We start from the raw sequence: 72,089 nt of genomic DNA on the forward strand, positions 1-72,089 counted from the left end.
AGCCCTGAGACACCAGGCAAGGAATCATTTGTTTCCTATCAATTGGTTTACTGATCATTACAGAATGTCTCTCTGGTGCTTCCCGCTCCCCCTCTCCCTTCCCCTTTTCCCAACCGTGATTCCCTTCTCCCTGACCCGTTCCCACTCTCAGTCCACAATGGAGACCCAAATCAGAACCAGGTTTATCGTCAATCACATATGTCATGAAATTTGCTTCTTTTTGTGGCAGCAGTACAGTGCAATACATAAAATTACTACAGTACTGTGCAAAAGAAGTCTTAGGGAGACACACACACACACCTCCCCCACCAAAACCAGGACTTTTGCACAGTACTGTATATACTAAAAAAAACGTTTCTGACGACATGCCCTCTACTCTCAGATTGTCACTTAGATCAGATGGCAGGACATGTTTTGTAATTCTCGTGTGCCAAGCCCATTTTAACCAAATCCTATTCAGCTGCAAAGGTCTTCCTGTTGTTTTTGTGCAGCACGTCAACTCGATGTTAATTTGTAGGGGTCAGTTTAAGATAGGTTTAAAGGCAGCCAACACAATTGGCACCAGTGTCATCTATCTACATATGTTTAGAGTGTATAGGGAGTGGCATATCTATTGTTCTGGGCTGAGAGAGGTATCTATTGGGGGAAGGGAAGGGACAGAGAAGTTATACAAGTTTTTGCAAAAATCACAACCTGTATTCAGGATAAAAGAGAATGTGAAACTTCCTCAAAACACAGCCGTGTCTCACTTTCTGTGTGATGTTTAGAGTTAATTATTCCTTGAAAATCCACCCTGTATCTCCAAATTAACACTAAATTGACTGAGGTGAATTACAAACACGAGGAAATCTGCAGATGCTGGAAATTCAAGCAACACACACAAAATGCTGGTGGAATGCAGCAGGCCAAGCAGCATCTATCCAGCCGACTGTCCTGATGAAGGGTCTCGGCCTGAAACGTCGACAGTACTTCTCCCTTTAGATGTTGCCTGGCCTGCTGCATTCCACCAGCATTTTGTGTGTGTTGAGGTGAATTACTTTTATTTTTTACTTATTTATTGAGATACAGTGCAGAACTGTCCCTTCCAGCCCCGATTTAACCTTAGCCTAACCACGGGACAATTTACACTGACCAATTAACCTACTAACCCATACATCTTTGGACTGTGGGAGGAAACCGGAGCACCCAGAGAAAGCCCATGCAGTCCCGGGGGGAGAACCTATGAACTCCCTACAGACTGAGGAGGGAATTGAACCCGGGTTGCTGGTACTGTAGAGCATTGTGCTAACTGCTACACCACCGTAGCACCCTTTCAGTATTCCAGCTACATATCTAATTCACAGATTTTCAGATGTTCCCTCTGATAATCGGGTGATCTTTTATGAGTACACTCCATTGACGAAGGGAAGGCAGTGGATGTTGCCTTCATGGACTTTAGCAAAGCTTGGGATGCTGGTCAAACAGCTTCAGTCACTCAGTATTCAAGATGAGGTAGCAAACTGGGTTAGACATTGGCTTTGCGGAGGAAGCTGGATTGTGTTAGTAGAAAGTTGCCTCTCTGACCGGAGGCCTATGACTAGTGGTGTGCCGCAGGGATCAGAGCTGGGTCTCTTGCTTTTTGTCATCTCTATTAATGATTTAGATGTTAATGTGACAAATTGGATGAGCAAATTTGTGGATGACGTCACGACTGGGGGTATAGCGGACAGTGAGGTAGGCCAGCAAAGTTTACAGTGGGATCTGGACTAGATGAGAAAAAAATGGGCTGAAAAATGGCAGGTGGAATTTAATAGTTTAATGCAGACAACTATGAGAGGTTTTACTTCGGGAGGACAAGCCAGGGTAGGACATACACAGGGAACAGTGGACCCTGAGGAGTGTGGTAGAACAGAGGGATGTGGGAATACAGATCCATAATTCATTGTAATTGGTGTCATAGGTAGATAGGATGTAAAGAGAGCTTCTGGCATGTTGACTTTCATAAATAAAACCATAAAATCATAAGAAATAGGAGCAGAATTAGGCCATCTGGCCCATCGAGTCTGCTCTACCGTTTCATCATGGCTGATCTATTTCCCTCATAGTACTGAGTACTAGTGTTGGTGCGTGGCCTAGTGGGCAAGGCATCAGACTAGTAACCTGAAGGTCACTGGTTCGAGCCTCAGCTGAGGCAGCGTGTGTGTGTCCTTGAGCAAGGCACTTAACAACACATTGCTCTGCGACGACACTGGTGCCAAGCTGCATGGGTCCTAGTGCCCTTCCCTTGGACAACATCGGTGGCATGGAGAGGGGAAGGCCTGTAGCTTGGGCAACTGCTGGTCTCCCACACAACCCTGCCCAGGCCTGCACCCTGGAAACTCCAGGCGCAAATCCATGTTCTCTTGAGACCGACGGATGCCACCACCACTGAGTTCTGGAGTCAGGGTGTTCTTTTGAAATTGTGTAGACATTTGTGAGGCCACAGTTGGAGTGTTGTGTGCAATGGTCAACTGCCTACAGGAGAGATATCAATGAGATTGAAGGAGTACAGAGAAAAGATACAAGGACCTACCAGGACTTGAGGACCTGAGGTGTACAAAAACGTTGGACTGGATCTTTCTTTTCCCTGGAGTATAGGAGAATGAGGGGAGATTTCACAAATTTGTGAGGGGTATAGACAGGGTAAAGCAAGCAGGCATTTTCCACTGAGATTGGGCAAGACTAGATCTGGAGGTCATAGGTTAAAGGTGAAAGGTGGAATACTTAAGGGTAACCTGAGGGTATAGATACATCCTAAACAGTTGTACAGCTGCTGAAACAGTTCATAGAAAGCATAAGTGCAAGCAACACTACAGCTGCCGGAAATTCAGAGCGACACACACAAAGTGCTCAGCAGATGAGGCAGCATCTATGGAGAGGAATAAACAGTTAGCACTTTGGGCCAAGACCCTTCACCAATCCTGATGCCCTTTCCTGGAAAAATTCTGCTCCCCTTCTTGTTTTCGAAGAAGCTTTTACCAAAACTCGGTTCCACAGCAACACATCTCCGGTCTTGGTTTCCTCCATGAGTCCACCTTCGCTTTTGGAATCCACCCACAAATACAGTCATCGTCAAGATATCCAGTGTTTCTTAGAGTTACCGGATGTATACTTTGCAAAGTATTAACATCAGAAAGCTTAATTCTCATGATATGATGCACACCCATCAGATTGATTAAGGTACAAAGAGATATTTTTGTCAAAACGTACTTCAGTATTCTAAAACTCATATTTTCTTATTCAGAAGTATCACAAATTGTCATGGGCCCTGTAGGCCTGTGGATCCATATTTGTTAACTATTTGTTAACTATTGTCTTATCTTGAGTTGTTAAACCCTTATGCTTTGTTTAATCTTGTCAAGTTTATTTTGACTGGCGTGGGTTTTTTGTGTACTGTAATGATTTAAAGCGAACTCCCATTTAGCGCTTATCGTGGGATCTTTGTTTTTTGAGAAGGATTCATCTTGCGGTGTCACTCAGTCAAGCCAGCAATGTTCTGTTGGAAGAAACTCTTGTTTCTTGTCTCTACATGGGAGTCTGTTGTTCCCCCACTCCTGGGTTTAGCCATCTGTCAACGCACACCATGACAACAAACAGTCAGCACACAGGGCTAGTCATGTTGCAACCCCATGGCACCTTTGACCCAGGTTCAATTTGAATCAAGTGTGTGAGTGTGCCCATTCTCTCTTTGACCGTGTGGGCTCCCTCCAGGAGCTGCAGGGTGTCCTCCCACATCCCAGAGATGTGGCGGTAGATAGGATAATGGGCCTTTGTTAATTGTCTCTACCTTTAACATGAGTGTTGGAAGCTGGTGGGGTCTCACGGGAATATGAAGAGCATGAAATAGTTGGTGTTGGATAAGAGTAGAGGGCTGATGCTCAGAACAGTCTCAGTTGGTTGAAGGTCTTCTTTCCATGTCCCTTGACTCTAGACCATAGAAGAGTACAGTAGAGTACAGGCCCATGATGTTGTGCCAACCTTTTAATCCTGGAGTTCAGTTAATGGTAGGGGTCTATGGCATACAGAAGGTAGGAACACCTGCTTTAACCCAACCCTTCCCACCAACAAGGCCCGTCAAATTTCTTTCATCCATGTGACTATCTAAGAGTCTCCTAAATGCCCTTGATGTAACTGTCTCCTCCAGCATCCCTGGCAGTGTGTTCCACACACTCATCAATCCTACCACTGGCATCTTTCCTCACTTTCCTCCCAACTGCTTAAAATTACACCCCCCTCCCCCGTATTAGCCATTTCCAAGATGGAGAAAAAGCCTCTGGCTGTCCACATTATCCATACTTCTTATCGATCTGTGCACCTTCATCCTTCTTCACCCCAAAGAGAAAATCCCAAATCGCTCAACCTATCCTCATAAGACGTGCTCTCTCTACGTAACTCTGCTACTGTGAATGCCCGCAAAAAATGAATCTCAGGATAGTATACGGTGGCATACATGTCATTTGATAGTACGTTTGCTTTGAACTGTGAACTCTGGCCCAGGCAACATCCTGGTAGATCTCCTCTCTAAAGCTTCTACGTCCTTCCTACAATGAGGCAAGCAGAACTCCAAGTGTGGTCCAACTAGCATTCTACAGAGCTGCAATATTACCTGGGTTGGTTGTGATCCACAGGCAACGTTGGGGGATGATCTTTGTGTCAAATCCTTCACTGCTAATAAATTTCAGACATAGGGCGCTTAATCACTCAGATCACAATTGTGTGTACTTATGGGTGAGTCATTGAACTCTGAAAGAAATATATTCAGAGTTTCCAAGTTTACTTTGCAAAACAAACCAAGATACACAACACACCCATTTAAAAGTTATTTTATTCTTTAAGGCAATTTTTCAATTCTGTTCTATTTGCAAACATTCTTGCGGAAAACAATGGAACAGAACAGAAGGTATTTGCATTCTTATATTTAAATGGAGTGTCAGATTTAACCTCAAAACAAAATTGCTCTCATTGTGATCTGAAGCAGGTTCCACAGCAGCGTTAAAAAATAGGACAAATAATTAGAAGGGATAATTTACAGTGTACTGGGAGAAAATGGTGAAAATGCTGGAGGTGGGTGGGGGGTGGTGGTTGGTAGAACAGATTGCTTATCTATCCACACAGGAGACTCTGTAGATGCTGGAAATCTAGGTTAACACACACAAAATACTGGAGGAGCTCAGCAGGTCAGGGGGCATCTATGGAAATGAATAGCAACGTCTCAGGTTGAGACCCTTCATCAGGACTGGAAAGGCCAGGGAAAGATGGGGAGGGAAAGGGGGACAAGCTGGAAGAAGAGTACATGGTCGAAGAGTCAGGGGGCAGCAGAAATCACAGAAAGGGAGCAGTGAGAGACTTCCACTGGAGGGAAGAATTAACTTTGCCAGGGTAAAGAGACTTCGAGGTGGGGCAACAAATCGTAAACACAAGGGATTCTGCAGACGCTGGAAATCCAGAGCAGTCAAACCTTAAAGATGACTTCTCTCTCTCATGGGATCATTCCGGTTTATCGATGCGTCATAGAAAGCATTCCGACCGGATGCATGACCGCTTGGAGCGGCAACTGCCCCGCTTGAGGCCGCGAGAAACTGCAGAGAGTTGTGGACACAGCTCGACAGGTTCTGAAAACCAGCCTCCACTCCGCAGGCTCTGTCTATACCTCTCTCTGCTGTAGTAAAGCAGCCGGCATAATCAACAACCTCACCCACCCCAGACGCTTTCTTCACCCCCTCCCATCGGGCAGAAGACACAAAAGCCTGAAAGCACATCCTACCAGGCTCGAGGACAGCTCCTACCCCACTGTTATCAGACTCTTGAATGGACCTCTTGTAATGACACAATGGACTTCTAACCTCACAATCTACCTCGTTATGATCTTGCTCTTTATTGTTTATCTGAACTGTACTCTTTTTACACATTTTTCAAAATCAGAATCAGGTTTAATATCACTGGAAATGTCATGAAATTTGCTGTTTTGCGACAACAGTACATTGGAATACATAATTATAAAAACTATAGATTACAACAAGAGTAATAAAGTGAAGTTCCTGGTGGCCAAACATTTTAATTCCAGTTCCCATTCCCGTTCTGACATGTTGATTCATGGCCTCCTCTTGTGCCAAGTTGTTCTACTATCTCCACAGGATAGTAGAACAACACTTTATATCCTGTCTGGCAAGAATATCGATTTCTCTTTCTGATAAAAAAAATCCCCTCCCTTCCTTGATTCCCACTCTGAGTTTCTACCTCTTCTCACCTGCCTATCACTTCACCTGGGTCCCTTCCTCCTTCCCTTTCTCCTATTGTCCACTCTCCTCTCCTATCAGATTCCTTTTTCTCCAGCCCACCTGGTTTCACCTATCATCTTCTAGCTGCCCTCCTTCCCCTCCCCTTGCCTTTTTATTCTGGCATCTTCCCCCTTCTTTTCCAGTCCTGAAGAAGGGTCTCAGCCCAAAACCTCGACTGGTTTATTCACTTCCATGGACGCTGCCTGATCTGCTGAGTTCCTCCAGCATTTTGTGTGTGTTGCTTTGGATTTCCAGCATCTGCAAAACTTCTCATGGTTATAATAAGAAGTAGATATAGAAAAATGAGATTAAATTAAATAAATAGTGCAAAAGAGAGGGCATAAAGTAGTGAGGTGGTGTTCACAAGTTCATTGTCCATTCAGAAATCTGACAGCAGAGGAGAAGAAGCAGGTCCTGAAACACTGAGTGTGTCTCTTCAGGCTCCTGTACCCGCTCCTTGATGGTAGCAATGGGAAGAGGGCACGTCCTGGGTGAAGGAGGTCCTTAATGATGGATGCCGCCTTTTTGAGGCATCGCCTTTTTTAGGTGTCCTGGACGCTGGGAAGGCTAGCGCTCAGGATGGAGCTGAATGAGGTTACAGCCCTGCATTGTAGATTTATTTGCAACTCTGCATTTTGTACTCCATTGTTATTGCTTTACCTTATTCTAGCTCAACACACTGATCTGTGTTGGCTGTATGCAAGGCAGGATTTTCACTATACCCTGGTACATGTGACAATAATAAACCGATACCAATATCAATACAAAACCATCTTGATCACAAACATACTTCAGGGAAGGAAATATAACTGTGATGTAGACCCACCTGTGTGGGTGGCTTTTCACTGCCCCTTGACTTAACCCAGCGAAACCTTGACTTAACTCCGGGCAAGAGGCAACCTCCAGGCCCACCAGCAGCACCTGTGTCCCATGAGTGAATAAGTACGACAAAAACGCTGTCTTATTTTGCATCGAAAGAATTCGAGCTGCCTCCTTCGTCAAGGCAGCACTTCACAGGACCGCTGAAGGGCGGAGGAAACTCCGGAGGACCAAAGACGACTTGGCGCCGTACCGTAGAGTCAGAAATGAAGACCGTGAACCACACCAGGGACACAATAGAGAAGATGGCCGAGGTCAGACAGAGATGGAGGACCTTCATTGTGGCTCTAAAGGCCAGCAGCACAACAAGCAGTAACTAACTAACTATTCGTTCATTTATTGGGGTCCCATGCAGAGTAGGCCCTCTTGGCCCTCCAAGCCACACCATCCAGCAATCCCCTGATTTAATCCTAATCACGGGACAATTTACAAAGGCCAACTGGTACATCCTTGGACTGTGGGAGGAAACCAGAGCACCCAGAGGAAATCCACACGTTCACGGGGAGAACATACAAACTCCTTACAGGCAACGACAGGAATTGAACCCAGGTCACCTGCACTGTAAAGCATTGTGCTAACCACTACACTACCGTGACGCCCCAACCAGCACGGTTTAATTTTTTAAAAATTTCTCTGATTTTCCATGTTTTAAATTTCTCTGATTTAGTTCTCTGCCAGAGCACGAGTGGTTAATTGTGATTCCGGCCCAAAAGCTCCATTAACCGCCTTTGAATAGAAAAAGCAGGAATGTTGCTTCATTTGATCTTTGATGTTGGAGACACGCAGATGGTGCCTCAGACAATGGATCGTGGCTCTGCCTTTGTTGAACACCTTTCTGTTTTGTCTCATGGGCAGGTGCTTACAGCTGTGCCCAGCTGCACCTGTTCATGTGTGTCCTCTCCCTACTTTAATCCCGTTTAAACAGAACCTGCCTTTTATTTTGTCAGATGGTGCGAGTGTCGTTTCGAGCAGCTTTACAATCCTGAAATGGATAAATATAAATTCTACACACCTCACTGGGTTTTATAATGATAAGCGGGGAGAGAGAGAGAAGGGTCACCCAACCCCACTGAAGCTCTGAGGCTTACTGGGTTCCGTCCAGTCATCTGTATTTACTATCCTCAAGAGCAATGAATCTGTGGAATTCGCTGCTACCGGTGGCTGTGGAGACCAAGTCAATGGGTATACTTAAGGGAGAGGTTGGTAGGTTTTTGATTTGTCAGGGCATGAAGGGATATGAGGAGAAGCCAGGAGATTGGGGCTGGGAGGGAAAATAGAGCAGACTTGATGGGCCAAATGGCCTAATTCTCCCCCTACAGCTTATGGTAAAAGTGAGAGTCACATGGTGGCTCCATATAACCATATAACAATTACAGCACAGAAACAGGACATCTCTGCTCTTCTAGTCCATGCCGAACACTTACTCTCACCTAGTCCCACCGACCTGCACTCAGCCCATAACCCTCCATTCCTTTCCTGTCCATATACCTATCCAATTTTACTTTAAATGACAATATCGAACCTGCCTCTACTACTTCTACTGGAAGCTTGTTCCACACAGCTACCACTCCCTGAGTAAAGTTCCCCCTCGTGTCACCCCTAAACTTTTGCCCCCTAACTCTCAACTCATGTCCTCTTGTTTGAATCTCCCCTACTCTCAATAGAAAAAGCCTATCTATCCCCCTCATAATTTTAAATACCTCTATCAAGTCCCCCCTCAACCTTCTACACTCCAAAGAATAAAGACCTAACTTGTTCAACCTTTCTCTGTAACTTAGGTGCTGAAACCCAGGTAACATTCTAGTAAATCTTCTCTGTACTCTCTCTACTTTGTTGATATCTTTCCTATATTTCGGTGACCAGAACTGTACACAATATTCCAAATTTGGCCTCACCAATGCCTTGTACAATTTTAACATTACATCCCAACTCCTATACTCAATGCTCTGATTTATGAAGGCCAGCATACCGAAAGCTTTCTTCACCACCCTATCTCACTGTGGATTCTGCCTCGTTATTAAACAGACCCATTCAACATAGAGGACATGGGCAGTACACGATATTTCATTTACTGGGTTTGACTCAGCTCTCCTCTGAGTGGGCCGGTATTTACTGAACTTTCAAACAGCTACTCACCAAGTGGCTGATGAAATGTAACGCAGATATATGAAGTGGTACACCTTGGCAGGAGAAATACGAGAGACAATCTATTAACGTGGCAAAATTCCAGTGGGTGTACAGAAACAAAGGGATCTGCATGCAGTGGAAAGTTCCTTGAGAGCAAAAAGTGACATTGAGATTCTCCCTGGACACACCCTCTTCTCATTACTACCATCAGGGAGGAGGTACAGGAGCCTGAAGACCCACATTCAATGTTTCATGAACAGCTTCTTCCCCTCCTCCAGCAGGTTTCTGAATGGTCCACGAACCCTAAAACACTAGCTATCTACTTAGCTCTCTTTTTGCTAAAATGCACTGCATTAAAAAAAAACTTTAAGTTACAATGGAAATATATAAAAATAAAAAAGTGACCTACTCAATAAAATATGGGGTTCTGTTACTGCGAAGCAACTGATTTGACAATATATATTAGTGATAATAAACCTAATTTTGAGCCTGAATTTTTCTTTTCTTTCCAGGTGAAGGGTCACGACCCAAAATGTCAAGTCCATTTCCTACCACTGAAGCTTCCCGACCCCTGCTGAATTTCTCCAGTTCCTTTGTGTGTTGTTCCAGTCATTATATTGAACCACTACCATGACTTGGTTAGGCGGTCATCAAGATAACTGCTGGAAATGCACTGTTTACGGTTCACTGGTTGGTTGTAATAGTAAGATATCATACATTCATATAACAGTCAAGGAGTTGCAGAGGTAAAGATTAGCTTTATTTGTCACATGTACTTCGAAATTTTGAAACGTACAGGGAAATGTGTTGTTCATTTCAACGACCAACGCAATCCAAAGATGAGCTGGGCAGCCCGCAATTGTCACCGTGTTTCTGACACCAACATAGCACACTTTCAACTTGGTAACCCATCTATGGAATGCGGGAAAAAACTGGAGAACCCAGAGGAAACACACATGGTCATGGGGAGAACGTAAAAACATTTTCCTTGTTTTTAATTCTCAACCAGAATCATGAACCAAACTGCTCAGTTTCTGTGGCATCCTGTGTATGCTGTTTTACTGGCAGCGAAAATGTTATTGCACTGGGAGCAGCAACACCCAGTGTTTGTGGACACTCTCTCAGTTAAAGCTCACAGCTTGCACAGTTTCAAATAACTGACAGCGAATTGAGTGGAGCCTCACTCAACCTATCTCGTTATGATCTTGCACATTATTCGAGCATAGCACGCAGAACGTTACAGCACAGTACAGGCCGATTAACCCATGGCGGCAAAGCCCTCCCCACTATTGAGCACATGTACAAGGAGCACTGTAGCAGGAAAGCAGCATCTATCATCTAGGACCCCCACCATCCAGGCCATGCTCTCTTCTCACCGCTGCCATTAGGAAGGAGGCACAGGAACTTCAGGTCCCACCCCACAAGTTTAGGAACAAGTATTACGGCTCAATCTTCGGGCTCCTGATTAAGAGTAGATAACTCGGTTCAATGCAACACTGAACTGATTCCGCACTCCATGGACTCACTATCAAGGACTCTACAAGTCATGTTCTCAATACTTATTACTTATTTTTCTCTATTTGCACAACTTGTCATTTGCACATGGATTATTTGTACATCTTTGTATGCAGATTTTCACTGATTCTATTGTGCTTCTTTGTATTTATTGAGTTTTCCCTGCGAGAAAATGAGTCTCAGGATGGTGACATATAATAAATTTACTTTACACTTTGATGGTGTGCAGGTCCTTTACCCTGCTCCAAGATCAATCTAACACCTCCCTCCTATAACTCTCCATTTTCCTATCATTCATATGCCTGTCAGGGTTTCTAATGCCCCTAACGTATCCGCTTCTGCCACCAACTTTGGCAGAGCTTTGCACACACTGATCACTCTGTGTAAAAACTTTAATTTTTTGACTCCCCCCCCCCCCCTTCTGTACTTTGCTCCTGTCACTTTAAAATTAGGCAGCCTTGTACTAGTGCTTACTGTTTACCAGCACTGCACGCTCTCTGTACCTTTTACACTTCATTCTGTGTTGCAATTGTGCTACCTTGCTCTACTTTGACACACTGGGTGTCAATGTCTCTGAGGATCTATACACGGCCTAACGTAGCCATGCAGTTACGAAAAAGGCCACTAGAAGAATGAGGAGATTTGGTATGTCACCAACGGCACTCACAAATTCCTACAGCTGTACTGTGGAGAGCATTCTGACTGGCTGCATCACCATCTGGTAGGGGTGGGGAATATGAACTGCACAGGATTGAAATTAGCTGCAGAGTGTTGTAAACTCAGTCATCTCCTTCTTGGGAACTAGCTTCCATAGAATCCAGGACATCTTCAAGGAGCGATGCCTCAAAAAGGCAACATCCGTCACTAAGGGTCCCCATCATCCGAGACATGCCCTCTTCTCATTGTTACCATCAGGAAGGAGGTACAGGAGCCTGAAGACACACACTCAGCGATTCAGGAACAGCTTCTTCTCCTCTGCCATCAGATTTCTGAATGGACATTGAACCCATGAACACTACCTCACTATTCTTTTCTACTTCAAATCAAGGCAAATTCAAGTTTAGTTATTATTCAACCACATGTGTAACACTCACCCAACAGACTGGTATATGTCTAGGGGAAAAGGAGATCCAGCCACTCACCAACCCACCTCCCATACACGCAGGTGCTGTGAGAATCAAGTTTATGCTGCGCGTACACACACAATATCAAACTCACGTCAGATACCATTATGGAATACACTTTAAAGAGTTTACTAAAACTAGAAGAGTACTATGCAATACAATATATATGAAGGAAAACAAAATAAAGTAAAAGGCGCCAACTTATCAAAGTTCAGTCAGTTTAGTGCACATCGTTGGAGCCCAATCAACGAACCATTCGACCCCTCGTCGCTTGCCTCCGACCTCCATGTCCTCGCACCTGGGACCACGCCCGGGGGTCTTCCGAGCAGTGCAGCGCACATCCACCTTCCTCGGCATCTCCTTCCCAACTCCCCTCAAAAGACCGCGAATCCCCCAAGCTCCCAGCCTCACAAGACAAAATAACATTTCCCATTGGTTAAAAAATGAATACAATCCCAATATCAGCAAGTCCAAAGCTAAACAACTGCAAGAGAAAACACTTATCAAACATAAAAGCATTCCTACTCTAGCAAACCGAAGAAGCCATTTTGAGTAACATATACAGGACATTGTACATTCTCCCCCCACCAGCAAATGTCATGCCCTCATGACATTACCAGAGTTCCCCAAGGCTTCTTGCAACACACAAAACCCAACCCAGGTGCTGAAAGCAGCGACGTAATTACCCAGAGCAGTAGAAATCACACTCGGTTCTCCTGGTACCACATATGTCAACCGCTCCGGGGGGCGCCTAATCCTCTGAGACCTCCGTACCCCTTCTGCCGACCCTTCCCCCTCACTGGGCTCCCTCTTCACCTGCGAACCCTCTGCCTCGGACACCCCAGGTCTACCCATCAGATCCTCACTCCCTCTCTCACGGGGCTCCCCCCTCACCTGAGAACCCACCAGCTCATGCTCGGGTTCCACCCTCTCTCCCCCCAACACTGGCTGTCTCTCCATCTGACCATCAACACCTTCCCTCCTCTCGCCCAACTCAGTAGGGGAAGGTCCAAGAGCCTCCTCTTCTGGTACTGGAGCGCCAGCGAATGGGAACAGGGGCCACTCATCTGAGTCGTCATCTTCCGAATCGGTAGCCATTCCCGGGTTAAGGACCCGTCCCCGCTCTTCAGCAGCGGCCTCTTCCCTCGCTCCGCACCCTTGCAGGGTCCTTGTACTAGGCACAGCTTCCCTCTCTGGCTCCTTGTCCATCCGCACCGCTTGACCCAGGGGCAGAAGGTGATTCCGATGGAGCACCTTGATAGGCCCTTTCCCATCCTCAGGTTTCACCCGGTAAACTGGTAGATTCGGCATCTGGCTCTCTATTACATAGGGGCTGGCCGCCCATCAATCTGCCAACTTGTGTTTACCAGGGAGTCCCAAATTCCATAAAAGGACCCGGTCACCCGGCAATAATTGAGCAAACTTCACCTTTTGATCATATCTCATCTTATTCCTCCGATTTTGTTTGGTAGCCACCACCTCGGCCAACTCATACGCCCGCTGTAACTCCCTCATCATGTCGGACACATACTTTAGATGGGCCTTCCGGGTAATTCACCCACTTCAACCTCAAAACACAAGTCAATGGGCAACCTCGCTTCCCGCCCGAACATCAGATAATAGGGCGAGTACCCTGTAGCGTCATTGCGAGTACAATTGTAACAGTGAACCAATTGTCCAATATGACGACTCCACTTACTTTTCTGCCCGATCTCCAGCGTCCCGAGCATATCCAACAGGGTCCTGTTGAACCTCTCTGGCTGAGGATCTCCCTGTGGGTGGTAAGGGGTAGTCCTGGATTTCTCAACCCCAAGCATAGTCAGTAATTCATGGACAAGGCGGCTCTCAAAGTCCCGCCCCTGATCACGATGGATTCGCCTGGGAAGGCCGTAATGCACAAAGTACTTCTCCCATAACACCTTCGCCACTGTCGTCTCCTTCTGATCCTTAGTGGGAAATGCCTGAGCATAGCGAGTGTAATGATCAGTGATGACTAAGACATTCGCGGTGTTGCTGGTGTCAGGCTCAATCGACAGAAAATCCATACACACCAGGCCCAGGGGTCCCGCACTCTGCAAGTGCGACAGTGGAGCCGCCAACGCTGGCAGGGTCTTCCTCCGGATGCAACGACTGCATCCCCTACAGTATTCTTCAACCTCCCCCCTCATCCGGGTCCAGTAGAACCGGTCTTTGAGTAATCCATAGGTCTTTTCCACCCCCCAAGTGTCCGGAATCATCATGCAAGGCCTGGAGTACAGCCTGTCGATACTCCTCCGGCAGGACCAGTTGCCAACAGCGGGGTTGGTCCGGAGGCGTCGTTACCCGGTACAAGATTTTGTTCTTTAACTTCAGCCGAGACCACTCCTTCAACAACAGAGGCACGTATGGGTGTTTCGCCTGCTCAGCCAACACCGCATCCCCCTTCTCGACCGCTCTCCACACTGTGCCAATGCCCGGGTCATTTTGCTGAGCAGTTGCCACTTCCCCCGGACTCAGTTCCGGCAACTGTTTAGTCCCCACTGCGGTCAGGTCACAGTAAACTAGGGGTATGGCGTCGTCAAAGCCCCCAAAGGGTCCACGGCTCGTTCCCTCGGCCTTCACGGTGATAGCAAACTGACACATCGCCTTCACTCCAGGGGCAGGGACATTCTCCCACTCCTCGTCCCTCTCCTGTTCCCCCCGCTCCCAACATGACAAAGCATCCGCATCGACATTCTTGCTTCCGGGGTGGTACCTCAGGCTGAAATCATATACAGACAAGGCCGCCAGCCACCGATGTCCGGTGGCATCCAGTTTAGCTGAAGTCAGAATATAAGTGAGAGGATAGTTATCCGTTCTCACCTCAAACTTGGCTCCGTACAGGTAATCGCCCAGCTTGTCCACCACAGCCCACTTCAGCGCCAGGAACTCCAACTTGTGAGTGGGATAGTTTCTCTCCGACGGCGACAAGCTTCGGCTGACAAAGGCTACCGGCCTCAATGCTTTGCCATGCTCCTGGTACAGAACAGCCCCGAGACCCTCTCGGCTGGCATCCTTGTGCAGCACATATGGCTTCTGGGGATCGGCAAAAGCCAACACCGGGGCCTGGGTGCAGCTGAACAAAACAACGTTCTTTTGGGGCCAAGATGCAAAACATACACAGCACATTTAAAATAGTGAACAAAGAAAAACATCGTCTTGCAAAAAGAAACGCATATATAGTCTAAGACTCTGTTCAACATGTTTCACAAAGTGATTACCGGCGGTACACAGCCACTGCAATCCAGCCTGTTATTCTACTGATCAAACACTGGAGGGCAGCACTGATGAGAGAGGCCAGACCCAACTGAGCATAGATGCCATGCTATACCGCCTCCAGCGTCTCTCTCCTGCACCACAGCAGCAGGCAAGCCCACAGCTTGGGGCCTAGTCCTCGCTACACCACCTGTCACACCACCAAACAACGGAAACAATCCTGCGGCACGTTATATTATCAACGTCCAACAGGGTCTTGCAATCACAGGAGAAACCAGCAAGACAATCATGTAGCGTTACACTGCACTCCATCTTCGCGCACCAACTCCGATGCCTTCCAGTAGCGGGCAGCAACACGGCCAGCTCCTTCGACACACCGGCCGGCTCGTCCAATCAACAAGCGGCTCACTGATGTGGTCGATCCGCGGCTCCCGAAGGTCTTGGAGCCCAGCACCATCTTGGGATCATAAAAAACACATTTAACAAAGAAAAAAGCTCTTTTGGTTCGCTCCCAAGAAGTGGCTGTATCTGAACACAGCAAAATGTACTTATTTAATTAAAGTTACAGTTTTTATTATTATGTATTACAACATACTGTTGCTGCATAACAACAAAATTTACAACATGATTCTGATTCTGATTCTGTACAATGTGTTGATTTGCTAGACAAACTTTTCACTGTATCTTGGTACATGTAACATTAATAAGCCAATACCTTCAGTATTATGCTTCCTTTCTTTGTTTTATATTCTGGAGCCAATGGTTGCCAGTCAAGATGAACCTGTTGAGCAGGCAATGAGTCAATGTTAAATCTTTCAGCCTGAAAAAAGTGGCCAACGACAACACTGAGCACTGGTATCCTTCGCAGTACAAGTCTTCAGTTTTTACGTCAGTCCTGATGAAGGGTCTCGGACCGAAACGTCAACAGTGCTTCTCCCTATAGATGCTGCCTAGCCTGCTGTGTTCCACCAGCATTTTGTGCGTGTTGTTGTTTGAATTTCTAGCATCTGCAGATTTCTTCGTGTTTGCTCTTTAAATTCACTACTGCGAAGCCTCTGCCAGTGATGCCTACACTGAAGAAGTTTAAATCTTCTCTTCGACGGGAGTTCAGTGAAACCCTCTCTCGCTGCTCCCCATCTATAATTCCTTCTGCCCTTCAACTTTTCGAAACTGTCCTGACGAAGGGTCTCGGCCCGAAACGTCAACAGCGCTTCTCCCTATCGATGCTGCCTGACCTGCTGTGTTCCACCAGCATTTTGTGTGTGTTGTTGTTCGTCGACAGCGCTTCTCCCCATAGATGCTGCCTGACCTGCTGTGTTCCACCAGCATTTTGTGTGTTGTTGTTCGTCGACAGTGCTTCTCCCCATAGATGCTGCCTGGCCTGCTGTGTTCCACCAGCATTTTGTGTGTGTTGTTGTTCGTCGACAGCGCTTCTCCCCATAGATGCTGCCTGGCCTGCTGTGTTCCACCAGCATTTTGTGTGTGTTGTTGTTCAGTTTTTAACTTTGGGTTCCTTTAATAGTGCAATTAAGTCATGAACTGGGGGCTGCATGGTATCACAGCGGTTAGTGTAATGCCTTACAGTTCCAGCAATCAGCAAGCGGCGTTCAGTTCTGCCTCTGGCTATGAAGAGTTTCCACCTTCTTGTCATGACTGCATGGGTCTCCCACCTCACTTGTACTCACCTCTGCAGTTTCCTCCGGCAAATTGTTCCTTATGTTCACCATTCTCAGCGTGAAAAAAGTTGCCCCGCTTGGTGACGTAACGCTATCACAGTGCCAGCAACCAGGGTTCAGTCCCGCCACTGTCTATAAGAAATCTGTGCAACTTCCCCCATGACCACGCGAGTTTCCTCCAGGTGCTCCGGTTTCCTACCACATACCAAAAATGTACGGGTTAGAGTTACTAAGTTGGCGGCATTTGCTACACTTGTCCCGAGCGCATCCCTGGACTGTGATGGTGTTAGACGCCATCGATGAATGTCATTATATGTTTCGACATTTAAATATTTAAATCTTTGAACGCGTAGCAAAAGTGGAACATTTTCTCACATAACAGAAGGGAAACAGAAGTTCACTTTGCTCTCATCTGTAGATCCTAATATTTACGAGGAGATGAAACTTCTGCTGGTTTCAATCAAACTAGGCGATGAGGCATCTGTAGTGTTGTCAGTGGGGAGCTTGCGACATCAGTGCTCAGCTCTAGTCCGATCCTTCAACGCAAGGAGAAAATTGTCGACTTTGAGGGGTAACTGCTGTAGGCTGAGATCTGAGATTGTGGAGCATTGAAAGCACGGAACAATTCAGACAATGTCTCTGAGGGGGAAAACAGAATTCATGCTTAGGACAGTGATTCCCCTCCCCCAACCCCCAAATTCCCTTTCACTTGGTTTCACTTAGCATTTGTCACCTTCCCCTCCACCCACCTTCCTATTTTGGCTTCTCCGCCCCCCCACTTCCTTTCTAGTCCCGATGAAGGGTCTCAGCCCAATGGTCCTTTGCCTAATCCTCTCCACAGGTGCTGCCTGACCTGCTGAGTTCCTCCAGAATTTTGTGTGTGTTGCTCTGGGTTTCCAGCATTATACAGAATCGCTTGTGGTTATCAGTTTTGGAAAACTGGGCATGGTTTAAGTTGTAGCGAGTGGGTTGGGTGGAGAGATTAGGGAGAGGGGGGAATCAAGACCATTTCGGCGGCACAACAGGACTAACACAAAATACTCTGCAGAGCAACACACACAACAGGCTGGAGGATCTCAGCAGGTCGGGCAGCATCCGTGGAAACAAGCAGTCAACGTCTCGGGCTGAGACCCTTCACCAGTCCTGATGAGGGTCTCGGCCTGAAACATTGATTGTTCGTTTCCACGGATGCTGCCTGACCTGCTGAGGACCAACAGCAGTTTCTGCTTATACAGAGGATTCCGGTTAATTGGGCTATCAGTTAATCAGGGAAGCAACTTTATTGGGAAGACTCTTAAAGAACAAAAACTAATAGAGAAAATTGTCAGGATATCTTTTGTTTATTTGGAATACTATGCCATTTAATTGGGACAGGAGACTGCTGCTGAACGGTTTCTAACCAGTATCCGTCACGTGTACTTATATGGCCGTTAGACACTACACCGTGATTAGAGCAATCCGTTTTCAAATACCCTCAGTTACATGTGTCTGTGTTCAAAAAGCTATGATTTTTGTCACTGATATTGGGTGAGAAATAAGCAATAAGACGATGCAGAACTTTTTTTCTCACTGTGGTTTCAAGCATTCAAGCCTGGAGCTGCAAGGAACAGTCAGCAGTGAAAAATGAAATGATTTCACTACTTCAGCAAGTTAGGAACCACGAAGAATTTGAAGGTATCGACAAGCATCTTGAATGTTACAATGAAAATGAAGATTTGGAGGATGCATCAGTTTCTAACTAGCATTAGTCAAGTGCAATTGTGTAACTGTTAGACACTGCACCAGGGGTGGCCAAACTTTTACTTCCCTTGCGTCAATTTTTTCACGCACAAGTTCAGATGCACCATATAACTCTTGTACCCCCATTCAATTCTTGTAAAAATATGTTAATATAGATATATTTAGCACTTTTACATGATATATTGATTAAATATAAAAACAAGATAAACATTACTTACCTTAATGAGACTTTAGAGTCTGTTTTGATTTTGCCAAGCTTTTAATGTTTGGAGTTAAATTCTCCAAATCTGAATCAGTCAATCGCAACCTCATTTTGTTTTTAATCAATTTCATGGCTGACAATGCTTGTTCACATCTGTACGTCGTTCCGAAACGACAGATATAACTCTGGGCAAATTTTCTTAGTTCTGGAAAGTGTTCACAGGGTAATGATCGCCAGAAATTAATCATGTCAGAAGCATTTGGAACTGAGGGAAGCTCATCAAGTTTCATGTTCAATAATGAATCTGTTCTCAAGTCAGTAAATTCCATTTGTATGTTACTAGGTATCTTCATGATCTTTTGTTCACTCAGTGAAAATGGGTTTATAAATGCAAGTACGCAATCTTCTTCTTTAGCAAAATCACAAAAAAGACTTTCAAAGGACTCTCACAATAACCTGATTTTTTCACTATATTTTGTAAAATTGCCATTATCTTCATCACATTCACTCTGCTCTCAAATCCTCATTTCCTAGCTAAGAGGCGAACAATCTTGACTTCCTCTTGAATGCATTGATATCATTTACTAAGCTAAGGAAGCAATTTGTTCTTGTCCTGGAGTTTCAGATTTAGATCATTGAGATGGCTGGTAACATCACCCAAAAATGCTAGATCAAATAGCCAATAATTATCACATAAAAGGGCTCTTTCCTCAGGCAGCTCATTTTTCTCTTCTAGAAAATTATGAGCAGTATTTTTCAGTTTCCAGAGTCTACTCAGAACCTGTCGTCTAGAAAGCAAGCGCACCTCACAATGAAGGACCAGATCGTCATATCCCAAATCTAACATTTCATAATATTCTCTGACTTCTCGTCTGTTTAATCCTCTTGCTCTAATTTTATTCACGCATTTCGCAACCAGTAACATAGCATGTTGCAAATTTAAAGTTTTCCCACAAAGTGACTCTTGGTGTATAATGCAGTGATATTTTAGTAAAGGACGGCCTAAAAAGTTTTCAAGCAAAGTTGTAGCTCCAGCGGCTTTACCTATCATTGACGGCGCTCCGTCAGTACAAAAACACCGATGAGTTTACTAGAATCTAGTTGTAGACTTTCTAGGCATGATTTTACTTCGTCAAATATGTCTGATCCTCCTGTTTTTCCATGAAGCGACTCAAGACCGATAAGTTCTTCAAAGGCACTAAAATTATCAATTCCTCTTATAAAAATGCTTAACTGGGCTACCTCACATATGTCAGCAGATTCGTCCAGAGCTGAAGAAAAGAAAGTTCAAGCACGGACAAGGTCTTTCAGTTGCTCAGATACATCATGACAGAGTTCTTCGCTGCATCTCGTAACTGTTTGCTTTGACAGAGCAACTTCATCTACTTTCCTTTCGATATTTTTATCACCTAGAGATCTTGCAAATATTTGGAGACAAGGCTTAACAATTTCTTCTCAATCAGAGAAAGACTTCCGTTTTTTGGCCAACGCTAAAGCAATTTCGTAGGACTCTTCTGTCATCGCCAAACTTTCCCAACTTCAATTAACAAATATATTTTGTCTGCTTTTGATTTCTTCCTTTTTCTTAATCACCTATTCTTTCCATAACTCAGACCCACTCATTAGCTTCAGTTTTCCTTCTATTTCAGTCTGATGTTGTGTTTTATAGTGTCTATTAAGATCATGTCTTCTATTAAGTGAGAAAGTGTTTTCACAAACAATGCACAACTGTTTTCCTGACGGACCCGCTATAAATAAGAACTAATTTTCCCACTGTTCATTGAATTCACGCTTACTGTCACTTTCTGCTTTTCTTTTGCACTGTGATGGGTAACTGAACGTAAAAACAAGGCTTTATTTTCAAAAAAGTACAAAACTGTAAATTTTCGCAAAGGACGAACAAAGCACAACTCCGTAGCGCACGAGCGTCAATTGTAAACTGACTGGCAAAATCCTGCGACGCACCGCTGATGCAGACGCCTGGCGCCTCAGGATCAAACAAATATCAAACGTGTATTGAACAGTTATGGAGCGACTGCAGAACAAAAGTCCTTCTTTCCTAGTTTGACTCATTGAACATTTTTTAAAAAATTGAAAACAGATTAATGTGAAAGAAGATAACATTCACCAAAAGATGTGCACGAAATAATAAAATTGCTAAAAATAATTGCTAAGGTTCAGATTTATTCTCGGTAAAACCCATTTCTAGCTCTAAGCTACTTGAATTCCGGTTACAGATCTTTCTTTCTACAGATCAGTTTTTGGTTAATGCTTTTTGCATGAGTAGGCTTACTTTTTCATTATTATCACTGGGGTGCAATGCACCACTTCTAATCATCTAATGTGCCACTTTTGGCGAATGCGCCATGGGTTGGCCATCCCTGTTCCGCACCGTGCTTAGAGCAAACAGTTTTTAAATATCATCAGTTGCATGTATCTGTGTTATGTTATTCACTGGGGCCAACCAACGCCGAATTAAAACTCAGTGATTTTTGACACTACTTCATGCAGGAAGGCAATGGAGGCAGTCCATTTGGTGTCTTCACTGATTTTATTCATGTATAGTCAAGCAAAAGAACACGACAGCACACACTGGATGAATTCCTCTGTTGATAACTATTAGGAGCTAATACACAGTTTTACAGTATTGTCTTAATATTGATAGAGTTCTAATTTGTTCTGTATTTCATCTAAGTACATAATTCATCACTCAGTTAGTGTTTTTAAAACTATTTCTATGAAACTTTAGCAATGTGGGACAGCCACCTAATTGAGCCAAAATGTACTGGTCCTGATGTGTCCCAATTAACCAGAATCCACTGTACTTCAGATTTATTTGTCAGTCTTTGTTATGTATATTATTTCATAAATTCTACTGTATTTCTTTATTTCCCTGTATATGCCTGCAAGAAAATAAATCTCAAGGTAGCATACTGTACACTCAGTGGCCACTTTATTAGGTATGCCTGTACACCTGCTCGTTAATGCAAATATCTAATCAGCCAATCATGTGGCAGAAACTCAATGCATAAAAGCATGCTGACATGGTCAAGAGGTTCAGCTGTTGTTCAGACCAAAATGGGGAAGACATGTCATTTGTGTGACTTTCATCGTGGACCGAGTTTACAGAGAATGGTGTGAAAAACAAAAGAAAAAAATTCCAATGAGTGACAGTTCTGTGGGTGAAAACACTTTGTTAGTGAGAGAGTTCAGAGGAGAATGGCCGGACTGGTTCAAGCTGACGGGAAGGCGACAGTAACTCAAACAACCACGCATTGCGTCTGTGGTGTGCAGAAGAGTATCTCTGAACACACAATCCTTGAAGAGGATTGGCTACAGAAGCAGAAGACCCCAAACGCACACTCAATCGCCACTTTACCAGGTGCAGCAGACACATAATAAAGTGGCCTCTGAGTGTGGTAATAAATTTACTCCAAGTCTGACCTGGACTTCCAGCATCCAATATGTTCTGGGTTTGAAGGATGCGTTGCAAATGTGGGGGACGGTCCTGATGCAGGGACGCTGAGAGCAGACTTGACTTTGACCTCAACCCGCAGGGCAACCCAGGCACTGCAGGACATCACAGGTCTCTGTGGGATGGCATGATAGCATTCCAGCACCACCAATCATTGATCACGGTTCGGTCCCTGCTGCTGTCTCTGAAGAGTTTGTATGTTCTCCCCTTGACCGTGCGGGTGATGCGCCATCAATAACTCTCCGAGACGTGAGGTGTGATATTGGCTTTTATTGGCTGGAAGAAAGAACAAGCAGTAATTGACCACCATACTACATCCTGGAGACTGAGGGCAGGTCTCAGGCCCCAATCGCCTTTATACGGGGGTCTGTGGGAGGAGCCACAGGAGCAGTCAGCAGGGGGGCGTGTCCAGACGGGTATGTGTAGTTCACCACATTGGGTTTCCTCCGAGTGCTCCAGTTTCTTCCAAAGATCTATAAGTTAGGGTAGGCATGCTACGGAGGCACCGGAGACATGACGACACTTGTGCGACTCCCCCAGTACACCCTTGGTCTGTGTTGGTCGTTGACATTTCACCTAATGCTTCGATGTTTTGAAGTACATGTGACAAATAAAGCTAATCTAAAAAATCTATGATTGCTGGCTCTTTAAACAGCCGTTTCAACAGAAATAGAACCTTGGCCCGAAACGTTGACTGTTTATTCCTCTCCATAGAAGCTGCCTGACCTGCTGAGTTCCCCCCAGCATTTTGTGTGTGTGTGTTGCTTTGGATTTCCAGCATCTGCAGAATCTCTTGTGACCAGGAAATGGCTATCACAGGAGAGCCCAACTTTAAATGCATGGATGGAAATTACAATGGATTTTTACAAAATGGAGAAGATAACAGCATTTGTTAATCATAAGTTGGAACAATTTGATGCATACTGGGGAAAATGGTTTAATTACATAATACCTCATAGGCCTGATTTTATTCTCACAAATCAATGAATATGTTGTTAAAATAAAAGATCACTCCCTACTTGTACATAGTTTTCTCCTTTTGCTTGTTCTTACTTTCCTCTTTTTTCTATAAGTGTATACCTCAGATAAATAATAAGTGGAGATTTGTGGCAAATATGACTATATGATATATATGTATAGTATGTATCTGAAATACATCTAATGGAAATATTTGATGATGAACTTCAATAAAAATAAATTACAAAAAAAAGAATTTCTTGTGTTTAGAATTAGTAAAACTTTTTCCAGAAGTGAATAAGGATTGTTGTTTCTTTTATTAAGATTAGATTAGCTTCATTTGTTGCATGCTGGTAAGCCCTCAAGTAAGTGAATCTCAGAGTTGTATATAGTGACATATATTTACTTTGGTAGTAAAATTTACTTCAAATTTTGAACATCTATGTTGAAACCTGCAGTGAACTGATCATTTGCATCAAATCAAATCAGTGAGAATTGTGCTGGGGCAGCCCACAAGTGTCCCTGCACTTCCAGCACCAACAGAGCATGCCCACAACTTAGTAACGCTAACTGTTACGTCTTTGGACTGTGGGAGGAAACTGGAGCACCCGGAGGAAACCCATGCGGTCACAAGGAGAACGTACAAACTCCTTGTGGGAGTCGATTCTGCTTGGTGATCCCTGGCACTAACTGCTAGGCCACCACGGCATGAGACAGTAGAACAGTGTGCTTTAAGATCTTTCTCCAGATGGACATTGCATGCTCGTGTTCCACTGGTGTTGTTAACGGGAGGTTCCACTCTGGTGCTGGGGCAAAGGGAAACCCCAGACGAGAAGTCTGGAGTGAGGTTTCCCAATGGCCGCTGGGCATTTGGTGCAAAATTTCTCCAGTATCGACTAGGCTTGCGTCCACAGCACTGTTAGTTTGGGAATTACCTCACCGACACAGAGGAAGCAGTGTTCTGTGAATGTTGAATGGAATAAATGGTCAGATCTGGCTTTAATTTGGTGCATTATTTAAGGATACCAGAACGCTTTAATCATGAATTTTTGATTTCAGGCAGGACTGCAGCTGTAGACCGACAGGGTTGGTGGGGAAGTGGGGGGGGGGGGGGGGAAGGAGTCTGTAGTGAATGGAAGTGGATTTTCACGTGTAAAGCGGTGATTTTGGTTCATTTCGTAAACTACAGCTTTGTACAGAAATCAGGCTCTGCTGGCCCACGTGTCCTGCCCTCTAACCCATTGCCTCTCTTCAGTACCACGTGGCCACCCATCTTATACCAAGGGTTTTTGTGGGGAGGCAAAGGCTGTGGAGAAACAAGAATTCATCAAGGAACAGGCAACGACCGGCGGAAAGGAGAGCTTCAACACACCAAGAGCCCACTAACTGTCCAGTTCTCCCGATCTGCACATGCTGCTTTTTATTCTATTTATTTTATTTAGCGATACAGTGCAGAGAAGGGCCCAGCGAGGCACAGCGCCCTGCAGCCCACCTATTTAACACTCGCCTAATCACAGGACAATTTACAATGACCAATTAAACTGCTAACCAGTGCGCCTTTGGACAGCGGGAGGAATCCAGAGCACCTGGAGGATACGGGAAGAATGTAGAAACTTTCTTACAGAGGATGCCGGTATTGAACTCTGAACTCTGATGCCCCAAGTTGTATTAGTGTCATGCTGACTGCTACGCTACTGTGGCACCCTAATTTATTTTATCTGTCTCTGGGAACCCTTCTTCCCCACTTAAAAACATTCTTAACCAAGATATACCTTGTTTATAATAAAGTATTATTCACATGAATAAATCACGCAATACAGTTTTGCTCTTACTTTTATTGGCGCTGTATTAAGTGGTGGTCTTAAAACTGATCAGCCTGGCCCCCCTGGGAAGGCACACTACAACGATAATTGAGGAGCTTCCTCACCAATGCAGCCCCTCCCTGCCCGGTAGCGGAAGAAGCCTTTACCGTGGTTCTTCTCCACAGCGTCCTTGCGGTGGCTGCACCCGGTTCAGTTCGTCCCTCAGCCCACGCTCCTGCAGCCCGGCACGTGCCAGTCGGCAGCATTCCTCCGCAGACCTACGAGCTTCGGGCAGGTCGAAGGTCATCTTTCTCAAGTGCGTCCCGTAGCTCGGAGAGTCCTCCGTCACACCGCTGCTCAGGATGAACCGTGACGCAGGCTCGTGCATCTTTCTCCGCACCCCTTTCCCAAACCCACTGTCCACCAAGAGACCAGCATTCATCTGAACTAGATACCTTATTGATGCACCATCAGTAACTCTCGGAGACGTGAGGCGAGACAGGCTTTTATTAGCTGGAAGAGAGCACTGTCAGCAGCAAGAGACCACCACACAACATCCTGGAGACTGAGGGAGGAGCAGTGCCTCCAATCGCCTTTATAACGGGGTCTGTGGGAGGGGGGGGCGTGGCCAGACAGGTATATGTAGTTCACCACACTTATGTGGTAAGTGCACAGCAGGTCAGGCAGCGACAGCGGGGACACAAGCAGTCCATACTTTGGTCCTAGAGCTGCCAACGGATTTGGAGAAGTGAGAAGATGCGTGTAATTATCTCTTTAAATTTTTTAAATCCTAATGAAGTGCTCTCAACCCAGAACTCTTGACTCATTTGTGGATAACTTCCTTCACCACTGAACTGATTTCAGCATCTCCACTTCCTCAGCAGTCTGAGAAGATTCGGCATGTCAATCAGAAACCTTGGCACAGTTCTATAGCTGTGTGGTGGGAAATGCCCTGAGGGCCTAGTAAGGGAACACCAATGCCTTTGAGCAGAAAATCCTACAAAAGGTAGTGCATTCAGCCCAGTAGATCACAGGTAGAACACTCCCAAATAAAGATCCTCACTATCTGATGCACCATCGATAAATCTCGGAGACGTGAGGCGAGATATAGGCTTTTATTAGCTGGAAGAAAGAACGAACAGCAAATGACCACCATACTACATCTTGGAGACTGAGGCCGGGGCGGAGTCCACAATCGCCTTTATACCGGGGTCCGTGGGAGGAGCCACAGGAGCAGTCAGCTGGGGGGGTGTCCAGACAGGTATACGTAGTTCACCACGCTATCCAGGCCAGGCTCATTTCTCACAGCTGCCATCAGAAGGTACAAGAGCCTCAGGACTCACACCACCAGGTTCAAGAACAGCTACTACCCCTCAACCATCATAACTACACTCATTCTACTTCTGGTGTTCCCACAGCCGATGGTCTCAGTTTAAGAATCCTTCACCCTGTTATTTCATGTTCTCGTTATTTATTGTTATTTATTTATATTTTCATTTGCACAGTTTGTTGTCCATTGATCCTGTTTCCAGTTACTGTTCAATAGATTTCCTAAGTATGCACACAGGAAAAAGAATCTCAGGGTTGTATGTGGTGACGTGTATGCACTCTGATAATAAATTTTACTTTGAACTTGGACTTCACGTGCTATGGACCCGCTTTCAGAAACTCCACAACTCGTGCTCTTGGTATTAGTTATTTACTAATTAGAATCAGAATCAGAATTAGAATCAGGTTTAATATCACTGGCATATCAGCTGATCAACAGAAAACAACTCTTTCGGGTCAAAGTGAAAACAGATCTCTACAAAGTGATCTAAATATATTACAAATATAAAACACAAAGTAATTGATTGCATAAGTATTCACCCCCTTTAATATGACATGCCAAATCATCTCTGGTGCATTCAATTTGTTTTAGAAGTCAGATAATTACTTAAATAGAGATCTGTTTTGGGAGACCTTTGCGTAGTCAAGGTGTTTCAATTGATTGTAGTAAAAATACACCTGTATCTGGAAGGTCTGACTGCTAGTGAGTCAAAAACTACACCATGTAGACAAAAGAACACTCCAAGCAACTCTGCAAAAAGATTATTGTAAAGCACAAGTCAAGAGACGGATACAAGAAAATTTCCAAGTCACCGAATATTCCTTGGAGGACAGTTAAGACAATCTATGGAATGGAAAGAATGCGGCAGAGCTGTAATTCTGCCTAGAGCAGGCTGTCCTCAAAAACTTAGTGACCATGCAAGAAGGGAACTAGGGAGGGAGGCTACCAAGAGACCTTTGACAATTCTGGAGGAGTTACAAGCTTCAGTGGATGAGATGGGAGAGACTGTGCGGACAACAACTGTTGCCCAGGTGCTTCACCAGTCACAGCTTTATGGGAGAGTGGCAAAGAGAAAGCCACTGTTGAAAAAACCTGACATGAAATCTCAGCTAGAATTTGCCAGAAGGCATACGGGAGACTCTAAAGTTGATGCACCATCAATAACTCTCGGAGACGCGAGGCGAGATATAGGCTTTTATTGACTGGAAGAAAGAACAAGCAGCAATTGACCACCATGCTACATCCTGGAGACTGAGACCAGGGCTCAGGCCACAATCACCTTTATACAGGGGTCTGTGGGAGGAGCCACAGGAGCAGTCAGCGGGGGGGCGTGTCCAGACAGGTATATGTAGTTCACCATGTTCACCCCCCCTTTGTTTTAAAAGAGAGTCCCCATGGGGCGAAGTTTCTTACAAGTATATTTACAGGTTAAGTCTATCAGGTGGTCGAATCTGTCGCTGCGATCTACGTAGCACCGGCTGTGATTGCACAGGTGCCGGTGGCGATTGCACCAGAGACGGAGGTTGTGCTGGTTCCAGCCTAACTGGAGGTGTCAGCCCACTAGGGGTCAGTGATCCCTCATGCGTGTGCGAGGCGCCTGGTATATGCGTGTATGAGGCGCCCGGTATAGGAGTGTCGTGAGGAGTCTGTGTAGGACTTGATGTGCGCGGTGTCACCTCGGGTACAGGGTTCATAGTTACCGTGGAGTGCTTGAGGTAGTGGTCTGCTGCTCCTGAGGGCGCCAGGTCGTGGACGGAGACCGTGTCCTCCTGCCCATCGGGTAAGACCACGTAGGCATACTGGGGGTTCGCATGTAGTAGGTGAACCCTCTCAACCAGCGGGGAGTATTTATTGCTCTTCATATGTTTCCGGAGCAGCACTGGCCCTGGGGATGTCAGCCAAACCGGTAGGGTGGTCCCAGTGGCAGACTTCCTGGGAAAAGAGAATAGGCGCTCGTGAGGGGTGGCAGTGGTGGATGTACATAACAGAGAGCGGATAGAGTGCAGTGCCTCAGGGAGGACCTCCTGCCATTGAGAGACTGGCAACCCTTTTGACTTGGCTAAAAGTGTGGCCTTACACACTGTGGCATTCTCCCTCTCCACCTGTCCATTTCCCCGGGGATTATAGCTCGTGGTCTGACTAGTAGCAATGCCCCTAGCCAGCAGCTACTGGCGCAGCTCGTCACTCATAAAGGAGGACCCTCTATCACTGTGGATATAGCAGGGATATCCGAACAGAGTGAAGAGCTGGCACAGGGCTTTTATGACGGACGTGGCAGTGGTGTCGGGGCAGGGGATGGCAAAGGGGGACCACGAGTATGCGTCGATAATGATGAGAAAGTAGACATTGCGGTCGATGGAGGGAAGGGGGCCCTTAAAGTCAACACTCAGTCGCTCAAAGGGGTGGGTGGCCTTGATAAGTTGCACCTTTTCAGGTCGGTCGAAGTGCAGTTTGCACTCAGCACAGACTTGGCAGCCCCTGGTCATCGTCCTGATGTCCTCCAGGGAGTACGGCAGGTTCCGGGCTTTCACGAAATGGTAAAATCGGGTGACCCCCGGGTGGCAAAGATGTGCATGGAGGACGTATAGCTGGTCGAGCTGTGCGCTAGCACACGTTCCACGGGATAGGGCATCAAGGGGCTCATTGAGTCTGCCAGGCCAGTACAGGATATCATAGTTGTAGGTGGAGAGTTCTATTCTCCACCGCAAAATTTTATCATTTTTGATTTTGCCCCGCTGTTGGTTGCTGAACATGAACACAACCGAGCGCTGGTCGGTCAGCAAGGTGAACCTTTTGCTGGCAAGATAGTGCCTCCAGTGCCTAATAGCTTCCACTATGGCCTGGGCTTCTTGCTCCACTGCGGAATGCCAAATTTCAGGGCCTTTAAAGGTACGAGAAAAGAATGCTACTGGCCTGCCTGCCTGATTGAGGGTAGCAGCCAGCTCGAAATTGGAGGCGTCACTCTCTACTTGGAAGGGAATGGTCTCGTCCACCGCATGCATCGTTGCTTTACAATGTCCCCTTTAATGCGGCTGAAGGCCGCGCGGGCCTCGGCAGAGAGGGGAAATGTGCTAGACTTGACCAGGGGGCGGGCCTTGTCTGCTTAATGGGGGACCCATTGGGCGTAATCGGAAAAGAAGCCCTGTCACCGTCTGAGGGCTCTGAGGGTGGTGGGAAGAGGGAGTTCTAACAGGGGGCGCATACGGTCGGGATCAGGGCCAATGACCCCGTTCTCCACGACATACCCAAGGATAGCGAGTCGGGTGGTTCCGAACACACACTTGTCCCTGTTATCAGAGTAAACATTATGCTTGGTGTAAGCTAAACACCACACATCATCAAAAACACACCATCCCTACCGTGAAGCATGGTGGTGGCTGCATCGTGCTGTGGGGATGCTTCACTGCTGCAGGGCCTGGAAGGCTTGTGAAAGTACAGGGTAAAATGAATGCAGCAAAATACAGGGAAATCCTGCAGGAAAACCTGATGCAGCCTGCAAGAAAACTGCGACTTGGGAGAAGATCTGTTTTCCAGCAAGACAATGACCCTGAGCATAAAGCCAAAGCTACACAGGAATGACTTAAAAACAACGAAGTTAATGTCCTGGAGTGGTCAAGTCAGAGTCCAGACCTCGATCCAATTGAGAATTTGTAGCTGAGCTAGAAAAGGGCTGTTCACTCACAATCCTCATGCAACCTGACAGAGCTTTAGCAGTTTTGTGAAGAAGAATGGGGAAAAATTGCAGTGTCCATATGTGCAAAGCTGATAGAGGAATAACCACACAGACTCCAGGCTGTAATTGCTGCCAGAGTTACATCTACTAAATACTGACTTGAATGGGGTGAATAATTATGCAATCAATTTTCTTGTGTTTAATAATTGTAATAAATTTAGACCAATTTGTAGAGATTTATTTTCACTTTGACACAGAAGAGTCTTGTCTGTTGATCAGTGTCAAAAATCCAGATTAAATCCCTTGTGATTCAATGTTGAAAGGCAATAAAACATGAAAACATCCAAGGGGGTGAATACTTTTTATAGGCACTGTATACACACACACTCACACACACACATACACTCTCTCTCTCTCTCACACACACACACACTCTCACACACACTCACTCACACACTCTCATACACACTCTCACACACACACACACTCTCTCTCACTCACACACACACACACTCTCTCTCTCTCACACACACACACACTCTCTCACTCACACACACACATACACTCTCTCTCTCTCTCTCACACACACACACACATACACTCTCTCTCTCTCTCTCACACACACACACACTCTCATACACACTCTCACACACACTCACTCACACACTCTCATACACACTCTCACACACACACACACACACTCTCTCTCACACACACACACTCACACACATACACACTCACACACATACACACTCACACACACTCTCACACACACACACACTCTCACACACATATACATATTCATTTAAAATGTACAGAATAATTTTTAAAAGTAAATTGGTAAACTTTTGGTTGGCGGGGTGGGGATATGTCTCTACTAAAGGGGATGTAAAGTGCTCCTTCTCTCCACAAACCCCCGAGTCACCCTTGGGCGAGGTGTAGCCTTGCTCAGCCCCCCGATCAAGGTCACGTAAAGCCATGGGAGCAGGTGGTGGATGGTCGTATGAGCAGCCGGTGCAGATCACAAGTCCTGGTTATGTGACCACTGACACCAGGCAGACAATCTCTGAAGAGTACTGATAATGGCTGGGGTCACCCATCTTGTAAAGACACTGTCCAGAAGAAGACAATAGCAAACCACTTCTGCAGAAAAATTTGCCAAGTACAATCTTGATCATGGAAAGACCATGATCTCCCATGTCATATGACACGGCACATAATGAAGATGATAAGAAAATTAACTAAGTATTGCAAAAAGAGAGGCAAAAAATAGTAAGGTACTGTTCACAATCAAGAGAAGATCTGCGGATGCTGGAAATCCGAGCGACACACACAAAATGCTGGAGGAACTCAGCAGGCCAGGCAGCTTCTTAAGTGTACAATCAACGTTTCGGGCTGAAACCCTTTGGCAGGACTGAAAATTAAAAGCAGTTGAAAGAGCGGAACCGGTGCTGCATAGAGTAGCGTACAGGTCCATTCCAGGTGGCGGAGTGAGAATCCCGGAGTTGTGGAAGTGACTGGGATAGGGACATGACGGAAAGTGTGGCACACAGTGGGAGGAGCAACAGTCAATTGGATGTGAGAACCTGGGATCCTCAGAGGGTCCAAATCGAGAAGCTTGAAAACAAATCTGGAAACCGTGTGGTAGAAGCTGATGGCAAAGACATGTTCCCAAAATAATATGGCTGTAGTAGCGGTTTTGGGTAAGCACGTGGTCAAAGAGTTGGCGAGCAACAGGGATCACGGGGGTGGGGGAGCGATGGGGGAGGGTTTTGGCCCGAAACATTGATGGTGCTCTTTTCCATAGATGCTGCCTGGCCTGGTGAGTTCCTCCAGCATTTTGTGTGTGTTATAAAGTACTGTTCCTGGGTTCATGGACCATTCAGAAATCTGATGATGGAGGAGAAGATGCTGTTCTCTGAAGCAATGAGTGTGTATCCTCAGACTCCTGCGGGCATTCGCAGTAAAATACAATAGAATCAATGAAAACCTACAAGGAGTGGCAGACCACCAATGAGCAAAAGAAGACAATATGTGAAAATGCAATAAAATTAATAATAATAGTAAGTTAAAATGTAAATGAATAATACTGAGAACATGAGTTGTAGAGATCCTTGAAAGTGAGCCCATTACTGAGCCCAAACACCCCTATTAGGGCACCGGTCACCAGCCAGATTGCTCTGGACCACTCTTTCAAATTGTCCACCTTAAGATTGCTCCTCTCCCAGGAATGAGGTCTTTGGAGCTTCTACTGGCGTTTCCGTAGCACTGGGTTTTTATGGGATGCCCTGTGCCCAGCCCTCCTCTTTTCACAGCCAAGCTACGGACTGTCCATGGTGGAGTTAAATTGAGTCCATTGGTTGCGGAATCAGTTCAGTTGAGGTAAGTGTAGTTATCCACCTTGATTCAGGAGCCTGATGGTTAGAAGGTAATAACCGTCCCTGAACCTGGTGGTGTGGGACCAAGGCTCGGATGAGCAATGATGATTCAGAGCTAGAATTATTGATCATATGTACATCAAACATCCAAGAAATGTGTCAACAGCTTATTCACTTCCATGGATGCTGCCTGACCCGCTGTGTTCCTCCAGCGCTTTGCTTGAATTTCTCTGGATTTCCAGCATCTGCAGAATCTCTTGTGTTTATGAAATATGCCCATTGCGTTAACAACTAACACAACACAACCAAAAAGGATGTGCTATGGGCAGCCCACAAATGTTGCCACACATTCTGGCGCCAACGTGTTCACAGGCCAACACAAGCAGCAACAACAACAACATAACAAGATATCAACAGCAAAACAAGACTCGCAGACATCGGGAAATCAGTCTCCAGTCCCTGGCCTGGACTCGCAAACTTGACCTTTGGGCCTCTACGTCAGGATTCACCAACATCGGTCTTCGAATTTTCAGGCTTTCTAGTGCTGCAGTCACTGAACTCTGAACTTTGACCCTTGACTTGGCCCTCTGGTCTTCACTGACCTTGAGGTAGATAATTTATTCATTGGATGCATGGGAAATCCTCACGGAATGGTGGTAAACTGTGCCGAATTGTTAGTAAATACAAAATTTGTTTATTATTGGTTTATTATTTCTTGATTGGAGCAAATTTCAACCCGAAAGTACTGCCTATCGCAATTTACTCCAAGGTAATTAGGTTCTGGATTGAATAACTATAAATTTTAAAGACATAATTCAAGGCAGAAATGGCTAATATGAGAGAGAGTAATTTCAAAATGATTCAAGTGAAGAACATGGAGTTATGTCAGAGTTAGGTTTTTACAGAAAGATTGATGGTGGTAGAGGTAGATACATTAGGGACTGTTTAAAAAACTCTTAGGTACATGGATGATAGAAAAATTGAGGACTATGTGTGAGGGAAGAGTTAGATTGATCTTGGAGTAAGTTAGAAGTTCAAGGTTTATTGTCATTTAACCATACACGTGTATAGAGCTAAACAAAATGGCATTCCTCTGGGGTCAAGGTCAAGAACACAGTGCATATAGTATTTGTGGTTACGATCCAGCGCAATACAGTCACAAAATAATCTTAGCACAAGTCACTGAGTGGCATGGCCTGAAGATTGATGGAGCATGGGATGTTGACCCAGAGCCATGTTTCCGTAAGAACAAGCACACGGCAGTTCCTCATCTTGCTCTGGGTCAGTTACAGATGAAGGTAATCCAGTTTGTTTTCTAGGGAGCAATGACTGGAGAGCAGCATTGATGGGAGAGCCAGCCTGCAGGGATTTGTCTTTGAAACTGGCATGGAATCCAGCACGTCCTTTCACATCACTTCCAGTGCATCTTCCCCGAGTGGCTGTAACAGACAACACCACAGTACGGGGGCCTGGAGGGCATAATCTTGTGAGCCAAGGGGCCTATTCTGTGCTGTAATGTTCTATTTTTTAACTAAATTCCTAGACAAAAAGTTCTCAAAGTTGTGATGGATTTTGAGCAGCGATTATCTTGACCAGGAGACAAAGCAGTCAACAGGCATTGACAGGTGTTCTAGGGAGCAAACGTTAGAACTCCAGCAAACTTCTTTCACCAATGGAAAGAAGAGAGAAATTCTTGATGAATTTTCTTCACACAGAGCTTATTGTACATGCACAGCTTTATTTCAAGTGGTTAATTAGGTAAAGGCAATAACCTTGTTGAAAGGAAACTGGATAAATATTTGAAAAGGACAAATATAAAAGATAGAGGCACCAAAAGGGATTAGAGGAGATGACTCCCTTTGAAGGGATAATATTGGCATTGATGCACTGTATTGATTAGGCTACAATGCCGTAACTCCTATGTTATGTTAATCCATTATGTTAGTTCACAGCCCCGAAAGATTAGATGGACGGCTTCTTCCAGACAACGTGAAGTTAGGGTAGATTGACAAAAACTGCCCATTCAGCCATGGTGAAGGAAGTCAATGTATTCGTCAAAAACTCTCCCGTACTACTGATAAAAAGAATCACAAGGTTAGCCCCTCCCTAAAGAGCTGTGCTTTTGGTAAAAGGCTACGGACTGTTTAAAATGATACCTTTCAGAACTGGTACTTGAAAGATAACCTGACCCTGTGGTGGGGTGTGCGCAGAGGCAAAACATGACAGAAGTGAAGACCAGGCATCAACATTTAATTTTAAACGTTACTTAACCCTGACGTGGTCTCATTCTATTTCATTTCTGAATAGAGAAGTAGATCTCCAAATGGGAACCGATAAACATTGCAATGATGTGGAAAGTGCACAGGGGTGTAGGATTAATTAGATGTCCTCCTCTAGACTGGACTGACCAAACAGCCTTTGCTTGAGTTGCACTTTTCATTTAGTTCAACGAGCGAGGTGAATTTAAAGACAAACTCACCTGCTCGTCAGGGCTGTGATTATTAACCACGACCCCAGCTTGTAGAGCAAACTCACTAGCTGTGTCACCACCTGGAACGGAGGGGCCACGGCACAGGAGTGGAAAAAGCTGCAGAGGGTTGTAAACTCAACCAGCTCCATCGTGAGCACTAGTCTCAGACACCTTCAAAAGTCGATGCCTCAAGAAGGTGGCATCCGTCATTGAGCAACCGCACCTCCCAGAACATGCCCTCTTCTCACTGCTACCATCAGGGAGGAGGTACAGGAACCTGATGACACACGCTCAATGTTTTAGGAACAGCTTCTTCCCCTCTGCCATCTGATTTGTGATTGGACAGTGAACCAACCCAAGAGCACTTCCTTGCTACATTTGTGATCTCTTTATGCATTGTTAATTTAATATTTTATATATACATATAGCTCCTACTGTATTTTATAGTTTTTTTTATACATTGCACCTTTCTACTTCCACAAAACAACAAACTTAATGATATATGCCACTGATATTAAACCCGAATCTGATTCAGCTTCAAACTTTAAATTGAAGACTAGTCTCCATACATCCCCCACTTCCCTAATGCTCATGGACAACAACCATCTAGAAAACTCCATTGCCACAATATGCATTGCTGCACTCTGAGCTCAGTGGCTGGGCATATCAACATGAACCGGGCAGACCCGGCCCTTCTCAGATGGTTGTACAGGGCCGGGTCTGGATGAACACTGCCTCTCTAATCAATCAGCTCCGGAGGAGGATCCACGGGAGTCCTGTGCGAGGAGCGGTTGTGTCGTTTATTGACTCTTCCAGTGAAGTCAGAGGATCCACAAACAGTCTTCACCTTCTAAGAGGGTAGAGTCGCCTGGGAAATCCTGCACCCTCCTCTCCGCACTATTTCAAGTCCGGGCCTCCTCAGCATGTTCAAAGGCCAACGGCATGGACCTCAGTCCACCTCTGCTCCGCGCTCGAAGGCCATGCGCGCAGAAGGCAAGCGGGCTGGTCAGTCGCCCGGGGTTCGAGCATCCCATCATCAGCTGATCGGAGAGTAAAAGATCAGAATCCGAGGGTCCACTGGGAGTCCAGCAGTCAAGGCCCGATGGCCAAAGCCTGGTGATTGGAGGCTGGAAACCTGTCCTGGAGCTGGAGGACTGCTGTGTGTGTGTGGGTGGGAGGGAGGGAGGGGCAGGGCTTGTTTTGTTGCTTGTTGTGTTCTGCGCTGTTCTCCCGAGAACTGTAGGCATAATACGCCGATGCTATCATGTGTGGCGACACTTGTGGGCTGCCCCCAGCACATCCTGATGTTGAGTCGGTTGTTAATACAAACAACGCATTTCACTGTATGTTTCTGGCCAGCCGGTGGCGCAATGGCATCAGTGCCGGACTCCGGAGCGAAGGTTCCCAAGTTCGAATCCAAGTCGGGCCACCCTCGAGCACGCTTTCCATCCGTGCCGGGTTGAGCGTCGAGCTAGCCACTCGGCCTCGTAAAAAAAAACACAAGGGTTGAGTCAGGAACGTTCATATCGTGAACCCGGTTAATCCGAAAGGAGACCAATCCTGACACCACACGCCAGACAAGAATGGCTGTCTGTCTGGTGTGACACGCTAAAAAAAAATGTATGTATCGACGTACGTGTGATAAATAAATCTGAATCTGAATATGATAAAAAAAAACATTTCCCTCAAATTCCTATCTACTCTACAACCCATGTTCTCGATGATTATTGCTAATTTATTATTAATATATCTCTTCCTTTCTGTATTTGCACAATTGCTTGCCTTTTGCACACTGGTTGTTTGTCATGCCATTGATTCTATTGTGTTTCTTTGTATTTACTGTGAATGTCCACGAGAAAATGAATCTCAGGGTAGTACATGGTGAAACACGTGTACTCCAGTAATAAACTGACTTTGAACTTTCGAATGTTGAGAACAGTTGTGCAGAGAAATGCAAAGTGAGCAGCTGAGGTTGCTGCCTTCTGAATGAGCAGTTAAACAGAGGTTTGCTTCTTCTTTCTCTGTGGCGAGTGTAAAAATACCCTTCTGCTCTATTTCAAAAAAGACCGGTGCCCTGGCCTATGTCTATCACTGGCCAATATAAGTAAATATCTGATAATCTGGTCTTTGTTGTCTTGTGGTTTGTAAGGGCTTCTTTGTTGTGTCTTTATTCCAGTAGGGCCAGTCACTTCAACTGGGCTGTGAACACGAGAGATCTTTCAGATACTGGAAACCCAGAGCAACACACAAAGTAGTGGAGGAACACAGCAGGTCAGGCAGCATCTATGGAGAGGAATAAACAGTTGACATTTCATGCTAAGAAACCTTCAAAAAGACTCCTCCTTGGTGGTGAAGCCTTTTGACGTGTCCTGAAATGGATGAGGGAGCCACAATAGAAATGCACATCTTTATTTTCGAAGACTTTAGAACATTCCTGATGAAAGAGATCAATCTGTTGACCAGTGTGTGTCCAATGTTTAAAGTTCAGAGTTGAAAGTACATTTATTATCAAAGTATGCATACCATATACAACCTTGGGATTCGTCTCCTTACAAGCAGACACAAAACAAAGAAACCTAACTGAACCCATTAAAAAAAAGACCGCCAAACGACCAATATGCAGATTAAAAAATCATGCCAACAATAAAAGTAACATTCGAACTGAAGTTCGCAGAGGTGAGTCCACAGCTATGAAGTCGGTCACAGCCAGTCCAGGAGCCCATTAGTTAACAGCCCAGCCTCAGTTCAGCGAGAGACAAGTTAAACCTCGTGAAGCAGTGAGCTGAACAACCTCATCTCCGGCCCTAACACTCTGACCTTAAATTGGCCAGACAGCAAGTTGATCCCTGCTCTCCGACTGGGCCCTGTCGCTTTGATATGCTCTCAGGCCTGGCACCCGCCGCCTCAGTTCAGCCACTGCACTTAAATCAGTCAAACCTCAGCTTGTTCCTCGCTCCTGAGCCCAGAGCCTGCCGCCTTAACCCTACCTCGCCTCGGTTTTGTAACTTCCAATCACCTCCATCCCCCCCAGCAGCCAAACTGCTCAGCAGCAGCTCGGTGACGTTACAGTCGCCAGGGGCAGTTCCTCTTCCAATTTCTCTCTCTTCTTTTTCTCTTCTTCTTTATCTCCTTGTGTGTGCATGTGTGTCTGGTTGGAGGAGTGGAAGGCGTCTGCTCGTAAATGCTTTTAATGTGGGGAGGGGGAAAGTCTGGTGGGGTCGCACAATGGACGCCACATGGCCTAGATATTGGGAGGTCTGGTCCCAGCACCAAGGAGATCTGAGATTCAAACCAATGAAGGTCAGGTTTGTAGTTACACATGCTACAAACATGCATGGTATGTTTGTACACATGCTGAATTCTATTGATTTATTTTGTTTTTATTTATTGAGCTCCAATGTGAAGTAGGTCATTCCAGCATTTCGAGCCATACAGCACAGCAATCCCCCGATTTAACCCTAGCCTAATCCCAGGACAATTTACAATGACCAACTGGTACATCTTTAGACAGTAGGAGGTCACAGGGAGAACGTGCAGACTCCTTACAGGCAGCGTAGGGAACTGAACCCCTGTCGCCTGTAATGCAAAGCATTGTGCTAACCACAACGCTACCGTCAGGCAGATGTACAAAGACACATACAGCAACAAATGCACACATTTGCACTCACACACACATGCACATACACAAAATCTTGCCCTCTCACCCCAATCCCCTCCCACTTCCTTCCTCCCCCTGATCTGTGCCCCTTACTAGACCCCCCTCCACCCATCTCAGTCACCTCCTCTCTCTTAGCCCCTTTCCCTTTTGACATTCAACATTTCTGAGACAGCACCTCCCCCTCTGCCACCCAGTTTCTGAATGGTCCACGAACCCAACAACGCGGCATTACGGGTAAAGCCTCCCCACCATTGCGTGATCTACCTGAAATGCTGTCGCTGGAACGCAGCATTCATCATCAGGGATCCCATCATCCAGGCCATGCCCTCTTCTCGCTGCTGCCATCGGGAAGAAGGTACAGGGGCCTCGGGACTCACACCACCAGGTTCAGGAACAGTTATTACCCCTCAACCATCGGGGTCTTCAACCAAAGGGGATAACTTCACTTGCCCCATCACTGAAATGCACCCACAATCAATTGCTTCACTTTCAAGGAATCTTCATCTCATGTTCTTGGTATTTATTTATTTTTTATTATTTCTTTCCTTTTGTATTTGCACAGTTTGTTGTCTTTTGCAGACTGGTTGGACACCCAAGTTGAGCGGTCTTTCATTGATTTTGTTCTGAGTTTTATTCTATATATTATTGAGTACACCTGCGAGTAAATGAATCACAGGGTGGTATATAGTGACACATATGTACTGTGATAATAAATTTACTTTCAACTTTTAAACAATCTCAATTTTTTTTTAGCCATTTGACAGCGGCTGCCAGATGTTCTGCAGCTGGGTGGATCAGTTCCACCACTGGATTTGGCAGCTGATGGCAGATCTCTCTGCAGCATCAGAGGGACCTCTCTTGGCACATTGCCGTGTGGGCCTGTTCAGGCAACCTGCTAGGGTCCTGGAGTGGCAGCAGAGGGATGGTTAGATGATCCCTCAACTATTAGTTCCTTTTGTAACTTCCCTCAGACAGAGAGCTAGAGTGAGTAAGAGGTGGAGAGAAAGAACAACAAAGGGAAACTAGAGAGACAGAGAGCAAACACACACAAAATGCTGGCGGAACTTGGCAGGTCAGACAGCATCCATGGAAATGAATAAACAGTCAATGTTTCAGGCCGAGACCCTCCTTCAGGATTGGAAAGGAAGAATGAAGATGCCAGAATGAAGGGGGTAGGAGTCTAGCTGGAAGGTGATCGGTGAAGTCAGGCGGGTGGGAAAGGTAAAGGGCTGGAGAGGAAGGATTCTGATGGGAGAGGAGGAGAGTGCACCACAGGAAAAGGGGGAAGAGGAGGGGACCTGGGGGATGTGATAGGCAGGTGAGAAAAAGTAAGAAAGAGGCCAGAGTGAGGAATTGAAGAAGAGGGGAGGGAGGGATTTTTTAATAAGAGATAGAGATAGAGAGAGAGAGAGAGAGAGAGAAATGAAGGTAGACAGAGACAGAGGCTGAGGGTAGCAGACACCAACAGAATCAACAAACTCATTTGTAAGGCCAGTGATGTTGTGGGGGTAGAACTGGTCTCTCTGATGGTGGTGTCTGAAAAGAGGATGCTGTCCAAGTTGCATGCCATCTTGGACAATGACTCCCATCCACTCCATAATGTACTGGTTAGGCACAGGAGTACATTCAGCTAGAGACTTATTCCACTGAGATGCAACACTGAGCAGCCTGCGGCCATCAAACTTTACAACTCCTCCCTCGGAGCGTCAGACACCCTGAGCCAATAGGCTGGTCCTGGACTTGTTTCCACTTGGTATGATTAACCTATTATTATTTAATTATTTATGGGTTTATATTGCTATATTTCTACACTATTCTTGGTTGGTGCGGCTGTAACGAAACCTAATTTCCCTCGGGATCAATAAAGTATGTCTGTCTGTCAAAAAACAAACTGAGAGATGGTTAGACAGACAGAACAGGAGAAAGAGCCAGTGAGAGAGAAAGGGCAGGGAGACAGAGAGAGGAAGACATAGAGGGACAGAACTGTAAGCACAGCAAGAAAGAGAGGGAGACAGGGGGCAAGGGTGGAGGAGCAGAGAGATGTGGGCAGACATAGTGGGACAGGGGAACAAGGGAACATTGCACCAGGTGTGGAGGGGCAGAGAGACGTGGGCAGACATAGTGGGACAGGGGAACAAGGGAACATTGCACCAGGTGTGGAGGGGCAGAGAGACGTGGGCAGACATAGTGGGACAGGGGAAATGGCACCAGACACAGGGAGCTAGATGGGATTAGTGAGATAGAGGGGCAGAAAGCAAAGGACATGGTTAGAGGGATGTGGAGATGGGCGGGTCTAGAGAGATAGAAAGATAAAATTAGAGCGACAGTTGGAGCCTCATGTCGCTGCCCACATTATTTGTAGGCGCAAGTTGAGAGCAGATTATGAGCTCCTTTAACCAGACCTCAGTGTGTGGCCCAGGGTGAATTGAGAAGTGTGAAAAGCCATCCTGGCACTTTACAAGCCTCTTTGTTCCCATTATTGAGGGCTCCATGGCTGTAGCGTAGAAAACAAAGATACTTTATCAGTTAATTCTTCGTAGAACACACAGTGCTTGTCATAGACAACACACACACACACAAGTTGTAAAATGACGGCCATAAGCCAAACCACTGACTGCTGAATTCTGCCAAAACGAACCAAAAATGTAAAACAGGATTATGCCGGCTCAGAGTATAGCCAAGTCAATGAGATTCAAGATTCAAGATTGCTTATTGCCATTCTTCAGAACATGCGTGTAAAAGAGAACAAGAGGACTGTTACTCCAGGTCAGAATTAGAATCAGGTTCAATATCACTGGCATATTTCATAAAATTTGTTGTTTTGTGGCAGCAGTACATAGCAATACATAAAAATAAAAAATGTAAATTACAGTAAGTATATATGTAATGAAAATGTAATATCAAATAAATAGTGCAAAAAGAGAAAAAAGTAATGAGGTAGTGTTCATGGGTTCAGTGTCCATTCAGAAATCAGATGGCAGAGGGGATGAAGCTGTTTATTAACTGTTGAGTGTGTGCCTTCAGGCTCCTGAACCTCCTGATGGTAGCAATGAGAAGAGGGCATGTCCTGGGTGATGAGGGTCCTTGATGATGGATGCCGCCTTTTTGAGGCATCACTCCTTGAAGATGTCCTGGATGCTAATGCCCTTGATGGAACTGACTGAGTTTACAACTTGCGATCCTACACAGCGGTCCCTCCTCTACCGCCTTCCCACCCCCCATACCAGATGGTGATACATCCAGTTAGAATGCTCTCCACAGTACATCTGTGGAAACTTGCCAGTGTGTTTGGTGATGTAAGGAAATAAAAGCTACTGATGCAGCATAAAAAAACACAAAAAGCAAAAAAGCAATAAATATAAATACAATAGACAATAGACAATAGACAGTAGGTGCAGTAGACTCGGCCCCTCGAGTCTGCACCGCCATTCTGAGATCATGGCTGATCATTCACTATCAATACCCAGTCCCTGCCTTGTCCCCATATCCCTTGATTCCCCTAACCATCAGATATCTATCTAGCTCCTTCTTGAAAGCATCCAGAGAATTGGCCTCCACCGTCTTCCGAGGTAGTGCATTCCACACCTGCACAACTCTCTGGGAGAAGAAGCTCTTCCTCAACTCTGTTTTAAATAACTGACCTCTTATTCTCAATCCATGCCCTCAGGTACTGGACTCTCCCAACATCTGGAACATATTTCCTGCCTCAATCCTATCAAATCCTTTAATTATCTTAAACGTTTCAATCAGATCCCCTCTCAATCTCCTCAATTCCAGCGTGTACAAGCCCAATCTCTCCGCGTAAGACAGCCCTGCCATCCCAGGAATCAACCTAGTGAATCTACGCTGCACTTCCTCAACTGCCAGAATGTCCTTCCTTAAACCTGGAGACCAAAACTGTACACAATATTCCAGGTGTGGTCTCACCAGGGCCCTGTACAAATGCAAAAGGACATCCTTGCTCTTGTATTCAATTCCCCTTGTAACAAAGGCCAACATTCCATTTGCCCTCTTCACTGCCTGTTGCACTTGCTCATTCACCTTCATTGACTGGTGAACTAGGACTCCCATGTCTCTTTGCATTTCTCCCTTACCTAACTCTACACCGTTCAGACAATACTCTGCCCTCTTGTTCCTGCTTCCAAAGTGGATAACTTCACATTTATTCACATTGAATGACATCTGCCAAGTATCTGCCCACTCACCCAGCCTATCCAAGTCTCCCTGTATTCTCCTAACGTCCTCTTCGCATGTCACACTGCCACCCAGTTTAGTATCGTCAGCAAACTTGCTGATATAGTTTTCAATGCCCTCATCTAAATCATTGACATAAATCAAAAGAGCTGTGGTCCCAATACAGAGCCCTGTGGTACCCCACTAGTCACCTCCAGCCAGTCCGAGAAACACCCATTCACTGCTACCCTTTGCTTTCTATCTGCCAACCAGTTTTCTATCCATGTTGAAACCCTGCCCCCAATGCCATGAGCTCTGAAGAAATCCAATAAAACACAATGTACAATTATCCAAGATAATTATAACAAGACCTCTAAACTTGCCCGGTTTAGGTCACTTAAGGAAATGGGGTCAATGCTTAAACTTCAATGTTCAAAGTTCAAAGTACATTTATTATCAGGGTATTATACATTATACAAACTTGAGATTCGCCTTTTTACAGGCAGATGCAAAACAAAGAAAACAACCCCCCCCCCCCAAAAAAAAAATGACCGAGAAGCACCCACTGTGCAGAGTGGGAAAAAATGAAAACAATAAAAGTAAGCAAAGAGCATTCAGAAGAAAAGTGAGTGCAGAGACACGAAGCTCGGAGCAGACCACAGCCTCAGCCCTCAGTTCAACGCAGAGACGAGTAAACATTGCGGAGCATAGAGCACGGAACATCACAACACAGCTGGCCCACGACCTTGTGCTGAATTTTAACCCGCTCCTTTCAAATAGATGAGGGTGAATGTGGGGCAAAAAAGCGCAGGAGCTAAAGCAAAGAAGATGTAAACGTCGAAGTTCCAACTTTCCACACAGGAGCTGAAGCATGTTGGAGAAATTATTCTAAATGTTTCATAACTTCGATTATTTTGGTGCTTTGGGCATGTTGTCTACCAGACCTTTATAGCAACTGTCATAATCCTGAGTCAACCTGAAAACTTTAAATTAGTGCCCTAGAAAATAATAGTGGTGGAAACTGAATTCATCTTTGGATTCCAATTATAATTATTAATTCTTTAGATTTAAAGGGAATGAGTCAGATGACAGACTGGGAAACACAAAGGAACATATCTGTACTTTTGTTCAGATTTCTCGTCCTTGCTCACTCTTTACCTGTCACCTCCACTGATGCTCTCCGCAAAACATTCCCTTTTCTGTCCATCTCACCCAGCTCCATCTTACTTGAGGGGACAGTCATTCTGATTGCAGAAATCTTCTTCACCCTGATTCAGTCAGAGAACATTTACAACACACAGGCCTGATCCACGGTGTCCATGGTGATGACAAAAGGTTGCCCAGCCTAACCTCAGCTTCCAGAGTAGGCCTCAGATCCAAAAGGTTCTCCAAAGAGCATCCCCAAGCGCAGCATATCTCCATATTACAACAGGTTTCTGTCCTTGAGAATTGTCTGTAACCTGAGAGAATAGATTCAGCAGGTGCTGGAAATCTTGAGCAATACACACAAAGTGCTAGAGAAACTGAGCAAGTCAGGTAGCATTGATGGAGTGAACTGGACAGTTGGTCTAGCTCCCTGACCTGCTGAGCTCCTCTGGCATGTTGTGAGCACTGTTCAAAGCCTGCGCTGTTTGTGAGTCGGAAATGAACTGGAACAGTGGTGGCAGCTGCTGGGGGTGAGAGCAGGCGTGAGAAGAAAGGACATCAGTCGGCCTCACTCGTACAGTGCGTGAGATGTGGGTCTGTTCAGCCCCCCTGATCGTCGCGGCTAGGGGGAAGGCACACAGAAACAAACCCATTCCCACCCGGCAGAAGATACCTGCAAACCCACAGCAGCCAACAAAAACTCCCCATCCATCACAGATTTTCGCTCCTGTGAACAGGGTGTTCATACTGTAACCCAGGGAGGACCTGCAGAGTTTAAATGTGATGGGATTGTGGTGAACTATGTGCCTGTCTGGACACGCCCCCTGCTGACTGCTCCTGTGGCTCCTCCCACAGGCCCCTGTATAAAGGCGATCTGAGGCCTGACGCTCGGCCTCAGTCTCCAGGACATAGTATGATGGACACTCACTCCTGGTTCCTTCTTCCAGTCAATAAAAGCCGATATCTCGCCTTACGTCTCAGTGTGAGTTATTGATGGTGCATCAGGGATCTCCTCCTTTACCTTTCAGACAGAACCCCACGTGTCCACCGACATTCACCACATCCAACTAGAAGGAGTAGGGGTGCGACTGGTGAACCTCCTGCTTCCCATCAGCCTTTGCTCCTGCTGCCCTTCCTGGTATTGGTATTGCTTTACTGTCGTCACATGTGCCATGACACAGTGAAGAGCTTGTTCATATAGATTGCATCATCACACAGTGCTTTGAGCTGGCAGCATGTAAAACAATATGTTTTATATATTTTGTAGAACATATACAATAACAATTCAGAACTACGTGTAACAGCTACTGAAACAATGCCATACAGGAAAGTGATAAAGTGCAAGATAATAACGAGGTAGATCGTGAGGCCAAAGTCTGTCTTGTGCACAGGAGGTGTGATCAAGAGTCTGGTAACAGTGGGAGAGAAGCTGTCCTTCAGCTTCAGGCTTTTGTATCTTCTGCCCGATGGGAGAGGGGTGAAGAGAGACTGTCCTAGGTAGCTGCTGACCTCGATTATGTTGCCTGCTTTACTGACGCAGCAAGAAGTCCATGGAGGGGAGGCTGGTTCCTGTGATGTGATGAGCTGTGTCCACACTTCCCTCAGTTTCTTGTGGTCATGTGTACAGCAGTTGCTGTACCAAACTGCTAAGCATCCAGATCGAATGCTTTCAGTAAAAACTGGTAAGAGTCAATCAGGAATGCTGAATTTCTTTGGCCACCTGGTGCGGTGTTGGGGAGCTCTCTTGGGCCAGGACAAGCTGTTGGTGATGTTCACTCCCATAACCTGAAGCTCTCGGTCCTCTCAATGCTATTGATGAAGGCAGGAGCGTGTATACCACCCCCCCACCTTCCCTGAAGTCAATGACCAGCTCTTTTGTCCAGTTGACGTTGAGGAAAAGGTTGTTGTTATGATGCCATGTCACTAATCTCTCTGTCTCCCTCCTGTACTCCAGCTCATTGTTATTTGAGGTGTGGCCTCCTCATGGATGGAAAACTTGCAGAGGGAGTTAGTACAGAACCTGGGCATGTAATCATGGACTCTCTGAGCACACAGGGAACAGAGCAGGGGCTGAGGATGCAACTTTGTGGAGTATCAATCTTTAGAACATGACAGGGTACTTAATTTTTGACTAAGAGAGACAAAATGGAAAATTAGACCATTAAATCTCGGTGGAGCACTCATAAAACCATGGAGGAACTCAGCAGGTCGGACAGCAGCTGTGGAGAAGAGTAAACAGTCGACATTTCAGGCCGAGACTCTTCTTCAAGACTGGGGGGAGGGGAAAGAGGCTAGCTGGAAGGTGATGGGTGAAACCAGGCAGGTGGGAAAGGTCAAGGGCTGGAGAAGAAGAAATCTGACAGGAGAGTGGATCAGAGGAGAAAGGGAAGGAGGAGGGGACCTCAGGGGAAGTGATAGGCAAGTGAGAAGAAGTGAAAGGTCAGAGTAGGGAATAGAGGATGAGGGGGCTGGAATTTGTTCACCAGAAGGAGAGATCAATAAAAATGCCAGATCGGAGGGTACTCAGATGAAATATAAGGTGTTGCTTCTCCACCCTGAGGGTGGCCTCATCTTGGCAAAACAGGAGGCCATGAATCGACGTCGGAACTGGAATGGGAATGGGAATTAAAATGTTTGGCCTCCGGGAAGTCCCGCTTGTGGCTGATGGTGAGACCTGTCGTAAATAGGGGGACCGTTTCATCGAGCACTTCCACTCCACCGCCCAGCCTCCAACCTGATGGCATGAATATCGATTTCTCCTTCCAGTGAGCAAATTCCCCCCCCCCCCCCACCCCATAGACACTGCTTGAACTGCTGAGTTCCTCCGGTGTTCAGTGTGTGTTGCTCTGGATTTCCAGTATCTGCAGGCGTTCTCGTGTTAACGATTGAGTATAGGAGTTGGGATGTCACATTGACGTTGTATAAGGGCAGACTTGGAGCCCTGCCTACTGTCCTGGTCACCTACCCAACGGAAGATATCAATAAGATTGAAAGAGTACAGAGAAAGTTTGCAAAGACAAGGTCCTGAGTTCTAGGAAAAGCTTGAACAGGTGAAGACTTATTTCCCTAGAATATCGGAGAATGAGGGGGAAGCTGATAGAGGTACACAAAATTGGGGTGGTGGGATGGAGATACATCTCTACCAAAGGAGGTGTAAAGTGCTCCTTCCCTCCACTAGCCTGCAGGTCACCCTTGGACAAGATTAGCCCCCAGATCAGGGTCACGTGAAGCCACGGGAGCAGGTGGTGGATGGTCGTATGAGCAGCTGGTGCATACCACAAGTCCTGGTTATGCGACCACTGACACCAGGCAGACAATCTCTGAAGAGTATTGATATTGGCTGGGTGGGGGGGGGGGGTCACCCGTCTTTTAAAGACACAGCCCAGAAGAAGGCAATGGCAAGCCATTTCTGTAGAAAAATTTTCCAAGAACAATCATGGTCATGGAAAAGCTATGATCATCCACGTCATATGACACGGCACATAATGAATGAATTGTGTGCAGTTTTGGTCACCGAATTATATTGTGTGCAGTTTTGGTCACCGAATTATTTTGTGTGCAGTTTTGGTCACCGAATTACAAGAAGGATATTAATAAGGTTGAAAGAGTGCAGAGAAGGTTTACAAGGATGTTGCCAAGACTTGAGAAACTGAGTTACAGAGAAAGGTTGAATAAGTTATTCCCTGGAGCGTAGAAGAATGAGGGGAGACTTAATAGAGGTATATAAAATTATGATGGGTATAGATAGAGTGAATGTAAGCAGGCTTTTTCCACTGAGGCTAGGGGAGAAAAAAAACAGAGGACATGGGTTAATGGTGAAAGGGGAAAAGTTTAAAGGGAACACTGGGGGGGGGGCTTCTTCACACAGAGAGTGGTGGGAGTGAGGAATGAGCTGTCAGATGAAGCGGTAAATGCAGGCTCACTTTTGACATTCAAGAAAAACTTGGACAGGTACATGGATGAGAGGGGTATGGAGGGATATGGGCCAGGTGCAGGTCAGTGGGACTAGGCAGAAAAATGGTTCGGCACAGCCAAGAAGGGCCAAAAGGCCTGTTTGTGTGCTGTAATATTCTATGGTTCTGTGGAAAGGAAAACAGGGAAAGGCCTAGATAGAGTGAATATGGAAAGGATTTGGAAATATGGAAAATGGGGGAAATCTAGGATCAGAATACATGGACATTCCTTTGAAACGGAGATGAGGTGGAATTTCTTTAACCAGAGTCTGGTGAATCTGTGGAATTCATTGCCACAGACACTGGGTGCATTTAAAGCAGGAGCTGACAGGTTCTTGATTAGTCAGGGCATCAAAGGTTGTGGGGAAAAGGCAGGAGAATGGGGTTGAGGGGGATAATAAATCAGTCATAATGGAACATAATGTTGATGATTATACAAAATTATGAGGGTTATAATTTATCCCTCATAATTTTGTATACTTCTATCAAATATAATGCAATTTACCCAACTCTATGATTGAATTGACTTTATTTCTTACATCCTTCACATACATGAGGAGTAATAATCTTTGTTACATCTCTGTCTCAATGTGCAATCGTAGTAAGTTATAATAAATAGAACAGGCAATGTAGCATAGAAATACACTCAGATCAGCATGAGTTAATCAGTCTGATGTCCCGGAGCCTATTGGTCCTGGCTTTTATGCTGCGGTACTGTTTCCCGGATGGTAGCATCAAGAATAGATTGTGGTTGGGGTGACTTGGGTCCTTGATGATCCTTCGGGCCCTTTTTACACACCTGTCTTTGTAAATATCCTGAATCATGGGAAGTTCACAACTACGGATGTGCGGGGCTGTCCGCATCACTCTGCAGAGTCCTGCGATTAAGGAAGGTACAGTTCCCACACCAGGCAGTGATGCAGCCAGTCAGGATGCTCTCAATTGTGCCACTGTAGAAAGTTCTTTGAATTTGGGGGCCCACACCTAAATTCTATGAGGACAGTATCCCTGACAACAAAAATGGGGTAAAGGCAGGAAAAGGAAGAAAATTAGCTCAGAAACTTCCTCTTGAATGAGTGTGGGTGGAGCTGAGAAGCAAGAAGGGGATTATCGCACTGTTAGGAGATACTTACTGGACTATAAACAGCTCATAGAATAAACTGGGGAATAAGAGCTAATACAATATTCAACATAGGCAAGGTTAAACAAATCCGCGTTAAGTGTTGGAGAATAAACTCCCTGGGTAGGTTACTGACAACCTGATGGCGTGAATATTGATTTCTCCTTCTGATATATAAAAAAATTCCCTCTCCCCCTTCCCTCTTCTATTCCCCACTCTGGCCTTTTACCTCTTCTGACCTGTCTATAATCTCCCACTGGTGTCCCTCTTCCTTCCCTTTCTCCTATGATCCACTCTCCTCTTGTATCAGATTCCTTCCTCACCAGCCCTTTACCTTTCCCACCAACCTTGCTTCTCCCATCATCTTCTAGCTAGCCTCCTTCTCCTGCCCCACCTTTTCATTCTGGAATCTTCCCCCCTTCCTTTCCAGCCCTGAAGAAGGGCCTCGGCCCGAAGCGTTGACTGATTATTCATTTCCACAGATGCTGCCTGAGTGCAGAGAAGGTTTACAAGGATGTTGCCAAGACTTGAGAAACTGAGTTACAGAGAAAGGTTGAATAAGTTATTCCCTGGAGCGTAGAAGAATGAGGGGAGACTTAATAGAGGTATATAAAATTATGATGGGTATAGATAGAGTGAATGTAAGCAGGCTTTTTCCACTGAGGCTAGGGGAGAAAAAAAACAGAGGACATGGGTTAATGGTAAAAGGGGAAAAGTTAAACAGAAAGGGGAAAAGTGGTGGTTTCTCAATGAGAGAACAGGTATTTTAAATCTAGCAATATGCAATGAAAAGAATTTATTAATAACCTGGCAGCTAAGGAGCCTGTAGAGGAAGGTGATCATTACGTGATAGAATTCTAACATAGATCGAAAGTGATTTAGTTCATTCTAAAACCGGGGTCTTAAATCTAAACAACACAAATTATAAAAGTATGAGGTGTAAACTAGCTCTGTAGACAGGAAAATGACCTTACGTGATATAAGTAAGCAGGTAATAGCTAACATTTGAAGAATTAATACATAATTTAAAAGTAATATATCCAGAAATCCAGCAGGAAGTGTGGTCCAGATGTGGCTAACTAGGGAACTTAAAAGGAGCAAAGCATCAAATGAAGAGCTTTTTAATGTTGTCAAAAAGTGTGGAGAGCCTGACAATTTGGAAAATATCAGAATTCATTAAAGGAATAGTAAGAGATTGTTAAAGAAAAGGAAAGATGAATGCAATAGTAACCTATTGAGAAACAGAAAGCAGATGGCAAAATATTTTACAAGGAATGCAGGAAGCAATATATTAACAAAAATAATCTAGGTCCCTTACAGACTGAAGCAGGAGAAATTATGCTGGAGAATCGGGAAGTGGCAAGGAAATTAAGCGGACAAATATTTTGTGTCTAGAATCACAGGAAAAGTCACAGAGAACCTCCAACGAATAGTGGAGGGCTGCAGCTCTAGAGTAAATGAGGTGAAAGAATGGAACACTAGTTTAAAAATAAAGTCTAGTCTTTGAAAGTGATTCCAATAACCTGCATCACTAGGTATAAATAAGGAGTGCTGGAGGCATTGTGAATGTATCTTCCAAGATTCCACCAGCCCTGCAACGACTTCCTTTGTTTGCAGGTCAGCCATGATGCGATGGCAGAGCAGGCCCGATGGGCCGAACGCTCGTTCAGCTCCAACGTCTCATGGTTTTATGAGTAATGCTGTGGGTCCAGCTGTTCATCATCAGCTTCAATGACTTCGATGCGAAAATCAAGTGTAAAGTATTGGGGCTGGCTAATTTACACAAAGATGCAAGCCGATGTGGGTGGAGAGGAAGATGCATTAAACCTTCTGAAGATACAAGCAGTTAGTGAATGTGCAAGGACATTGCAAATGGAATGGAATGTGGAAAAATGAGATCATCCACTTTGGTAAAAGAAATGCACAGATCAGAGAAACCTACAGAAACGAGCAAAAGTCTTTGTGTGTGTGTGTGTGTGTGTGTGTGTGTGTGTGTGTGTGTGTGTGTGTGTGTGTGTGTGTGTGTGTGTGTGTGTGTGTGTGTGTGTGTGTGTGTGTGTGTGTGTGTGTGTGTGTGTGTGTGTGTGTGTAGATATATATATATATATATATATATATATATATATATATATATACATACACACACACTATATAGAGCAAGTGTACCTGAGACCTTTGCTCAGTACTGTAGTAACTTTATGTATTGCACAGTACTGCTGCAAAAAACAACCAAATTTCTTGACATACGTGAGTGATTATAAACCCGATTCTGATATGGGTCTCCATTGTGGACTGAGAGTGGGAAAAGGGCAGGGAGAGGGGAATCACGGTTGGGAAAAGGAGAAGGGAGAGGGGAGGGAGTGGGAATACCAGAGAGGCATTCTGCAATGATCAATAAACCAGTTGTTTGGAATCAAATGGCCTTACCTGGTGTCTCAGGTTTGGGGGTGTGTCTGAACCTGCGCCACCCCCCTCCCCGGCCACTCCTCCACTGCCACCCACCCCACGCCCCTCCCTTGGCACTCCACCATCATCATTCCCAAAATCCTTTGCTCCCACCATATTTACATTCTTGCTCTCCGCTCTACATCGACAAACACAGTGCTGTGCAAAAGACTTAGGTACCCTAGCTATATGTATGTGCCTAAGACTTTTGCACAGCATTTCACTTTCTCTTACAGATTTTCAGCATCTGCAGCACTTTGCCCCTGGTTCTGGTTTCAGAGATGTTTTCCTTATGAATTAAGGCACTCAGTAAAACAGAGGAAGCATGACTCCATATCCAAAGCACAGGAGATTCTGCAGGTGCTGGAAATCCTGAGCAAAACACACAAAACGCTGGAGGAACTCTGCAAGTCCAGCTGCGTCGATGGAAATTCCCATTTCCATTCCCATTCCAACATGTTGGTCCACTTCCTCCCCTACTGCCACAATGAGGCTACTTTCAGTTTAGAGGAGCAGCGCATCATATTCCGTCCGCCTGTTACGCTGTTGGTGCTTAGGGCCTCAATGAAGGTCCTCCACCTCTGTCTGTCCTTGGCCAAGTGTGGTTCAGGGTCCTTGTTTCTTGATCTTGGCAGTGCTCAGGGCTTCCTTCATCATTCAAATAACTTGCTATAGGTTTTCATTACTGTCAGTCATGGAAATCCCAAGTGTAGACTCAAGAATACATCACACACATTTATAGGATTCTTCACTGCTGTTTCCCTAGCAATTTTTTTTGACCAATCAGGGTTGTCAACCTTCAACTGAACCCCTGAACCTGGAGGATCGGTGGGCCATTCTTAGTCTGGCCTCTACCCTTTGTCCTGTTTGGCATGTGTGACCTTATCAAGAGATATAGCACAAGACCCTGACTCCAACCAACACAGCTCTCTGGGTCATTGAAGCACGCAAGCCTCCAAACCCTATGACAAGGTTATGGTCCTCTTGGAGGATTCCATCTGGGTATTGATGGCATGAATACTGATTTCTCTAACTTCCAGTAATTTCATCTCTTCTCTCTTTTTCTATTCCTCATTCTGGTTCCCCTCGCACCCCTTCTCTTCAACTACCATTCATCTCCCTCTGGTGCCCCTCCTTCACCTTCTCCCATGGTCCACTCTCCTCTCTTATTGATCTCATCTTCTTCAGTCCTTTACCTCTTCATCCTATCACCTCCCAGCTTCTTACCTCATCCCCCTCAGCCACCCACCACTCTCTCCTGGCTTCACCTGTCACCTTTTAGCTTGTACTCCTTCCCTATCTCCCCTGCCTACATATCCATGTTTCTCCTCCCTCCCTTTCCAGCCCTGATGAAGGAGGGTCTTCGCTCGAAACCTCACCTATTTATGCTGCCTGGCCTGCTGAGCTCCTCCAGCATTTTGTATGTGCCACTCTACTGTACATCCAATTGTTACCTCACCGGAAAATGAAGTGCAGAACATTGACACTGGGCTGAAGTGGACATCCACCCATCTTGGATAAAATATGCAACAGAAGAAAAAAGCTGCAGTACCATGAGACTGTAAAACTATGGGGGCTCCTAAGCATCTCTACACAGTCGTAGGAACCAGAGAGTTGGAATAACTCATATTTGCTTTGCCTATGTTTTATTGCTGTATTTATGAGGTCTTCAACTTTTGAAGGAAATTGCATTAAGTTAAGTAAATCATTTTGATATCAAAGCCTAAGTAGGTCAGGAAATACTCCAAATGCATCCAACATTAATTTTTAAACAAAATATATCGCTGAACACTTAGGACCAAATACAATTCCTCGCTGATGACCTTGGGTTCTCAGGAGGTGAAGCCTTCATTGAGAATCTTCTCTACATTTGCAGAGCCCATCTTAATTTACTGATGTCACTTAAAGCATTAGGTTTAAATGGAAGATAAATGGATTTGAATTCATATTACCAACAGCAATGAAATGACTTAAAATGCACTAAGAGGACAAGCTTTGAGTGACAGCTGTCGCAAAACAAACAATAAACAAGATTATCATATTCAACACTCACAATTTGAAAGTTGCATAATAAAAATATTAAGTTTCTCTGTAGCTTTCCAGGTAGATAAAACAGGCAGTGAAGCAAAATTATATATCTAGGGGATGTAGTATCCAAGTCATGTTGAAGGAAGAGACTGAAAAGGGACTGTCCATCATTAAGGACCCCCGCCACCCAGGACAGGCCCTACCTCATTGTTCCTGTTGGGAAGGAGGTACAGGAGCCGGAAGGCAATTCAGCAATTCAGGAACAGCTTCTTCCCCTCTGCTATCCAATTTCTAAATGGACATTGAAACCGTGAATACTACCTCTACTTTTTTTTCAGTTTTTACACTAATTATTTAATTTATCTATTTGATATATGTACATATACTTACTGTAATTCACAGTTTTTTCCCTATTTTATTATGTATCGCATTGAACTGCTGCCGCGAAGTAAACAGATTTCACGACATTTGCTGGTGATACTAAACCTGATTCTGATTTGAATAACATAGTGGATTTAACGGAATATATTGCTTCTTACAGGGAAGCCTGGTTTGCTTATTCATTCATTCATTTATTAATCTATCTATTTATTGATTGATGGAGATACAGCGCAGAAATAGCCCTGCCAGCTCTTCGAGCCATGCTGCCCAGCAATCTCCTAGTTTAAGCCTAGATTAATCACAGGACAATTTACAATGACCAATTAACCTGCCAACAGGTACATCTTTGGACGGTGGGAGGAAACCAGAGCACCCAGATGACACCCATGCAATCACAGGGAGAACAAACAAACTGCGTTCAAGATCATCTGGTATGGAGGCATCAATGCACCAGACTGGAAAAAGCTTCAGAGGGTTGTAAAGACCAGCAGCTCCATTGTGGGCACCAGCCTCCCCAGCATCGAGGACATGTTCAAAAGGCGATGCCTCAAGAAGGAAGCATCCACCATTAAGAATTCTCTCCATCCAGGTCAAGCCTTCTTCTCATTGCTACCATCAGTACCAGAGCTTGTTTTAGGAGTTCAATGTTTTAGGAACAGCTTCGTCCCCTCCGCCATCAGATTCATGAACTGATGAACACTGCCTGACTATTTTGCATAATACACAAGATGCTGGAGGAACTCAGCAGGTCGGGCAGCGTCTGTGGAAAGGAATAAACAGTCGATGTTTTGGGCGAGGAGCTTCACCAGGATTGGAAAGGAAGGGGGAAGAAGCCATTTTAAAAAGCTGAGGTAGGGGGAGAATGACAAGCTAAAAGGTGAAAGACAAAGCCAGGGGGTTGGCGGAGGAGAAACTGGTTGGATGAAGTGAGAAACTTGGAGGTGAGGGGTGGAAAGGGCAAATGCCTGAAGAAGAAGGAATCTGATAGGAGAGACCAGTGGACCATGGGTGAAAGGGAAGGAGGAGGGGCACCAGAGGGAGCAGATAGGTGAGGAGAAGAGAAGGGGTAAGAGGGAAGCCAGAGTGGGAAATGGAAGAAAAGAGAAGGAGGAAGAGAAATTACAAGAAGTTAGAGAAATCAATGTTCTTGCCATTGGGTTGGAGTATGAGTTGAAGCTCCTCCATCCTCAGAGTGGTGGTGGAGGAGGCCATAGACTGACATGACGGAATGGAATGGAGATATAGAATTCAAATGGTTGGCCACCAGGTAATCCTGCTTGCTGTGGATGGGGGAAGGTGCTTGACTAAGAGGTCCCTAAATTTAAGACAAGTCTGCTGAATGTAAAGGAAACCACATTGGAAGCATCAAATACAAGGTCAGCAGATTACCTTCCCTGAAGGAAATTAGTGAATTAGGCTTTTTACAATAATCCAATAAAATTTATGGTAGCCAGATGCGATGCCTTAATTTAAATTTGTTCATTACCATGAAGGAATTCAAATTCACACTCAGGATCTGTAGCCCTAGCCTCTGAAAATTAACACTGTAAATTAACGACAGTGGCCGGGTACCCCAGAGAAGGCCGTTATCAGCATTATTGCAAGCAAAGTTCAAAATTCAGAGCAGATTTGATTCATTTTCTTGCAGGCATTCACAGTAAATACAAGAACCACAATAGAATAGATCTTGACACCGAGGAACCTTCAAGTTCCTGGGTGTCAAGATCTCTGAGGATCTAACCTGGTCCCAACATATTGATGTAGTCATAAAGAAGGCAAAACAGCAGCTATACTTTATTAAGAGCTTGAAGAGATTTGGCATGTCAACAAATAGACTCAAAAACTTCTATAGTTGTACCATGGAGAGCATTCATGACAGGCTCTATCACTGTCTGGTATGGGTGTGGGCTACTGCGCAGGACCAAAAGAAGCTTCAGAGGGTTGTAAATCTAGTCAGCTCCATCTTGGGTACTAGCCTACAAAGTACCCAGGACGTCTTTAGGGAGTGGTGTCTCAGAAAGGCAGCGTTCATTATTAAGGACCTCCAGCACCCAGGGCATGCCCTTTTCTCACTGTTACCATCAGGTAGGAGATACAGAAGCCTGAAGACACACCCTCAGCGATTCAGGAACAACTACTTCCCCTCTGTCATCTGATTCCTAAATGGACATTGAAGCTTTGGACACTACCTCACTTTTTTAATATACTGTACAGTATTTCTGTTTTTGCACATTAAAAAAAATCTATTTAATATATGTAATTGATTTACTTGTTTATTTATTATTCTGTTTTATTTTATTTATTATTATTTTTTCTCTCTCTCTGCTAAATTATGTATTGCATTGAACTGCTGCTGCTAAGTTAACAAATTTCAGGTCACATGCTGGTGATAATAAACCAGATTCAGATTCTGAATCAATAAAAGACCACACCCAACAGAGCTGATAACAACCAATGTGCAAATCAAACCCACCAAACAGAGCAAATACAAAAAGAAAGAGGAAACGAAATCAATATCGAGCTCATGAGATGAAGAGTCCTTGAAGGTGAGAGCATAGATTGTGGGAACAGTTCAGCGATGGAGCGAGTGAAGTTATCCCCTCTGATTCAAAGGCTTGATGGTTAAGGGTAGTAACTGTTCCTGAACCTGGTTGTCTGAGTCCTGAGGCTCCTGTACCTGTTTTCTGACAAAAGCAGACGTAGGTGTGCTCAATGGTGTGGAGGTCTTTGCTCATGATAGACTGGGCCATATCCACTACTTTAAGCAGGATTTTCCATTCAAAGGCATTAGCCTTTCTACTGCGACACAGCCAGTCAATACACTCTCCACCTCACATCTACAGAAGTTTGTCAAAGTTATAGATCATGTACCCAATCTTCGCAAACTCTGAAGGAAGTAGAGATGCTGCCGTGCTTTCTTCATACTTGCCCTTACGTGCTGGACCCAGGACAGACTCTGAAATGTCAACACTGAGGAATTTGAAATTGTTGACCTTCTTCTCCTCTGATTCCCCGATGAGGTCAGGCTCGTGGACCTCTGGTTTCCTACTCCTGAAGTCAATAATCAGCTCCTTGGTCTTGCTGACATTGAGTGAGAATTTGTTGCTGTGGCACCACTCAGTCAGATTTTCACTCTCCCGTCTATATGTTGGTTTGCCACCGCCTTTGATTTGGCCCATGACAGAAGAGTCATCGGCTAACATAAAATAGGACATTGGAGCTGTGCTTGGCCTAACAGCCATTGATTTAAAGCGGGTAGAGCGGGGGCTAAGCACACAGCCTTGTGGTGCACCTGAGCTGATGGAGATTGTGGAGGAGATGGTGTTGCCAATCCAAACTCACCGGGGTCTGCAAGTGAGGAAATCAAAGATCTAGTTGCACAAGAAGGTATTGAGGCTGAGGTCTTGAAGCTTATTGATTAGTTTTGAGAAGATGATGGTATTAAATGCCGAGCTGTAGTCAATAAAGAGCATCCTGATGTACAGTATGCATTTTTGTTGTCCAGATGTCCCAGGATTGAATGAAGAGCCAAAGAAATGGTATCTGTTGTTGGCCTACTGTGATGGAAGGTAAACTGGAGTGGATTTAAGTCACCTCTCAGGCAGAAGTTGATATGTTTCATCACCAACCTCTCAAAACACTTCATCAGGATTGGATGTAAGTGCTACTGGATGATAATCATTGAGGCAGGTTACCACATTCTTCTTAGGCACTGGTATAATTGAAGCCTGCTTGAAGCAAGTGCATACTTCAGACAGCTGACTTGAGAGGTTAAAGATATTGTTGAACACTCCAGCCAGTTAATCAGCACACGGCCGGGTATCCCACCAGGTCTGGATGCTTTCCGTGGGTTCAACCTTCTGAAGGAAGGATGCTCTCACATCAGCCTCAGAGACTGAAATCCCAAGGTTATCGGGGGTTGTGGGAGTTCATGAAGGTGCCGCCATGTTTTTTTTTTTAAATTTACATGTACAATTTTAAATTATTATTTAAAATTTATTTTAAATTTACATGTACAATTTTAAATTATTATTTAAAATTTATTTTAAATTTACATGTACAATTTTAAGTTATTATTTAATATTTATTTTAAAGTTACATTCAACATCCATTCCATGGAGAGGACATACAAACTCCTTACAGAATGGAACAGGGATTGAACTCAGAACTCCGCAACACCCCGAGCTGCAACAGTGCCCAGTTAACCACTAGATGTTTTGATGGTCAAGCTGGTTAACAAAGGCATTGAGCTCACTGAGAGCGAAACTTTGTTGTCAACTTTGTTGCATAGTTTCATTTGGCGGGAGGTGATTGGACTCGAACCCTGCCTCAGCTGTCAAGCATCCTTCAGGGATTCACGTTCGGTCCAGAGTTGCCACTTTGCAAGAAAGATGATTTTCCGTAGGTCACACCTGGACCTCTTGTATTTAACTTGGTTGCCAAACCTGAATGCCCCTGATCTGACCCTCAACAGATTGTAGATCTCATGGTTCATCTTTATGACACTTTAGGGAAGACTCTGAATGACTTTGCGGGGGACACAATCATCTGCGACTGTTCTTATAAGGTCCGTGATAACCATGATGTATATGTTCAGGTCCTCTGATGGAGCCTTAAACCCGGCCCAAACTACCAACTCAAAGCCACTGCTCTACCTCTCTGTTGCCTTTATCTCTGGACCTCTGAACAATGGGCTGCACAGCAGGCCCAGAATTCCTTCATCCTCTGTTACAAAACAGGGATACAAGAGACTTCGCATGTTGAGCATAGAACAAGTGCCCGGAGAAACTCAGCAGGTCAGGCCACATCTGTGGTAGCAAAGTGAGCGAGAGTCTGGATTGAAGCCCAAAGGTCAATTGAAATTCCACATCAAAGCACAAAGATCAATGAGACATCCTAAAGTCTGCAAATTTCTGGGAATCCATTCAGGAAGACAAAGTTGCAATGTTTACAAATCCACTGGAGGATGGAGGCCGAAGAAGGTGACCTGAACCGGGGTTAGAGGACCGTGTATGCATGCGGGTGGGTGAAACAGGGATTCTGTTCTGTTGTGTTTTGTGTTGTTCTGCCAAGCATGGCGAGTGGGACACACTTCCATCCATTGTGGCAGAGGGTGCTCCACGTTGCAGAAAGAACATTTCAGAGGAGCGGGGTGGACCTACCAGAGGAAGAGGTTAAGGAAGGTACAAGAGCAACTTCTATATGTTCGTTGGGCAGGTACAAGAATTAGAAACCTTTAGAAGGCCATAAACAATTGATTTTGCAGGTACTGGAAATCCAGAGCAACAAAATTCTGCAGGAACTCAGCAGGTCAGGCAGCATCCATGGAGGGGAATACAGTTGACGTTTCGAGCTGAGACCCCTCATCAGGACCAGGTTTAGAAGGTTAAGGGTCAAGCGCTGGATGGAACATCTGGGTTAGCATAGACCAGTTAGGTCAAAGGGCCTTTTTCCATGCTGTATGACACTTTGAATTCTATGATATATCACTGAAACAAATCTGACAGAGATGAGGAAACTGCAAAGGAGGAAGACACACTTACAGGAGGCTGTGTGACAGGATACAAAGTGGGACTTATAAAAGATGTTAATTTCTAATCCATGTCCTGAGATGAAGACAGAGAGATCAACAAAGGGGAGGAAGTGTCAGAAATGGACTGGTTATTTTTCTTTATAGAACTTTCCTTCCCCTTTGAAACTTTCTTGCCTTCCATAGTTGCCAAAGCCATGCTCAATAGCGACACGTCTGGCCATGTTTAAAACTGCATCTAAAATGAAGATCAGCCATAAAAAGCATACAGCTATTTTCTTTTGAAGTTCAAAAGCAGCCTTACTGTTGAATCAGAATCAGATTTAATATCACTGACATATGTCATGAAATTTGTTCTTTTGTGGCAGCAGTACAATGTAATACATAAAATATACTCTTCATCAGTATATGTCATGTCGTATGACAAGGGCGATCATGGGCCTTCTATGATCACGAATCTATTCGGCAAATTTTTCTACAAAAGCTCTTTGCCATTGCCTTGTTCTGGGCAGTGTCTTTACAAGACAGGTGGCCTCAGCCGTTATCAATACTCTTCGGAGATTGTCCACCTGGCATCAGTGGTCGCATAACCAGGACTTGCACTATGTACCAGCTGCTCATACGACCGTCCACCGCCTGCTCCCATGGCCTCATTTGACCCAATCGGTGGGGGGGGGGGGTGCTACACCCAGCACAAGGGCTGACCAGCAGTCTAGCAGAAGGAGGGAACACCTTACACCTCCTTTGGGAGAGACGTCTCTCCGCATCGCCACCCCTAAAGCACTATGCAGTCATAAAATTATATTAGCACAAGACCCTGAGCGCTGTGGTCTGAGGATTGATGGTGCATAGGAGGTTGTCCCGGAGCCATGTTTCTATAAGAACAAGCACACGGCAGTTCCTCATCTCTCTCTGATCAGTTGCAGACGAAGGCAACCCGGTTTGTTTTCCAGGGAGCGAACACTGGAGAGCAGTATTGACAGGAGAGCCGGCCAGCAGAGGTTAACCGAGCATGGATTCCAGAGTGCTCTCTCTCTCACACCGCTTCCAGCGCCACTTCTCCGAGGAGGTTATAACAGGGAATGAGGACCCAAAGAGCCTGGTGCATACAACAACCCATGGCTATGCAGCTCCATGGCAGTTAGCCTCACTCACGGACCAGGCAGAAGGGAGATAACAAACAAAGTTCAGCGACTGAGCTCTGGGCCTTGCTGATGTGCTAACATCTGCCTCACACAATAACTCATTCCGCTGACACTGATATAACCATATAACAATTACAGCACGGAAACAGGCCATCTCGGCCCTTCTAGTCCGGGCCGAACGCCTAGTCCCACTGACCTGCACTCAGCCCATAACCCTCCATTCCTTTCCTGTCCACATACCTATCCAATTTTACTTTGATCTTCTTCAGCTTTGACCGTTTCTGTGCGGTTGACATCCGATATGACCAAGATGGGGACCGGAAGTTCACCCCTGGGTAGGGCAAGAGATGCTTGGAGAGTTGGCTGGGTGGGAAAGGGGGGGGGGGGGTTAGCTTAATATTATCAATGCCACTCTTCTGAGTCCTCCTGACTGATGAACTCAATGTCTTCAACGAAGTGACCACACCCTTTTTGAAAGATAAAGATATTTTAAAGACCGTTTTTTTTCTAAAGATTAGCTTTGTTTGTCACATGTACCACGAGACATCGAAACGTACAGTGAAGTGCATTGTTTGCGTCAGTGGCGAACACAGCTGGAGGAGTGTGCTGGGGACAGCCCACAAATATCGCCATGCTTCCGGCGCCCACATGGCATGCCCACAACTTACTGACCCGTGTGTCTTTGGAATGTAGAAGGAAAACAGAGTGCCAGAGCAAACTGAAGCAGCCATTTGGAGAACGTACAACCTCCTTATGGGCAGTGAAGGGCACCGAACCCCTAACATGGGCGCTGTAAAGCGAATCGCTAACCCTTACAAAACTGTGCCACATTTTCGTTTCTAAGCTCTACCCATGTGAGGAGTCTTCTAAAATATCATGAGTAACATACACACACAAAAAGCTGGAGGAACTTGGCAAGTCGGGCATCATTTATGGAAAGGAATAGAGAGTCAACGTTTTGGGCCAAGACTCTTCATCAGGAAATTGTTTTCTCAGACATTGATCCTCAATATTAAGTATTCCAACCTTTGACTAACAGTGCAATACCTCCTATCACAATACTACCCCATGACGCAATGGAATGCCATGGGTTACTGAGTTAACAGTTCTGTCTGTCCTTCGACCAAATCTCAGTGTTGGCAACTGTACCATATACACTCCACCTGCCTCCCGTGTTAATTAAAGTTTCGGAATCATCGGCTTTACAAGTTATGTACGTTGCGTTAAAATAGATGTGATTTAGCTTTAAATTCCCTTGATGTACACTTTCTGAAATTCCCTCACTGAGGGTGGAAACGGGTCGTTGCCTCAGGAAAGGGATATGCAACTCCTAAAGGTAATGAAGCCATTCCAGTGGGATTTGATTAAAGACTTCCTCGGATTCAATGGGGACCCTTAGCTCATTAGTATACTGGCTTAAGGACCTGACACCTTGTGAGAAAGTCCTTAGCAAGAGAAGGAGAAATGTTTTTCAGCTAAACCCCAGGGATTACACAGTCTCGTGTAACTCTGCAGTTTTTGGGATAAAAATATTTTTTCAATTTTTTCTCTTCTGTATTTGCACAGTTAACTTTTGCACATTGGTTGTCTATCCGACCCGTTAGGTACCGTCTTTCATGATTCTATTACAGTCTCTTTGGATGTACTGAATATGCCTGCAAGGAAATGAATCTTCAGGTTGTATATGGTGACATATATGTACTTTGAACTGTCTGCCTTTAAGAGAGGGGAAAGAGAGAGTCACTTTGTGTCATTCTGTTTTCTTAAATTACATAACCTCTAGAAGGTTGTTAATTAATTTTACAGGCAGATACACTCCTCGTACTCTAGTTAATCTGCTCGGATCAGTTATGTAACCTGTAATTAGATAGGTTTCAAGGAAGGCAAACAATCGGGGGGGGGTGATTATGTTGTGTGTTGTTATATAACATTTTGCAACAGCTGACGCATGCCGCACGACCGAGATTGTTCAAGTTCTTTTCATTGGAGAGGAGGAGTTTAATCTAAAGGCCCAAACGAAAGGGTGGCTTCGAGCGAGTGAATAGGAAGGGTGTATTTTCCCTACGTAAAGTGATCAATAGCTGGAGGTCTGGGGGCATTGACTCCTTCATGAAGATCAGGGAAGTCTGGGGGGGACAGTTTCTCATCTAAAATACGATAGGCCTGGTGGAACTCATGGCCTGTAAATACATCACAGTTAATATTCACTTGGATGACGTGTGGGGCTCAAAGTGAGAGCTGGGCAGAGAGATTAGACTGGAAAATCTTTCCAGATAGGATGGATAGGATAGACACAGTAACCTCCAATGGTGTTGCCAGTTCCTGTGAATCCATGACTACACTGAGGTTGGATGTGTATAAAAGGTGAGGTATAGTGAATCGGGAGAGGATATTTCCAAGAGTGGGGCATTTAGGACCTGCCTCAGAACAGAGGGACACCCATTTAGAACGGAGATAAGGAGGAATTTCTTTAGCCAGAGGGTGGTGAATCTGTGGAAGTCATTGCCACGGGCAACTGTGAAGGCCAAGTGATAAGGCATATTTAAAGCAGAAGTTGATAGGCTCTTGGTCAGTTAGGTTGTCAAATATTATGGAGAGAAGCCAGGAGAATGGGGTTGAGAGAGATAGTAAATCAGCCATGATGGAATGGCAGAGCAGACTCAATGGGCCGAATGGTCTAAGTATCCTCCTATATCTTATAGTAAATAAAATCATGAGTGGAACAGATAGGTTTAACGTGCAGGGTCATTTTCCCTGGGTTGGGGAATCAAGAATGAGGGCATAGGTTTAAGGTAAGTGGGGAGAGATTTAATAGGAAGCTGAAGGGCAACTTTTTCACACAGAGGGTGGTGTGTATATGGAATTATCTGCCAGAGGAAAAGGCTGAGGCAGGTACATCAACAACTTTAAAAGGCTTTTGGACAGCCACGCGGAAAGGAAAGGTTTAGAGGGCTTTGGGCCAAAAAAAACAGGAAAGAAGGACGGGCTTAACACAAAAGGTTCTGCACACACTGGAAATCCAGAGAAACACACGCAAAACGTTAAGGAACTCAGCAGGTGAGGCTGCATTTACGGAGGGGAATAGACAGTCGATGTTTGGGTCAAGGCCCTTCATCAGGACCGGAAAGGAAGCAAACGGAAGCCAGAATAAGAAGGGGGAGGGGCAGGAGTACCAGCTGACAGGTAATGAAGCCAGGTGAAGGGGAAGGTGGTGGGTGGAGGAGGGGGGTGAAGCGATAGCTAACAGGTGGGAAAGGTAAAGGCCTGAAGAAGAAGGAGAGGAGTGTGGGCCATGGGAGAAGGGGAAGGAAGAGGGACACAAGTGGTTGGAGATGGGCAGGTGAGCTGAAGGGAAGGAGTAAGAGGGTAGCCAGTATGGAGAATGGAAAAGAGAGAAGGAGGGTGAGAGATTACTGGAAGTTAGAGAAATCAATTTTCATGCCATCAGGTTGGAATCTACCCAGAGGGAATATGAGGTATTGGTCCTCCAACCTGAGAGTGGCCTCATTGTGGCAGGAAGCGGGGGGGGGGGTGGGGGGAGCGGGGCGGCACAGAAGAAAAATCTGGGAATGGGAGGCATAGTTAATATGTGTGGCCACCGGGAAATCCCTCGGGCAGACAGAGTGAAGGTGCTCAACTAAGTAGTCGCCCAATCTATGTCAAGTCTCACCGATGTAAAGGAGGCCTACCTGGGAGCACTGGATAGGAGGACGTTGAGGGGCTGTAGAAAGAGAGGGCAATTGCGGTGAATGTTTCTACAGACTTAATGGGCTAAAGGCCTCAAAGTGAAGAACCTCCCCCTCAGGTTCCCCTTCAATATTTCACCTTTCACCCTTAATCCATGACCTCTACTTCAAGTCTAACCCAACCTCAGTGGAAAAAAGCTTGCTTGCATTAACCCAATCTTTTCCCCTCATCATTTTGTATACCTCTATCAAATCTCCCCTCATTCTCCTGCTCTCCAGGGAATAAAGTCCTAACCTATTCAACCTTTCCTGATAACTCAGGGCCTCAAGTCCCAGCAACATCCTTAGAAAGTCTATAAGTTTTCTCTGACCTCTTGTATGATAACATGGACTCTTGACCTTGCACTCTACCTCATCGTGGCCTTTCATCGTATTGTCTGCCTGCCCTGCACTTTCTCTGTAACTGTAATACTTTGCTCTGCATTCTGCCAGTGCTTTTCCCTTACACCACCTCAATGTACTGATATGTATGGCAGTTGTGTAACATAAAGTTTCTCACTGTACCCCAGCACTTGTGAGATTAATAAACCAGCTACCAATTGCCATCAAGTAATACATTCATGAGATGATGTCATATTCAGTGCTTCTATAGTTACGGAACATAGAACTACTGTATACAGCCCAGGTGCAGACCCTTCGGCCCACAATATTGTGCCAGACCAATTAAATTAGTAATCAAATGGCCAACTAAGATAATCTCTTCTGCCTGCACAATGTCCATTTCCTTCCATTTTCCTCACGCTCATATGCCTATTCAATCATCTCTTAAAAATCTCTGTCGTATTTGCCTCCACCACCAGCCCAGGCAGCACATTACAGACACCCACCAGTCTCTGTTGCCCCTCACATCTCCATTGAAATTACCCCCTCCCACATGAAATTTGTGCCTTCTAGTATAGGACTGTTCAACTCTTGGAAAAAGATACTCTCTGGCTACTCTATCTATGTCTCTCATAATCTTATAAATTTCCATCAGATCTCCTCTCAGCCACTCCTGAGAAAACAACCCACGTTTATCTAACCTCTCCTTGTAGCACATGCCCTCTAAACCGGGCAATATCCAGGTAAGCCTCTTCTGCACCCCCTCCAAAGCCTCGATATCCTTCTTAAAATGAGGTGACCGGAACTGTATGTGGTACTATAGATGCAGCCTAACTACAGTTTTGTAAAGCTGCTACATAACTTCCTGACCTATGAACTCAATTATGTTAGGACATAAATAGTATTCTCACATTCGCAGTGAGCAGACGAGAGAGAGAGAGAGAGAGGAGACTGCCACGTTAAGACGTGCAATATCTTCAGTATGATTCAATGCAGGGCAACAGGATGGCAGCTTCTAATATACTACTATTTGAAAGGACGCTGTGTGTCATTGATTGATGAGTATTCCTGAGAGAACATTTGAGAAATTTTTGCCGTTATATACCTAATTTTTCCAGTTCCGACAAAAGGTCATTGCTATGAAAGCCTTGCAAAATGTGAGAACACTCACCAGTATTTTCCGAGCTTGGATACAGACTGCGTCTCGTCCACTGCATCTTCCATTCGTAACACGGCAGATATTCCCTCCTTATCTTCCAGGCAGTGCAGACAAAATCCAGATTGCCAGGGAAGGAATGCCTGGAATCAGAGCTACAGAATTTTTTTCTTTACCATGACCCAGATCTTGTAACCAATAGCAACCTCTGGATTTACCCACAGTTGGTACATTTTTGTAAACTTCCCTAATCACAATCAAGATAAATCAATGATTTGATAAAAATTACCACCGTTTACAAACTACCCTGAAGATCCAATGCTTTGCAGTGTACTCTGCCTTAATTACAGTTTAGCAAACCATCTAGCCCAAAACTCTAATCTATGTCTATGGATTGCAATTTCCTCCAATATTTCAAAACATAATAGATTTTTATTCCTTTTTAGATTTGTGAAAATTTACCTCTTACCATAATCATACAGTATGTCTCTGTAAAATGTTTAAAAGATAAGCTTAAAATGGTTTTTACTTTCTAGTTTACAGTTTGTGGAAATTTTTCTGCATAATTGGATGCTCAGGCAATCTGATGACATCACAGCTCCTGGAACCACGTCCAATTGACATCCCCATCAACCGATGACATCACAGCTCCTGGAACCATGTCCAATTGACATCCCTATCAACCAATGACATCAGAGCTCTTGAAACCATGTCCAATTGACATCCCTATCAACCGATGACATCATGGCTCCTGGAACCAATTGACATCCCTATCAACCGATGACATCAGAGCTCTTGAAACCACGTCCAATTGACATCCCTATCAACCAAAGGCAGACTAGAGTGCCTGTATCACAGGGATCACCTGATCGTTGTGAGCAGATTTCTTCACTGACTGGGACATTAAATTATAAGGTGCTTTTGGTGGGAGATTATCTCCAAGCCATTTTTGGATGAAATAGATCTCTAACCTCTTCTCATCTCACTTTGAAAGTGATTTGTTGAGAATAAACCAACTAGAAATGAAATTTTGGTTAGTATTGGTCATGACAAAAGATGCACTGGTTGTTAACTGTTTATCGAGGTGAACTAAAATTGTACTACCAATAACAGATGAATCACAAGAAACTCCTCACCATTGCTGGGTTGCGAATAACTCACAGTGGTTTTTGTGGGTTACGATTTCATTCCTGTATTGCATCAACACACTGTTGTTTTTAATAACCAACATACCATTGCTGTTTTACTTTTTCTAATAATAAATTATTGCTTAATCCTGTTTCTTGCTTTGTGAAACAGTTGTAGGAGGAAAAACATCCCAATTCTGATATTAGATTAGTCTGGACTAGACTGGAATCGACGAGGGATGCTCGACAGCTGTGGCAAGGTTTGAATGCCATAACTTCCTATAAAACCAAATGAACTGAGCTCAATACTGTACCTTCTATGCTCGCTTTAACCACCTGAACATGGAGGAACCATCGCGCACCCCCACATCTCCCGATGATGCTTGGTCTCAGCATCTGAAGATGGCCTTCAAGGGAATGAATCCAAGGAAGGCATCCGGTCCGGATGGAGTACCTGGCTGAGTACTGAAGACCTGTGTTGACCAACTGGCTGGTGTGTTCATGGATATCTTCAACCTCTTGCTCTGGTAGTGTGCGGTACCCACCTGCTTCAAGCAGGCTTCAATCGTACCAGTGCCCAAGAAGGGCGTGGTAGCCCGCCTCAATGACTGTCGCCCAGTGGCACTTACCTCCACAGTGATGAAGTGTTTGAGAGGTTGGTGCTGAAGGATCTCAGCTCCTACCTGAGTGGCAACTTGGACTCGCCCCAATTCACCTACAGAGTAACACACCTACAGCAGATGCTGTCTCATTGGCTCTTCACGCAACCCTGGAACATCTGGTCAGCAAAGTTGCATATATCAGGATGCTCTTTATTGATTACAGCTCAGCATTTAACAGCATCAACCCCTCAAAACCAATCAGTAAACTCCAAGATCTGGGACTCAACACCCCCCCCCCCCCCCGTATGAAATTGGATCCTGGATTTTCTCACTCGGTTTGATTTGGAAATCACATCTCCTCCACAATCTCCATCAGCACATGAGCACCGCAGGGATGTGTGCTTAGCCCCCGCTCTACTCATTTTACACCCATGACTGTGTGGCCAAGCACAGCTCCAATTCCATATACAAGTTTGCTGATGACACCATTGTTGTGGGCCGGATCAAAGGTGGCAACACATAGGAGGGAGATTGAAAATCTGGCTGAGTGGTGCCATATCAACAACCTCTCACTCATTGTCAGCATGACCAAGGAAGTGATTGTAGACTTCAGGAGACAAAACCAGAGGTCCATAAGTCAGTCCTCATTAGAGGATCAGAGGTGTTGAGGGTCAGTAATTTTAAATTCCTGTGTGTCACTTTCTTAGAGGTCCTGTCTAGACCTATCTTATAAATATAATTGCAAAGACAGCACAACAGCTCCTCTACTTCTTAGGAATCTGCCGAGAGTTGACGTGACATCAAAAACTTTGACATACTTCTGTAGATATATAGGGGAAAGTGAAATGACTGGCTGCATTACAGCCTGGTATGGGAACACCAATGCCTTTGGACAGAAAATCTTACAAAAGGTAGTGGATTTGGCCCAGCACATCATGGATAAAGTCCTCGCAACTATTGAAGGCATCTACATGAAATGATGTCGTAGGAAATCAGCATCCATCAAAGATCCTCACCCCCCAGGCCATGCTCTTTTCTCACTGCTGGCTTCAGGTAGAAGGTACAGGTGCCTCAGGACTCTCACCACCAGGTTCAAGAACAGTTACTACCCCTCAACCATCAGGCTCTTGAACAAAAAGGAAAACTACACTCATCTATTGAGATGTTCCCACAACCAATTATCTCATCTTAAGGACTCTATCTTGTTATTTCAAGCTCTCGCTATTTATTTATATTTGCATTTGCACAGCTTGTTGTCCATTGATCCTGTTTAGTTATTATTCTTGAGATTTGCTGAGTATGCCCGCAGGAAAATTACCTCAGGGTTGTATACACTCTGAATTTGAACTTTGAGATTAGATGCTACAAGTTTCCAAGTCTTTGTGAGTCTCCAGTCTGGTCCTTTCACATTTCCCCAGTAAGGTGATAGTGAGAACAATACATGAGATACAGTGCATCTCATTCACAGGCACCATACAGCCACCATGTGACAGAGCGACAGATTCTTCAGATCGCATAGGACCACAGTGTAAAATAGTGTCTCTTGCACATTTCATAGGTGCATTGCTTAAACAGGAACCATACTTGATATTTATAATCTGTAAGAGTATGCTCCAACCTGCTGATATGAATATGGATTTCTCCTTCCAGTGAACAAAATCTGCTCTCCCCCACCCCCCCCCCCCCACACTGACCTTTTATTTCTTCTCACCTGCCTATTACTTCCCTTTGGGTTCCCCCCTCCTTCCCTTTCTCCTGTGGTCCACTCTCCTCTCCTGTCAGATTCTTTCTTCCCCAGCCCTTGACCTTTCCCACCCACCTGGCTTCACCTTTCACCTTCTAGCTAGCCTCCTTCCCCTTCTTTTAATTCAGGCAACTCTCCTCTTCCTTTCCAGTCCTGATGAAGGATATCAGCCCTAAACATTGACTGGTCTCTTTTCCACAGATGCTGCCTGACCCGAGTTCCTCCAGCATTTTGTGCATGTTGCAGAGAGTATTTATTGGTTTGATTACACCTTGAATATGAACATGGAACAGAACAGGCCCTTCAGCCCACAATGTTGTACCGACCTTCCAACCTACTGAGTTCATTTCAACCTACCTACATTGCCCCTCCATTTTCCTATCACCCATGTGCCTATCTAAGAATTTCTAGTGTATCTGCCTCACCACCACCCCTGGCAGGGTATTCCATGCACCCATCACTCTCTGTGTAAAGAACTTATCTCTGACATCCCTCCAATCACCTTAAAATTATGCTCTCTTGTAGTAAGCATTTCTGTCAAGTCTGGCTGTCCACTCGACCTATGCCTCTTATCATCTTGTACACATTACCTGTACTGTATTTTTATTAAAAAGGCATATTTTTGAAATAAGTATCGGGGGAATATCAGAGGTAGGCTTTTTACACAGAGTGGTGGGTGAGTGCAACCTGGTGCCAGGGCAGTGGTAGGGGCAGATACTTTAGGGGTATTTAAGAGACTCTTGGATAGGCAAATGGATCAAAGAAAACTGGAGGGGTTTGTGAGATGGAGGGGTTAGATTGATCTTGGAGTAGGTCAAAGGGTCAGCAGAGCATGATGGGCCAAAGGGCCAGTACTGTGCTACACTAATAAATGTTCTATGAACACTCAGGGTGTATAAGCTGCTTTCCACTGCCTTCTATCTCAAACCTCACTCATCTAGCCAGGCACTAAGTATCCCAACATCCTTTGGGAAAAAAAAGTGAACAGTTTGTGCGCTAGGAGGCAAAAGGGTCTCTAATTTAACAGGCTGTTTTTTGTTTTTTTGTTTTTTTAAATAAAAAGAACTACAAAAGTTCGTTCACACACAAAATACAAACATCAGATATTTACAAGATTGTTAATTTTAAATTAAAATATTGTTACTACTATCTGTATAACATTGTCAGGGCACTGGAGCAGGGATCCGATTGCAGACCCAGTACTGTGCACACAGTGATATTAATTGAGTAACAAATCCCAAGGTGCAAACAAAGTCAGCGTCAAAGTTCAGGCAGAGATCAAAACATCCAGAGAAATCCAAAAACCAGAAACAGGCAGAGCTCATATTCAGACAGACAGTGTACAAACACAAATGCTGGGAAAACTTACTGGCACAATCTGGCAACAAATTGGTGGAAGCACAGGACTGAAACACACAGCAATAAACAGGGAGGCAGATGATAGGTGGAGCACAATGAGACACAGGTGGCAGCAATACAGGTGATAATGAGAAACAGGTGAGAGATGGAGCACTCAGTGATACAGGGACCGGAGTAGAGCAGGAGCGGGGACAGGAGCACATGGCAATACAACACCACAGACTGACAGCTGGGGGAAACACACAAAAAAGACAGTTCAACTGGAGGTAAATCCTTCACTGTACTCATAGTAGCCTCACGCTCCCCCTTTACAAGGACACCCATGTACGTCGGTAACCCTGGAAGAGGGGCAGTGCCTTTGACTAGACTGGTGAGTGGTTATCCTGGTCAGGCCCAGGACCGAGCCCCGAGCAAACCACTCCCCCCCACCCCCCCCATCTGTACTTCTGTCCTTAGGTCAGGAGATGAAGTACAAGCAAACCCTGAGGAGCTGGCCCCTTCAGATACTCAACCAGGGGTTGCAACCTCTCACGGGCATGTTCCTTTCTGCACAGAGAACTCGCAGCCCTTTTTATCTAAGCAAGGAAAAGAGCAGTTCAGTAAACTCCAACACAGTAAATGTCATCTAAAACAAAACACTTAAAGTAAAAGATTTTGCCTACCTTTTAATATGATTCCTTCCTACATAACCTGTGAGAACAATAAAATTGTTGCCACAAGATATGTATATAGCTTTAGTGTCGTCTACAGTTGCATTAAAAATCAGCAATTCTTATTGTAATCAATAGAAATGCTTTCTTTAATGGGCCAAGGTCTGTATTTTTCCACGTATGGCATGTCCCTATAGGTGTGTATATGATTATTAATTCCATTAAGTGGATTAAGTTTCACAAACTACATGCATTTCCAACATCAATTACTGTTTTCAGTCCCCCTGTAGCAGATGTTTGTTAAAAGCAGCAAAGAAGCAACCCAAGAGTTCAACATTAAAAAGAAAGGCTTGACTCATTTATCATTTCAGAGCATCATTGAGCTCTTTACAGCCAATAAATTACTTTTTAAGTGTTGTTACTGATCTAGCGTAGGAAATATGACAACCATTTCACAAACTGCACACTTAGCGGCCACTTGGCTAGGTGTGTCCTATATCTTACAAAACGGCCACTTAGCATATTTCTGTAGGTTCGTGCTGTAGCCCGTCCACTTCAAGGTTTGACATGTCGTGTGTTCAGAGATGCTCTTCTGCACACCACTGTTGTAATGTGTGGTTATTTGAGTTACTGTCACCTTCCTGTCAGCTTGAACCAGTCTGGCCATTCTCCTCTGACCTCTCTCATTAACAAGAGATTTTGCCTGCCCACTATATGTTTTTCACACCATTCTTTATAAACTCTAGAGCTGGAGTTCCCAACCTGGGGTTCACGGTAGGGGTCTATGGCATAAAAAAGGTTGGTTTCTAAGATACTCCCACCGCCTCGTCTGGCAACAACAATCATTCCACAGTCAAAGTCACTTGGATCACATATCTTCCCCACTCTGATGTTTGGTCTGAACAACTGAACCTCTTGACCATGTCT

Source organism: Hypanus sabinus, chromosome 27, assembly GCF_030144855.1.
Source record: "Hypanus sabinus isolate sHypSab1 chromosome 27, sHypSab1.hap1, whole genome shotgun sequence".
Taxonomy (NCBI): domain Eukaryota; kingdom Metazoa; phylum Chordata; class Chondrichthyes; order Myliobatiformes; family Dasyatidae; genus Hypanus; species Hypanus sabinus.